Below are 72,089 nucleotides of genomic sequence, written 5' to 3'. Positions count from 1 at the left end.
TCCACTCCAGGACAATCAGAAGGCTCCACCTGACTAGAGGAAAAACGAGGATGAAACCCCGAATTACAAAAGAAAGGAGAAACCAAGGTAGCAGAACTAGCCCGATTATTAAGGGCAAATTCGGCAAGCGGCAAAAAGGTAACCCAGTCATCTTGATCAGCAGAAACAAAACACCTTAAATAAGTTTCCAAGGTCTGATTAGTTCGTTCCGTCTGGCCATTCGTCTGAGGATGGAATGCAGACGAAAAGGACAAATCAATGCCCATCTTAGCACAGAACGTCCGCCAAAATCTAGACACAAACTGAGATCCCCTGTCAGAAACAATGTTCTCTGGAATCCCATGCAAACGAACCACGTTCTGAAAAAACAGAGGGACCAACTCAGAGGAGGAAGGTAACTTAGGCAAGGGTACCAGATGAACCATCTTAGAAAAGCGGTCACACACAACCCAGATGACGGACATCTTTTGAGAGACAGGGAGATCCGAAATAAAGTCCATGGAAATGTGCGTCCAAGGCCTCTTCGGGATAGGCAAAGGTGACAACAATCCACTGGCCCGAGAACAGCAAGGCTTAGCCCGAGCGCAAACTTCACAAGACTGCACAAAAGAACGCACATCCCTCGACAAGGAAGGCCACCAAAAAGACCTGGCCACCAAGTCTCTAGTACCAAATATTCCAGGATGACCTGCCAACGCAGAAGAATGGACCTCGGAGATGACTCTACTGGTCCAATTATCCGGAACAAACAGTCTTTCAGGCGGACAACGATCAGGTTTATCCGCCTGAAACTCCTGCAAAGCACGTCGCAAGTCTGGGAAGACAGCCGACAAAATCACCCCATCCCTAAGGATACCAGTGGGCTCAGAATTTCCAGGGGAATCAGGCACAAAACTCCTAGAAAGAGCATCCGCCTTCACATTCTTTGAACCTGGCAGGTATGAAACCCCAAAATCGAAACGGGAGAAAAACAGTGACCAACGAGCCTGTCTAGGATTCAGACGCTTGGCAGACTCAAGGTAAATCAGATTTTTGTGATCAGTCAAGACCACCACACGATGTCTAGCACCCTCAAGCCAATGACGCCACTCCTCAAATGCCCACTTCATGGCCAAAAGCTCCCGATTACCAACATCATAATTCCGCTCAGTGGGCGAAAACTTTCTAGAAAAGAACGCACATGGCTTCATCACCGAGCAATCGGAGCTTCTCTGTGACAAAACCGCCCCCGCTCCAATCTCAGAAGCATCAACCTTAACCTGAAAAGGAAGCGAAACATCTGGCTGACGCAACACAGGAGCAGAAGAAAACCGGCGCTTAAGTTCCTGAAAGGCCTCCACAGCCGCAGGAGACCAATCAGCAACATCAGCACCCTTCTTAGTCAGATCCGTCAAAGGCTTAACAACACTAGAAAAATTAGTTATGAAACGACGATAAAAATTAGCAAAGCCCAAGAACTTCTGTAGACTCTTAAGAGATGTAGGCTGCGTCCAGTCACAAATAGCTTGAACCTTGACGGGATCCATCTCAATAGTAGAAGGGGAAAAAATATACCCCAAAAAGAAATCTTCTGGACTCCAAAGAGACACTTTGAACCTTTTACAAACAAAGAATTGGCCCGCAGGACCTGAAACACCTTCCTGACCTGCTGAACATGGGACTCCCAGTCATCAGAAAAAAACAAAACATCATCCAAATACACAATCATAAATTTATCCAGATATTCACGGAAAATATCGTGCATAAAGGACTGGAAGACAGAAGGAGCATTAGAAAATCCAAAATGCATCACCAAATACTCAAAATGGCCCTCAGGCGTATTAAATGCGGTTTTCCACTCATCACCCTGCTTAATCCGCACAAGATTATACGCACCCCGAAGATCAATCTTAGTGAACCATTTAGCCCCCTTAATGCGAGCGAACAAATCAGTCAACAATGGCAAAGGATACTGATATTTGACCGTAATCTTATTCAAAAGACGGTAATCTATACAAGGCCTCAAGGAACCATCTTTTTTGGCCACGAAAAAAAAACCTGCTCCCAAAGGAGACGAAGATGGATGGATATGTCCCTTTTCCAAGGACTCCTTAACATAATCCCGCATAGCAGTATGCTCTGGCACTGACAGATTGAACAAACGACCTTTAGGAAATTTACTGCCAGGAATCAAATCTATAGCACAATCGCAATCCCTGTGAGGAGGAAGCGAATTGAGCTTAGGCTCCTCAAAAACATCCCGATAATCAGACAAAAATACAGGAACCTCAGAAGTAGATGAAGCGATAGAAATCGGAGGTGCATCATCATGAACCCCCTGACATCCCCAGCTTAACACAGACATCGTTTTCCAGTCCAAGACTGGGTTATGAGTTTGTAACCATGGCAGACCAAGCACTAAGACATCATGTAAATTATACAGTACCAGGAAGCGAATCACCTCCTGATGAACGGGAGTCATACGCATGGTCACGTGTGTCCAGTACTGAGGTTTATTCATAGCCAAAGGTGTAGAGTCAATTCCCTTCAAAGGAATAGGGACTTCCAGAGGCTCCAGACTAAACCCACAGCGGTTGGCAAATGACCAATCCATAAGACTCAGGGCAGCGCCTGAATCCACATAGGCATCGACGGAAATGGCTGATAATGAACAAATCAGAGTCACAGACAGAATGAACTTAGACTGTAAAGTACTAATGGCAACAGACTTATCAACCTTTTTTGTGCGTTTAGAGCATGCTGATATAACATGAGCTGAATCACCACAATAAAAACACAACCCATTTTTCCGCCTATAGTTTTGCCGTTCACTTCTGGACTGAATTCTATCACATTGCATTGTCTCAGGTGCCTGTTCAGAAGACACCGCCAAATGGTGCACAGGTTTGCGCTCCCGTAAACGCCGATCAATTTGAATAGCCATAGTCATAGACTCATTCAGACCTGTAGGCGCAGGGAACCCCACCATAACATCTTTAATGGCCTCAGAAAGGCCATCTGTGAATCTTGCAGCCAGGGCGCACTCATTCCACTGAGTAAGCACCGACCATTTCCGAAATTTCTGACAATATAATTCTGCTTCATCTTGCCCCTGAGAGAGAGCCAATAAAGCTTTTTCAGCCTGAATCTCTAGGTTAGGTTCCTCATAGAGCAAACCCAATGCCAGAAAAAACGCATCCACATTGAGCAACGCAGGATCCCCTGGTGCCAATGCAAATGCCCAATTCTGAGGGTCACCCCGCAGGAAAGATATTACAATCTTGACTTGCTGAGCAGGGTCTCCAGAGGAGCGAGATTTCAAAGAAAGAAACAACTTGCAATTGTTCCTAAAATTCAGAAAACTAGATCTATCTCCAGAAAAAAACTCTGGGATAGGAATTCTAGGTTCAGACATAGGAGCATGTACAACAAAATCTTGTATATTTTGAACCTTAGCAGCAAGATTATTCAGGCTGGAAGCCAAACTCTGGACGTCCATGATAAACAGCTGAGGTCAGAGCCATTCAAGGATTAAGAGGAGGTAAGACGCAGCAAACTCTGAGGGAAGGAAAAAAAAAAAAAAAAAAACTTCCTCAGACTACTTTTCCTCCTACTTCAGCCAATATGATTACCACTTTTCGGGCCGGCGATACTGTCATGATCCCAATGGCAGGGGATCACAAAAGGACAAGCACACAAAAAACAGAACAAGCTCTAGGGTGATGGAAACTGAGCTGACCGCGATCCTGAACCTAATTCACAACACTAGCAGTAGCCGGGGAACGTGCCTACGATGATTCTAGACGTCTCGCGCCAGCCGAAGTACTAGCTTCCCCTATTAGAAGAAACAAAGACCTCTCTTGCCTCCAGAGAAACACCCCACAGAAATAGCAGCCCCCCACATGTAATGACGGTGAAATGAGAGGAAAGCACATACGTAGTAATGAAAACAGATTAAGCAAAATGAGGCCAGCTAAAACTAGATAGCAGAGGATACAAAAGTGAACTGCGCGGTCAGCGAAAAACCCTACAAAAAACCATCCTGAAATTACCTGAACTCATGTGCCAACTCATGGAACATGAGGAGTAATATCAGCCCACTAGAGCAACCAGCAACAAGGAATCACATAACTGCAAGCTGGACTAAAACAAAAATAAAGCAAAACGTGGAACAGGAAAATCAAAAACTTAGCTTGTCCTGAAGATTACTGAAGCGGAAAGCAGAGGTAACAAGACACACTGATTACATTGATCGCCGGCGAGGAAATGACAAGTTAAATAGGAAACTCCCATATCCTGATAGAACAGGTGGACACCAGAGACCGCAGAGAACACAAGTCACCCAGTACCATCTGTAACCACCAGAGGGAGCCCAAAAACAGAATCCACAACAGGACTGCTCCTCATCATCACTGCATCCTAGTGTGCGCTGTACTGTACAGGCTGATTACTGACTGCAGAGGTAGGACTGCTCCTCATCATCACTGCATCCTAGTGTGCTCTGTACTGTACAGGGTAATCTCTGCAGAGGGAGGACTGCTCCTCATCATCACTGCATCCTAGTATGCTCTATACTGTACCGGCTGATCACTGACTGCAGAGGGAGGACTGCTCCTCATCATCACTGCATCCTAGTATGCTCTGTACTGTACAGGCTGATCACTGACTGCAGAGGGAGGACTCCTCATCATCACTGCATCCTAGTGTGCTCTGTACTGTACAGGCTGATTACTGACTGCAGAGGGAGGACTGCTCATCATCACTGCATCCTAGTATGCTCTGTACTGTAGAGGCTGATTACTGACTGCAGAGGGAGGACTGCTCCTCATCATCACTGCATCCTAGTGTGCTCTGTACTGTACAGGCCGATCACTGACTGTAGAGGGAGGACTGCTCCTCATCATCACTGTACTGTAGAGGCTGATTACTGACTGCAGAGGGAGGACTGCTCCTCATCATCACTGCATCCTAGTGTGCTCTGTACTGTACAGGCTGATCACTGACTGCAGAGGTAGGACTGCTCCTCATCATCACTGCATCCTAGTGTGCTCTGTACTGTACAGGGTAATCACTGCAGAGGGAGGACTGCTCCTCATCATCACTGCATCATAGTGTGCTCTGTACTATACAGGCCGATCACTGCAGAGGGAGGACTGTTCCTCATCATCACTGCATCCTAGTGTGCTCTGTACTGTAGAGGCTGATTACTGACTGCAGAGGGAGGACTGCTCCTCATCATCACTGCATCCTAGTGTGCTCTGTACTGTACAGGGTAATCACTGCAGAGGGAGGACTGCTCCTCATCATCACTGCATCCTAGTGTGCTCTGTACTGTACAGGCCGATCACTGCAGAGGGAGGACTGCTCCTCATCATCACTGCATCCTAGTGTGCTCTGTACTGTAGAGGCTGATTACTGACTGCAGAGGGAGGACTGCTCCTCATCATCACTGCATCCTAGTGTGCTCTGTACTGTACAGGCCGATCACTGACTGTAGAGGGAGGACTGCTCCTCATCATCACTGCATCCTAGTGTGCTCTGTACTGTACAGGCCGATCACTGCAGAGGGAGGACTGCTCCTCATCATCACTGCATCCCAGTCTGTTCAGCTCAGTCAGCTACGATGGAGGGATGAGGCGGAACAGGTGATGCCGTCTGCTCCCTTGTTAGGAGGGTCTCAGGAGTTTTATTCAACTTTACATTACAGCATTTCAGTTGTTAAAAGCTGGGTGGGACTGTGCACAACTCAGACATCCGCTTCTCAGTGACCAGACTCCCCAATGGAAAAGATAATGGTGTGCACTCTCCTCCAGTACCAGACCAGCAGTTGGGCACTAGTGAACGCGCTCGTCACCCTGCTTGTGCTCAGCATGGGAGCCCCCATCTACATGAATGCTGCTCTGCCACCTTCTGCGCCATATGGAAATAATTCTCACACACCGGCACGCAGCCCAGGAGACCAGATAGCAGTCCGTACATTCTAGCATCTGTAATCGCCAGAGACGCATCAGGCAGTAAAACAAGGCCTATTCCCGGGGTACAGTTTGGTGTTCCTCCTTCCGAGGGGAGGTCGCTTTCTCATACGAAGGGGAGATCACATCCGCCCCAATCTATCAGACGACCACGGTTTCCTAATTATTCTCATAAAATGGCCTCACTTATTTCATGAGACAATAAAAGATTCATGTCTTTGTCAAAGTGCACAAGGTCCAAGAAGTGGAAGAGTCAGATGCTGTGTCAGAAAATCTCACTTCAGAAGTCCACCAGGGATTACAAGTCCCAGTGGGCTAAAGCCGCCTGCCAATATGGGCGACTGCCAAAGGTGCCTGTAACTATGGGCGACTGCCACCGTGACCCCCTTGCAACAAGGGTGACCTCCGCAGTGATCCTCTGTAACAAGGGCAGTGGCCGCCGTAACCCTCCATAACAGGGGTGACGTCCACCATGACACCCCGTAACAAAGGTGATGACCTCCCTTAACTCCGTTCCGTATCCATACATCCCTGTGGCCTGGTACTTACCAACCTGTGCCGTATGGTTACATCTAGGCGATTTTGCATGCACAGACGCTAGGCACGTGCGATCAGGCAGGATCATTTCGGGAGCAGGCAGAGGGAAGAAAGCCCCTCTTGCATTTGGATCGTCAGGGTCCCGATCGTTGCCATGGTGACCCGTTGTCGTCATGATAACATCCGGGTCACTAGAGCTAGCAAAGTTGCTTGACCATGCTCAGAGCATGATGAAGCAAGTTTGCTTGTCAGTGCAGCGTTGACAGTTTGCATAGCTATACAAGCGATCAGCTTGCAAAAATAGTGGAACAAAGTAAAAAAAAATTGAAAAATTATAAATGGTAATAATATATATATACAGTACAGACCAAAAGTTTGGACACACCTCATTTAAAGATTTTTCGGTATTTTCATGACTATGAAAATTGTTCATTCACACTGAAGGCATCAAAACTATGAATTAACACATGTGGAATTATATACTTAACAAAAAAAGTGTGAAACAACTGAAATTATGTCTTATATTCAAGGTTCTTCAAAGCAGCCACCTTTTGCTTTGATAACTGCATTGCACACTCTTATGCAAATTGCCTCTTCTGAGAAAAAGAGGACTTAAACTCTATAGCGCCACCTGATGGAAGTAGAGATCCTACAAGTCACAATCAACCCTTTAACGAGTCGTGCAATATGACTTAGGATAAAAGCCAAATCAATATCTCAATTCGCAGACACGGTGTTTCGGGCTGTTGGCCCTCGTCAGTGCGAAGCATGAGAACTGATTTGGCTAGGTGAGAGGCTCTGGACTGGGGTCTAAGGGGTATCGTTTCTCCTTATGGAGAGTGACATACCATCTCTGGCTTGTCAAGGTAAGGAGGCTTATTCGCCATGCAATGCTCCTCTGGGAAATATAATATGCAAATTGCCTCTTCTGAGAAAAAGAGGACTTAAACTCTATAGCGCCACCTGTTGGAAGTAGCGATCCTACAAGTCACAATCAACCCTTTAACGAGTCGTGCAATATGACTTAGGATAAAAGCCAAATCAATATCTCAATTCGCAGACACACTCTTGGCATTCTCTCGATGAGCTTCAAAAGGTAGTCACCGGGAATGCTCTTCCAACAATAGTGAAGGAGTTCCCAGAGATGCTTAGCACTTGTTGGCCCTTTTGCATTCACTCTGCGGTCCAGCTCACCCCAAACCATGTCTTTTGGGTTCAGGTCTGGTGACTATGGAGGCCAGGTCATCTGGCGCAGCACCCCATCACTCTCCTTCTTGGGCAAATAGCCCTTACACAGCCTGGAGGTGTGTTTGTAGTCATTGTCCTGTTGAAAAATAAATGAAGGTCCAACTAAACGCAAATCGGATGGAATACCATGCCGCTTCAAGATGCTGTGGTAGCCATGCTGGTTCAGTATGCCTTCAATTTTGAATAAATCCCCAACAGTGTCACCAGCAAAGCACCCCCACACCATCACACCTCCTCCTCCATGCTTCACGGTGGGAACCAGGCATGTAGAGTCCATCCGTTTTCTGCATCGCACAAAGACACGGTGGTTGGAACCAAAGATCTCAAATTTAGACTCATCAGACCAAAGCACAGATTTCCACTGGTCTAATGTCCATTCCTTGTGTTCTTTAGCCCAAACAAGTCTCTTCTGCTTGTTGCCTGTCCTTAGCAGTGGTTTCCTAGCAGATACTTTACCATGAAGGCCTGCTGCACAAAGTCTCCTCTTAACAGTTGTTGTAGAGCTGTGTCTGCTGCTAGAACTCTGTGTGGCATTGACCTGGTCTCTAATCTGAGCTGTTGTTAACCTGCGATTTCTGAGGCTGGTGACTTGGATAAACTTATCCTCAGAAGCAGAGATGACTCTTGGTCTTTCTTTCCTGGGGAGGTCCTCATGTGAGCCAGTTTCTTTGTAGTGATGGATGGTTTTTGCCACTGCACTTGGGGACACTTTCAAAGTTTTCCCAATTTTTTGGACCGACTGACCTTCATTTCTTAAAGTAATGATGGCCACTCATTTTTATTTACTTAGCTGCTTTTTTCTTGCCATAATACAAATTCTAACAGTCTATTCAGTAGGACTATCAGCTGTGTATTCACCAGACTTCTGCACAACACAACTGAGGGTCCCAACTCCATTTATAAGGCAAGAAATCCCACGGCACACCTGTGAAGTGAAAACCATTCCCGGTGACTACCTCTTGAAGCTCATTAAGAGAATGCCAAGAGTGTGCAAAGCAGTCATCAAAGCAAAAGGTGGCTACTTTGAAGAACCTAGAATAAAAGACATAATTTCAGTTGTTTCACACTTTTTTGATAAGTATATAATTCCACATGTGTTAATTCATAGTTTTGATGCCTTCAGTGTGAATGTACAATTTGCATAGTCATGAAAATACAGAAAAATCCTTAAATGAGGTGTGTCCAAACTTTTGGTCTGTACTATATATATATATATATATATATATATATATGTATGTATATATATATATATATATATATATATATATATATATATATATATATATACACTGCTCAAAAAAATAAAATACAGGTAACACTCAAATAAGACATCCTAGATCTGAATTAATGAAATATTCTCATTGAAAACTTTGTTCTGTACAAAGTTGAATGTGCTGACAGCAAAATCACACAAAGATCATCAATAGAAATCAAATTTATTAACCAATGGAGGCCTGGATTTGGAACGATACTCAATCAAAGTGGAAAATGAAGTTACAGGCTGGTCCAACTTCAGTGGAAATGCCTCAAGATAAGGAAATGATGCTCAGTAGTGTGTGTGGCCTCCACATGCCTGTATGACCTCCCTACAACACCTGGGCATGCTCCTGATGAGACGGCGGATGGTCTCCTGAGGGATCTCCTCCCAGACCTGGACTAAAGCGTCCGCCAACTCATGAACAGTCTGTTGTGCAACGTGACGTTGTTGGATGGAGCGAGACATGATGTCCCAGATGTGTTCAATCGGATTCAGGTCAGGGGAATGGGCAGGCCAGTCCATAGCTTCAATGCCTTCATCTTGCAGGAACTGCTGACACACTCCAGCCACATGAGGTCTGGCATTGTCCTGCATTAGGAGGAACCCAGGGCCAACCGCACCAGCATATGGTCTCACAAGGGGTCTGAGGATCTCATCTCGGTACCTAATGGCAGTCAGGCTACCTCTGGCGAGCACATGGAGGGCTGTGCGGCCCTTCAAAGAAATGCCACCCCACACCATTACTGACCCACTGCCAAACCGGACATGCTGAAGGATGTTGCAGGCAGGAGATCCCTCTCCAGGGCGTCTCCAGACTGTCACGTCTGTCACATGTGCTCAGTGTGAACCTTTCATCTGTGAAGAGCATAGGGCGCCAGTGGCGATTTTGCCAATCCTGGAGTTCTGTGGCAAATGCCAAGCGTCCTGCACGGTGTTGGGCTGTGAGCACATCGCCCATCTGTGGACGTCGGGCACTCAGACCATCCTCATGGAGTCGGTTTCTAACCGTTTGCGCAGACACATGCACATTTGTGGCCTGCTGGAGGTCATTTTGCAGGGCTCTGGCAGTGCTCCTCCTGTTTCTCCTTGCACAAAGGCTGAGGTAGCAGTCCTGCTGCTGGGTGGTTGCCCTCCTACAGCCCCCTCCACGTCTCCTGGTGTACTGGCCTGTCTCCTGGTAGCGCCTCCATTCTCTGAACACTACGCTGACAGACACAGAAAACCTTCTTGCCACAGCTCGCATTGATGTGCCATCTTGGATGAACTGCACTATCTGAGCCACTTGTATGGGTTGTAGAGTCCGTCTCATGCTACCACGAGTGTGAAAGCACAACCAACATCCAAAAGTGACCAAAACATCAGCCAGAAAGCATTGGTACTGAGATGTGGTCTGTGGTCCCCACCTGCAGAACCACTCCTTTATTGAGTGTTTCTTGATAATTACCAATAATTTCCATCTGTTGTCTATTCCATTTGAAATTGATTGTCAAACAGTGTTGCTTCCTAAGTGGATAGTTTGATTTCACAGAAGTTTGATTTACTTGGAGTTATATTCTGTTTAAGTGTTCCCTTCATTTTTTTGAGCAGTTTATATATACTGTATATTGTACCCCTAAATAAATATTTTTATGGGAAAAAAAAACAATAAAAGTACACAAATTTGGTATCGCTGCATCTGGAATGACCCGATCTTTAACCCCTTTCTGCCATATGACGTACAATCCCGTCGAGGTGGGGTGGGCCCGTATGACCACCGACGGAATAGTACATCATACGCGATCGGCCGCGCTCTCGGGGGGAGCGCGGCCGGGTGTCAGCTGCCTATCGCAGCTGACATCCGGCACTATGTGCCAGGAGCTGTCACGGACCGCCCCCGGCACATTAACCCCCGGCACACCGCGATCAAACATGATTGCGGTGTGCTGGCGGTATAGGGAAGCATCGCGCAGGGAGGGGGCTCCCTGCGGGCTTCCCTGAGACCCGGCAGCAACGCGATGTGATCACGTTGCTCCGAGGGTCTCCTACCTCCTTCCTCGCTGCAGGCCCGGATCCAAAATGGCTGCGGCATCCGGGTCCTGCAGGGAGGGAGGTGACTTACCAAGTGCCTGCTCAGAGCAGGCGCTTGGTAAGCCTGCAGCGCTGTAAGTCAGATCACTGATCTGACAGAGTGCTGTGCGAACTGTCAGAACAGCGATCTGTAATGTCCCCCCTGGGACAAAGTAAAAAAGTTAAAAAAAAAATTTCCACATGTGCAGAAAAAAATAAATAAATTGCTAAATAAAGAAAAAAAAATATTATTCCCATAAATACATTTCTTTATCTAAATATAAAAAAAACAATAAAAGTACACATATTTAGTATCGCCGCATCCGTAACGACCCAACCTATAAAACTGCCCCACTAGTTAACCCATTCAGTAAACACCGTAAGAAAAAAAAAAAAGAGGCAAAAAACGCTTTATTCTCATACCGCAGAACAAAAAGTGGAATAACACGCGATCAAAAAGACAGATATAAATAACCATGGTACCGCTGAAAACGTCATCTTGTCCCGCAAAAAACGAGCCGCCATACAGCATCATCAGCGAAAAAATAAAAAAGTTATAGTCCTGAGAATAAAGCGATGCCAAAATAATTATTTTTTCTATAAAATAGTTTTTATCGTATAAAAGCGCCAAAACATAAAAAAATGATATAAATGAGATATTGCTGTAATCGTACTGACCCGAAGAATAAAACTGCTTTATCCATTTTACCAAACGCGGAACGGTATAAACGCCTCCCCCAAAAGAAATTCATGAATAGCTGGTTTTGGATCATTTTTCCTCACAAAAATCGGAATAAAAAGCGATCAAAAAATGTCACGTGCCCGAAAATGTTACCAATAAAAACGTAAACTCGTCCCGCAAAAAACAAGACCACACATGACTCTGTGGACTCAAATATGGAAAAATTATAGCTCTCAAAATGTGGTAACGCCAAAAATATTTTTTGCAATAAAAAGCGTCTGTCAGTGTGTGACGGCTGCCAATCATAAAAATCCGCTAAATAACCCGCTATAAAAGTAAATCAAACCCCCCTTCATCACCCCCTAAGTTAGGGAAAAATTAAAAAAATGTATTTATTTCCATTTTCCCATTAGGGTTAGGGTTGGGGCTAGGGTTAGGGCTAGGGTTGGGGCTAGGGTTAAGGCTACAGTTAGGGTTGGAGCTAAAGTTAGGGTTAGGATTACATTTACGGTTGGGAATAGGGTTAAGATTAGGGTTAGGGGTGTGTCTGGGTTAGAGGTGTGGTTAGGGTTACCGTTGGGATTAGGGTTAGGGGTGTGTTTGGATTAGGGTTTCAGTTATAATTGGGGGGTTTCCACTGTTTAGGCACATCAGGGGCTCTCCAAACGCGACATGGCGTCCGATCTCAATTCCAGCCAATTCTGCGTTGAAAAAGTAAAACAGTGCTCCTTCCCTTCCGAGCTCTCCCGTGTGCCCAAACAGGGGTTTACCCCAACATATGGGGTATCAGCGTACTCAGGACAAATTGGACAACAACTTTTGGGGTCCAATTTCTCCTGTTACCCTCGGGAAAATACAAAACTGGGGGCTAAAAAATAATTTTTGTGGGAAAAACTTTTTGTTTTATTTTTACGGCTCTGCATTATAAACTTCTGTGAAGCCCTTGGTGGGTTAAAGTGCTCACCACACCTCTAGATAAGTTCCTTACGGTGTCTACTTTCCAAAATGGTGTCACTTGTGGGGGGTTTCAATGTTTAGGCACATCAGTGGCTCTCCAAATGCAAAATGGCGTCCCATCTCAATTCCTGTCAATTTTGCATTGAAAAGTCAAACGGCGCTCCTTCCCTTCCGAGCTCTCCCATGCGCCCAAACAGTGGTTTACCCCCACATATGTGGTATCAGCGTACTCAGGACAAATTGTACAATAACTTTTGTGGTCTGATTTCTTCTCTTACCCTTGGGAAAATAAAAGATTGGGGGCGAAAAGATAATTTTTGTGAAAAAATATGATTTTTAATTTTTACGGTTCTGCATTATAAATTTCTGTGAAGCACTTGGTGGGTCAAAGTGCTCACAACACCTCTAGATAAGTTCCAAAGGGGGTCTAATTTCCAAAATGGTGTCACTTGTGGGGGGTTTCAATGTTTAGGCACATCAGTGGCTCTTCAAACGCAACATAGCGTCCCATCTCAATTCCTGTCAATTTTGCATTGAAAAGTCAAACGGCGCTCCTTCCCTTCCGAGCTCTGCCATGCGCCCAAACAGTGGTTTACCCCCACATATGGGGTATCGGCGTACTCAGGACAAATTGTACAACAACTTTTGTGGTCTATTTCCTCCTGTTACCCTTGGTAAAATAAAACAAATTGGAGCTGAACTAAATTTTTTGTGAAAAAAAGTTAAATGTTCATTTTTACCGTATTTAAAGATTCCAAAAATTCCTGTGAAACACCTGAAGGGTTAATAAACTTCTTGAATGTGGTTTTGAGCACCTTGAGGGGTGCAGTTTTTAGAATGGTGTCACACTTAGTTATTTTCTATCATATAGACCCCTAAAAATGACTTCAAATTAGATGTGGTCCTTAAAAAAAATGGTGTTGTAAAAATGAGAAATTGCTGGTCAACTTTTAACCCATATAACTCCGTCACAAAAAAAAATGTTGGTTCCAAAATTGTGCTGATGTAAAGTAGACATGTGGGAAATGTTACTTATTAAGTATTTTGTGTGATATATCTCTGTGATTTAATTGCATAAAAATTCAAAGTTGGAAATTTGCGAAATTTTCAAACTTTTCATGAAATTTCCGTTTATTTCACAAATAAACGCAGGTAATATCAAAGAAATGTTACCACTATCATGAAGTACAATATGCCACGGGAAAACAGAACCACCGGGATCCGTTGAAGCGTTCCAGAGTTATAACCTCATAAAGGGACAGTGGTCAGAATTGGAAAAATTGGCCCGGTCATTAACGTGCAAACCATCCTTGGGGGTAAAGGGGTTAAAGAGGGATCACCTTGATACATAAATCATCCATCGGCTCGCAATTTCAAGAGGCCAGCTATAAACTGCTTTCTCGGTGGTACAGGGTCCCATCTCACCTACACTCTATATTTCCAGATGCTAGTCCCATGAGTTGAAGATGTGGGGAGGAGGAGGGTGACCTACTACATATTTTCTGGACCTGTAAACCCCTTTCTGGAGAAAAGTACAACTAGTGATTTGTAAATTCACTGATCTTATCTCAGACATTGACCCAGCTCTCGTCCTTCTCCATCACAGCAACATCCCTTTGAAAACATAAAAATTCAATACTGAGACACTTCATTTTGTCTGCTAGAGCAGCGGTATCAAACTGCATTCTTTGAGGGCTGCAAACAGGTCATGTTTTCAGGATTTCCTTGTACTGCACAGGTGATAATTTAATCACCTATACAAATAATGAGTTGGTGATTAAATTATCACCTGTGCAGTACAAGGAAATCCTGAAAACATGACCTGTTTGCAGCCCTCGAGGAATGCAGTTTGACACCCTGTGCTAGAGTATTCCCTTGCTATGGAAAAGTAACACTATCCCGACAATCTCACTTTGGTTCTCCAAAATAAATGAGATTATGTTAATGGAGGAGTTTAACTCCACGATCAATAACTCCCATAATAAATGGTTGAAGTTTAAATCTTCCGCCGATTACCTTGACCTTATAGGGGAGAACTAAGTTTATACTTCAGGAGCCTCTCTGAGGTTACCCTTACCCTCTTACGCATACATCCCTTCCCCCACTTCCCTTTGTGTTTTTGGCTTTAACTTCTTGTTCTTCTTCTATTACTCCTCTTTGTTAATTCACATGAATATGTAATGACTTAATGTTTAGGTCTGAGTCACCACACCGGCATATCCTAAAACACAGTGAAAGATTGCATTTACCTCTTTCATTTCATTTTGTTTTCAAATGTTTTGGAAATACTGTTTATTGTTATGCTGTCATGTTTGACCTACTACTTGTGGCACAACTAGGTCCCGTAGTACCCTGTGTTCACATTTGTATTCTCTTTTCAAAAAAACTTTAAAAAAATAAATCTGAACTCCAGTATGGCGCTCCTTCCCTTGTGAGCTTTGCACTGTGCCTCAAAAATAGTTTTCCCCAACCCATGGGGTAGTGGCGTACTCAGGAGAAATTGCTCAACAAATTGTATGGTGGAATTTCCCATTACCCTTGCGAAAATGAAAAACTTGGGGCTACAATAACTTTTTTTGGGGAAATGTGATTTTTATTTTCACAGCTCAACGGTATAAATTTCTGTGAAGCACTTGGCGTTTCAAGGGGCTCACCACACATCTAGATACATTCCTTGAGGAGTCTAGTTTCCAAAATGGGGTCACTTGTGGGGGGTTTCCACTGTTTAGGCACATCAGGTGCTCTCCAAATGGGGCATAGAATCCGCTAATGATTCCAGCAAATTTTACATTCAAAAAGTGTAATGGCGCTCCTTCCCTTCCGAACCCTGCTGTTCACCCAGTGCTTTACTCCCTCATATGGGGTATTGGTGTACTAAGGACAAATGGCACAACAAATTGTACTGTGCAATTTCTCTTTTTACCGTTTTGAAAATACTAAATTTGGAGCTAAAAACATTTTTGTGGGGAAAATTAGATTTTTTTTAATTTTCGAGGCTCAACGTTAAAAACTTTTGTGAAACACCTGTGAGTTCAAGGTGCTCCATACACATCTAGATAAGTTCCCTGAGGAGTCTAGTTTCCAAAATGGGGTCACTTGTGGGGGAGTTTCCACTGTTTAGGCACATCAGGGGCTCTCCAAACGTGACATGGCGCACCCTCATTTTTCCAGCAAATTTTACACTCAAAAAGTCAAATGGCGCTCCTTCCCTTCCAAGCCCTGCCATGCGCCCGAACAGTGGTTTTCCCCCACATTAAGGGGTATCGGCGTACTCAGGGGAAATTGTACAAATCTTGGGGTCCATTTTTTCCTGTTACCCTTGTGAATATAAATAAATCCGGATCTAAAGAAAAATTATTGTGAATAAAAGTAAAATGTTCACTTTTTTTTCCGCATTCCAAGAATTCTTGTGAAGCACCTGAAGGGTTAATAAACTTCTTGAATGTGGTTTTGAGCACCTTGAGGGGCGCTTTATTTAGAGTGGTGTCACTTTTGGGTATTTTCAGCCATATAGACCCCTCAGTGGCTTCAAATGTGAGGTGGTCCCTAAAATAATGGTTTTTATACATTTTGATGGAAAAAATGAGACATCGCTGGTCAACTTTTAACCCTTTTTATCTTCCTAACCAAAAAAATAATTGTTTCCAAATTTGTGCTGATGTAGACATGTGGGAAATGTTATTTATTAACTATTTTCTGTGACACGACTGATTTAAGAGCATAAAAATTAAGTTTGATAAGTGCAAAATTTTCAACGAGTTTATGTTTTTTTTCCACTAGTTTACAAAAGTCATATCAAAGATATTTTACCACTATCATAAAGTACACCATGTCCTGAGGAAACAATGTCAGAACCTGTGGGATCCATGGAAGCGTTCCGGAGTTATAACCTCATAAAGGGACAGTGGTCAGGAAGGTGAAAACAGGCCTGGGGGTAAAGGGGTTAACAAGGGCGACAGCCCCCGCGACCCCTGTAACAACACAGATGTCCACGGTGCCACATTGCTCGGCGCTCACACACTAGGGTCCGAAGTCTGCACTCTGCAGAGCACACACTGTGGGGGTCTCACTTTGCGGCGGCTGCAATTTCCATTTCCTGTCAGTTTCCCTTTTGCGCCTGTAACAAAGATGGCGGCGCTCGGCGCTCTCGCGGGACTCCCGCCAGGCATCGCCTGCTGATCACCGATCGTGCTGCCTTCTGCTGGGGCGCTCTGCTGTTGTGTCGCTCATCGTGGCTGATGCGCTGAGGAGGCGGGGCGCGGTGTGAGGACACGCCCCCGGCAGTATGGCGGCTGTGAGAAGAGGAGCCCGCGGGTTGTGAGGTAGATACCGGAGCGCTGCACCGAGCGGTATAACGGCGCAGCAGTGACGTCACCGCCGGATGTAATGCTGTCTCCAGGGGCCCCCCGGTGTGCCTGCCCTACCTCCCCCCTTTCCGGGCCCTTGAGTTGCCGTCTCCCCCCGAATTTCAGTCGCTGCGCCCTCCCCACAGGTTCCCTGGACACTGCTGGTCCTGCTCTTTGCGCTCCGCCTCTGCGGATCCTTGGAGATTGCCCCTCCCTCCCCCAGGTGTCGGAGAATGTTCCCCATCCATAGAATCTCTGGAAGCTGCCCCCCGGTGCACAGCTCTCATCTGCCCATCCCCCTATCAGTAATGTCGGTGTCTCTTATTAATAAAGCTTTCCCTCTGCTGAATATAAACCTCTGTGGAAGCAGCCAATCAGAGCGCAGCTTTCATTTTCACATTAGAATGTGATTGGTTGTTCTTTCAGGCAGTTTGTTGTCTGGATTCCTCATGGCTGATCAGATCTCTGCTTGCTGTCAGTGAGCCGGAGCAAGCATTGCACCTCCAGAAGGGGAGAGCCTGTGCTGCCCACAGCTGGGGGTCTGTGCCAGTGTGGGATCCCCGCCCCCGAGGTGCCGTGCGTGCAGCTTATGGATTGTTATGCTGCTGTCTCGCTCGGGTCCGATCTCTACAGCTGTCTGACCCTGAAGCTGCGGACACGGTGGGGCTAGTGTGCGCTGCGGAGAATGTTCGCTCTTTGTCCTGCACTGTAAAGAATGGTGTCTTTTCTTCTCGGGGTGATGACGGTGGCATGTTTCCTCATGGGACGGGCCTGCGCGTTCCTGCCCCTGTGGGTTGGGGACCAGCAGGGGGCGGTATTGTCACGGCCACCCTCTAGCATGTGCTTTGTTTTCCCCTCCAGCTTCTGTAACCTTATGGAGAAGAAAGATTTTGAGTCATGGCTTGAGAACCTTTCGGCATCTTTCTTCGCACTCACAGACCTGCAGAAAAATGAGACCTTGGATCACCTGATCGGCCTGAGCGGAGCCGTGCAGCTGCGTCACCTGTCCAATAACCTGGAGACTCTGCTGAAGCGAGACTTCCTGAAGCTGCTTCCACTGGAGCTCAGCTTCTACCTGCTGAAATGGCTGGACCCACAGACGCTACTCACCTGCTGCCTGGTGTCCAAGCAGTGGAACAAGGTGATCAGTGCCTGCACTGAGGTGTGGCAGGGGGCGTGCCGCAGCCTGGGCTGGCAGAGCGACGACTCTGTGCAGGACACTCTGCACTGGAAGAAGGTCTACCTAAAGGCCGTGCTACGGATGAAGCAGCTGCGCGACCACCAAGCCTTCCAGACCGCTTCCCTCATTGGCCACAGCGCCAGAGTTTATGCACTTTATTATAAGGATGGCCTCCTATGTACAGGTGGGTGGTGGCTTATGGGGATAAAAGGCACTGATAGAGAGGGGTCCAGGCTACTCCGCCACATGGACAGTAATCAGTGACTAGGGTCATATCATTCCCATGTATATACGAATCACTGTAGTAATATCCAAATGGCGGTGCTCAAGGGCAACATAGCGTGAGTAAGATGGATTTAAAACACTCACTGCTGCTCACTTGCCGGACAATTAACCGTACCAGTCGTAGCTGTATAGTACAGAGAAGATGTGGGAACCACAAAAGAAAACGACCAACAAGGGTAACTATAATCAAAATACAAAACTCTTTATTCAAAATACATATTAAAATCACTATGACAAGAATAGGACACAGATGGGGAAACGGTACAGGTCACAATACAGGTACTCCCCTATAGAAAACGTGTAGGCCTCGCACTAGCTCCCTATCGAATATAAGACCAGAGTGTGGAAAATGGGAAAAACAACCCCATAAGTAATGGGATGGCTACAATAGGTGTAAAATATACTACATACCCCTGAACACCATACCATGGAACCAACGGATGTATATTATACAAATCTCCATCACGCCTATAAAACTATGAGGCACATGTGAAAAAATAAGGCACGGAGAAATAAGCTACTCATATCATCCAAAATGACCGCTGGAACCAGGAAAGTGACATATGAAACATGAAAAGAGAGGAAGAAAGCCATCCCTGAACACCTTAACCACGACCCCAGGAACTTAACCAAGAGGGTGCACATGCACCCATAAACATAAAGCAAAGAACATGGTATGATCTTGGTTACCTGGTCCTGGACGGTGTTAACGGAAGAGAGCCAGATGCGCAGCCGACACGTCACCCGACGCGCGTTTCGGAGCCGGAGCTCCTTCGTCAGGGGTGCACCCCTGACGAAGGAGCTCCGGCTCCGAAACGCGCCCCTGACGAAGTGTGCACCCCTGACGAAGGAGCTCCGGCTCCGAAACGCGCGTCGGCTGACGTGTCGGCTGCGCATCTGGCTCTCTTCCGTTAACACCGTCCAGGACCAGGTAACCAAGATCATACCATGTTCTTTGCTTTATGTTTATGGGTGCATGTGCACCCTCTTGGTTAAGTTCCTGGGGTCGTGGTTAAGGTGTTCAGGGATGGCTTTCTTCCTCTCTTTTCATGTTTCATATGTCACTTTCCTGGTTCCAGCGGTCATTTTGGATGATATGAGTAGCTTATTTCTCCGTGCCTTATTTTTTCACATGTGCCTCATAGTTTTATAGGCGTGATGGAGATTTGTATAATATACATCCGTTGGTTCCATGGTATGGTGTTCAGGGGTATGTAGTATATTTACACCTATTGTAGCCATCCCATTACTTATGGGGTTGTTTTTCCCATTTTCCACACTCTGGTCTTATATTCGATAGGGAGCTAGTGCGAGGCCTACACGTTTTCTATAGGGGAGTACCTGTATTGTGACCTGTACCGTTTCCCCATCTGTGTCCTATTCTTGTCATAGTGATTTTAATATGTATTTTGAATAAAGAGTTTTGTATTTTGATTATAGTTACCCTTGTTGGTCGTTTTCTTTTGTGGTTCCCACATCTTCTCTGAATCACTGTAGTAAGTACAACAGTATATGCATATCTGCACATCACTGGAATAAGTACAACAGTATACGAATTTCTGCACATCGCTATAGTAAGCACAACGGTACCCGCATATATGCACATCACTATAGTAAGCACAACGGTACCCACATATATGCACATTGCTATAGTAAGCACAACGGTACCCGCATATATTCACATCACTATAGTAAGCACAACGGTACCCGCATATATGCACATCACTATAGTAAGCACAACGGTACCCACATATATGCACATCGCTATAGTAAGCACAACGGTACCCGCATATATGCACATCACTATAGTAAGCACAACGGTACCCGCATATATGCACATCGCTATAGTAAGCACAACGGTACCCGCATATATGCATCGCTATAGTAAGCACAACGGTACCCGCATATATGCATCACTATAGTAAGCACAACAGTACCCGCATATATGCATCGCTATAGTAAGCACAACGGTACCCGCATATATGCATCGCTATAGTAAGCACAACGGTACCCGCATATATGCATCGCTATAGTAAGCACAACAGTACCCGCATATATGCACATCGCTATAGTAAGCACAACGGTACCCGCATATATGCATCGCTATAGTAAGCACAACGGTACCCGCATATATGCATCACTATAGTAAGCACAACGGTACCCGCATATATGCACATCGCTATAGTAAGCACAACGGTACCCGCATATATGCATCGCTATAGTAAGCACAACGGTACCCACATATATGCACATCACTATAGTAAGCACAGCGGTACCCGCATATATGCACATCACTATAGTAAGCACAACGGTACCCACATATATGCACATCGCTATAGTAAGCACAACGGTACCCGCATATATGCACATCACTATAGTAAGCACAACGGTACCCACATATATGCACATCGCTATAGTAAGCACAACGGTACCCGCATATATGCACATCACTATAGTAAATAGAATAGAATAAACCAAAAAGAGGGCATATAATAAGCAAGCTCTACCATACGAGCTTAAAGGGAACCTGTCACCCCCCCAAACATTTGTAACTAAAAGAGCCATCTTGTGCTGCACTAATGCTGCATTCTGACAAGGTGATTCTTTTAGTTCTTGTTCCTGGCACTGCTGAAATAATCGTTTTTGAAATTTGTCCCTCATACCTTCAAATCGCCACGGGGGCAGGTCTTTCCCCCCTAACACAGATGCACCACAGCCGTCACTCATGGCCTCTGCGCGCCGTCTCCTTTTCCTTCATTAGCATCCCCGGCGCCTGCGCTGTAAGTTGAAAGGGCAGCGCAACTGCACATGCGCAGGCGCCGGGGACGCTAATGAAGGAAAAGGAGGTGCAGATGCCATGAGTGACGGCTGTGGTGCATCTGGATTAGGGGGAAAAGACCTGCCTCCATGGTGATTTCAAGGTATGTGGGACAAATTTCAAAAACGATTATTGCACCAGTGCCTGGGACCCAAACTAAAAGAGCCACCTTATCAGAATGCAGCATTAGTGCAGCACAAGGTGGCTCTTTTAGTTACAAACGCTGGTTCCCTTTAAGAGAAAACCGAAGGAAAATGGACAACTGAGCTGGGTAAAAATATTCTAAATTTTATTATAAGTAATATAAATATATGCAATAAAGACAAAAATAATATAAAAACAGGATAGGACACCTTACTGCCACGACCATGCAGGAAACAGGTAATGAGCAATAAATAAATAGGTCTATCTGGAAAGCTGAGCAATTCAGAATTGATATATATGATAATAATTTACATATAGGGAATGTAAGGAATGTGAACAAATTGGATATAGTACTCCATATGGTTAGAGTTATGTGAAAGAGTATATATATAGTCTCAGTGACATAATCATGAGTGATACATAACTGCAATCAATAAATCAAATGTAAATAAAAAAAACCTCAAAATACAATAGAATTGCAAAGACATCTGTGGTATATATGGTTTACAGTAAAGTGCCATAGTGCAATGCGGATTAGTAAGACACTGCTGCCCTGGAGTAGGAGTGAATACAGATGGCGAATAGCAAAGGACAGAGGGAAAAAAATGTTACATAGATAGACCAACCTGCGGGGGACGTGGAAGAAGGAAGACCCCAACGCGCGTTTCCCCCGAAGCAACTTTATCACAGATCTTGTCAGGGCAATCCGCTTTGTTCTCCTTCACGACTGATCATTATTTTTAAAAATTCTGAGCTCCTGGGTAAAATGTGTATTCAGGGAAGTGAGGTGATTACATTGCTGAGATCGGAGATGGTCACTCTTTATTAAAGTAAAAGTGCGGTTTCGTCTGAACCCGGTGGTGATCCAGACACGGCCCATCCGTCTCGGTGACCTCTCATCCCACAGTGGGGAAGTGGCTTACATTCTTCCTTGTTATACAGTTTTTATATGCCCGCTCTGCCGGGGGCTGTGACGCTGGCTGAGCCATGTTTCCTTGTCATGCAGGCTCTGACGACTTGTCCGCAAAGCTGTGGGATGTTAGCACCGGTCAGTGCATCTATGGCATCCAGACTCACACCTGCGCTGCCGTGACATTTGATGAACTGAAGCTGGTAACCGGCTCATTTGATAACACTGTGGCCTGCTGGGACTGGAGCTCAGGGGCCCGAACACAGCACTTCCGGGGCCACACTGGAGCAGGTAAGCCACAGAGAAGCCATGTAATGTGGCATGCCAACCTTATTTCTTGTTTCCCCCTTCTGTCCTCATGCACTGTTCGCTGGGGCAAGCTACAGGCACCATAATGTGCCCTCATTTCTGCCAGTCCCTGCTTTTGCCATCTTACGCCTTGCTGTCAGTAGACCGCCATTGCCCTGTCTACCATGATGTCCGTACACCTCTCTCGTCCTGCCACCGTGCTGTTAGTACGCCACTCTCACCATGCTGTCAGCAGACCGCCCTGCCTGCCATGCTGTCAGCAGACCTCCCTCGCCCTGCCTGCCGTGCTGTCAGCAGACCGCCCTGCTGTGCTGTCAGCAGACCGCCCTCGCCCCGCCTGCCGTGCTGTTAGCAGACCGCCCTGCCTGCCGTGCTGTCAGCAGACCGCCCTCGCCCTACCTGCCGTGCTGTCAGCAGACCGCCCTCATCCTGCCTGCCATGCTATCAGCTGACTGCCCTTGCCCTGCCTGCCGTGCTGTCAGCAGACCGCCCTCGCCCTGCCTGCCGTACTCTCAGCACACCGCACTCGCCCTGCCTGCCGTACTGTCAGCACACCGCACTCGCCCTGCCTGCCGTACTGTCAGCACACCGCCCTCGTCCGGCCTGCCGTGCTATCAGCAGCCCAGCCTCGCCCTACCTGCCATGCTGTCAGCAGACCACCCTCGCCCTACCTGCCGTGCGGTCAGCAGACCGCCCTCGCTCTGCCGTGCTGTCAGCAGACCGCCCTCGCACTGCCTGCCGTGCTGTCAGCTCTTCTGCTTTTCAGTCTTTAGTGTGGACTACAGCGATGAGCTGGATCTCTTGGTCAGTGGCTCAGCAGACAACACTGTGAAAATCTGGGCCTTGTCCTCAGGAACGTGCTTAAATACGCTTACAGGCCACACTGAGTGGGTAACGAAGGTAAGTGCTGCAGACGCTAAGAGTCAAAGTTCCATGTCAGGAGTACGATATATACATGTGTGACCTCGTGTCGTCACAGGTCGTCCTACAGAAATGTGTGGTGAAGTCACTAATGCACAGTCCCGGAGATTACATTCTGCTGAGCGCTGACAAGTATGAGATCAAGGTAATAAGCTCCGGAGACCCTCCTCCTGATGGCGGAGGTCAGTGACCCTCTGGGATATATCTGTCTTGCATTTCTTCCTTCTGTGCTGAACTACAGGAACATCTGAGGCCTCGCCGGTGAGCCCCCCGCTCCTGGGGCCTTGCCGGTGAGCCCTCACTTGTGAGACCCAATTATTGAAACCAGTGCTTCTTTTATACCAGTCTGGGACAGTACACTCATGGGAGCCCCATCCACATTGGCGTCCCCACTGTGACGTAGTGAGGGGGAGTATAGTGTTGGGTAGATGGGAGATATATTCCTGCCAGCAAGTGCTTCTCACAGTGGTGGACAGGGAAGAGGTAAGCCCTGGCCTGGATATTCTCTGCTGTAACAAGTTTTTCGGGCAATGCCCGGATTGCACAGCTGCAGGTCTTAAGGGCTCTTTCACACGTCAATGTCTCCAGTACGTGTGAAAACTGTCATCACACGTACCGGAGACACTTACACACTTAGCAGACAGAAAAACTCTCATGTAGAAAGATTAAAAAATTGTACTTTATTAAAAATTTAACATGATCAAACATAAAACCGAAAAGCGAGATTAAAAGAGAATCTTCTGCAAAGTATGTCATAGGCAAATATATAAATGGTTTATATTTTATAGAAGCGCTCAAAAGATGTCTCATCAGATACATATAGAACAAAAAGCCCATATGGAGTAATTGTGCTCTTAGGCTATGTGCACATGTTCAGGATTTATTGCAGAAAATTCCTGAGAAAAACCTGAAATTTTCTGCAAGAAATCTGCATGCGTTTTTGGTGCGGTTTTTTTTTGCGGATTTTTCCGGACATTTCCCAATGCATTATATAGTGGGAAATCCGCAAACAATCCACAAAATTAATGAACATGCTGCGTTTTGAGAATGAGAATCAAAGTTACAATCAAAAAGATAGAAGACAATGTGTACACTCAGTTGTACTCAAAAGTTTACATACCCCGGCAGAATTTTTGCTTTCTTGGCCTTTTTTCAGAGAATATGAATGATAACACCAAAACTTTTTCTCCACTCATGGTTAGTGGTTGGGTGAAACCATTTGTTGTCAGACTACTGTGTTTTCTCTTTTTAAATCATAATGACAACCCAAAACATCCAAATGACCCTGATCAAAAGTTCACATACCCCATTTCTTAATACTGTGTATTGTCCCCTCTAACATCAATGACAGCTTGCAGTCTTTTGTGGTAGTTGTGGATGAGGTTCTTTATTTTTTCAGATGGTAAAGCTGCCCACTCTTCTTGGCAAAAAGCCTCCAGTTACTGTAAATTCCTGGGCTGTCTAGCATGAACCGTGCTCTTGAGATCTCCCCTGAGTGGCTCAATGATACTGAGGTCAGGAGACTGAGATGGCCACTCCAGAACCTTCACTCTGCTCTGCTGTAGCCAACGACAGGTCAACTTGGCCTTGTGTTTTGGATCGTTGTCATATTAGAAGGTCCAAGTACGTTCCATGCGCAGCTTCCGGGCTGATGAGTGCAAATTTACCTCCCGTATTTGCTGATAACGTGCTGCATTTATCTTTCCTTCAATGTTGACCAGGTTTCCTGTGTCTTTGTAGCTCACACATCCCCAACACATCAGCCATCCACCTCCATGTTTTACAGTAGGAATGGTGTCCCTTTCATCATAGGGCTTGTTGACCTCTCTCCAAATGTAACTTTTATGTTAAAGTTAAAGTTCAATTTTGGTCTCATCACTCTAAATTACCTTGTTCCAGAACTTTTGAGGCTTGTCTCTGTGCTGTTTTGCATACTGTAGGCAAGATACTTTGTGGCATTTGCACAGTAATGGCTTTCTTCTGGCGACTCGACCATGCAGCCCTTTTTTCTTCAAGTGCCTTCCTATTGTGCATCTTGAAACGGCCACACTGCTAGTTTTGAGAGAGTCCTGTTGTCACGGGTTTACCGCAACTTAGCGGAACCAGAAGACCACAGTGTTTGGTCGCTCCTACGCTGAGAAGAAGCACTTCAGTGTATTAAACGCGTTTATTTCTTCCAGCAGAACAGGGATTAATCGGCCATATTGAAAATTCCTGCAGTCAGCTGTGCTCGGTTAGCCACTCCTTTTCCCTATAAAACCTGGGCTTGATTACCTATTCATCGTCAGTGTTAGCAATTTGATGAGTGATCTTGGAGTGGGAGAAGTTGGTGTTGTGAAGGAGTGCTGGAGGAGTTTATTAGCGACTGTTGGCTGGTTTGTACGCTTGGAAATCCCCTATCTTTCCCTGTTTCACTTTCTTGCCCCTCCCTACTCACCCTGGTGAATACCTCTGTTATATGTGAGTGCATATTTTGTGTGTGTGGAGTTTTCAGTTTACCCTTGTCCTCATCACCCTTTCTGTCGGGTTGGTGTTCTGCGGTACACAGTAGCGCCTCTCTTCCCCGGGTAGGGGAAGGGAACAGACGTAGGGCTATTGTAGGAGATAAGGCAAGGGTGAAGGCCCCTGCATCTTCACCATCTGAAGTATCCTGGGGAACAGGATGAGCTAGGGCGCCCCCTAATCTTAGGGTCAGGAAAGGTGACCCTGGTCCCAGGTCACTCGTCAGCCGAATCGTGACACCTTTATTTCAGCTGATGTTATTTGTGGGTTTTTCTATGCATCCCAAACAATTTTCCTTGTGGACATTTTTATTGGTCTACCTGACCGTGGTTTTGTTTTTAGAGAGCCCCTGATTTTCCATTTGTTAATCACAGTTTGAACACTGCTGACTGGCATTATCAATTCCTTGGATATCTTTTTGTATCCCTTTCCCGTTTTATACAATTCAACTACCTTTTTTCCTTAGATCCGTTGACAATTCTTTTGCTTTCCCCATGACTCACAATCCAGTGACGTCAGTGGCTGGATGAAAGATGCCAGAAACTCACTAAGTTTTTATGCACACACACAGATTACAAGCAAACAGGTCGCAGGTGAGGATGTTACCTTTGGTAGCCATTCAAACCCATTTGTGTCAACTTCTGTGCATGTTATCAGGCCAAAATCACCAGGGTATGTCAACTTTTGATCAGGGTCATTTGGATGTTTTGGGCTGTCATTATGATTTAAGAGAAAACACAGTAGTTTGACAATAAATGGCTTCACCCAACCACTAACCATGAGTGGAAAAAATGTTTTGGTGTTATCATTCATATTCTCTGAAAAAAGGCCAAGATACCAAAATTTCTGCCGGGGTATGTAAACTTTTGAGCATAACTGTATAGAGCTGGTATCCATGCAACATATAATAAATGAGGTGAAAAAGGATGTATATAGGATATATAGTACCTAGGATAAAGTGCTTCATTCATTGAGGTAGATAGATAAATATAAAGTAATATAAAAAGTAATCCATGTCTGCGATAAATGGTTTTCAACCTGGACGGTTCCAAGATATGACCATCCAGGCTGAAAACCACCGGAGAATGAGTTGCTGCGAGCGCAGCATCAGTGATCACCAGTGACCTCATTGCACCATGAGAAAAAGTCTCATGGTGCAGCACTGAGCTCAGTGAGTTCACCGCCATTCACCAAGAGAAATTATCATGGTGAACTCACTAAGTTCAGCGCTGCACCGTGACACTTTTTCTCATGGTGCTAGCGGTGATCTCACTGAGGTCACTGCAGTTTACTGTGAGACCTGCTCTAGCTACAGCGAGTTATTCTTCCCAGCTCTCCAGTGTGAACCGTCGTCTCTGACCACTGATCACACTGATAAGCAAATGTGGCACAGAAGAATTGCAATGTGGGACACTCTAGATTCAACTTCGGATTGGTGAGGGATATTGTTTTTTATTTTTGTTTGTTTACAGGGGACAGTAACTTCAGGAGATTAAGTGTTAAGTATAATGTGATTTTTTTTTTTAATTTTAGTCTTCATTTTATATTTAATACAACTCTCAACATTGTCCACTGATGGCAGGCAGAGCAGGGGACAATGATGAGAGCTGTCTTCAGCACCCGGCGCCAGAGAACAGCGCGACCAGTGCTGGCCTTTCTCAGGCACCCATGCTTGTAATACTGATGCCACACGTATGGAACGCACGATATCTCCGGTACTGGATACATAAATAGACAGCCAGGACTCAGTGTGTTGGTGGGTAGGAAAGAGCCAAGGGATGTTTCATAGCAACATCAGACCTGAACCTATGTTGTGGAAACAAGCTGGACTTTTGTTTTGTATTTGTTTTCTGCTATCACTGTGAATAAACAGTGAGCTTGGATTGCGCGAACACCCACCACCACCACCATGTACACAATCAATATGTACAGTGGCATGTAAAAGTTAAGTGAACAGTTAAGCAAGTTCAAGATGAAATGATCTCTGAAAGGCCTCAAGTTATAAATGACACATTTCCTTTGTATTTTAGGCCAAACATTTTTTTAAAAAACTTTTACATTTTAAAAATTACGAAAAGGAAAATGGGCCTAGTAGCACCACCTTTTTGCAAGTATCACAGCTTGTAAATGGGGTTGATCGAATCGCTTCGGATAAGTGCATATCCACATAGCTACAGTTGTGGCCAAAAGTATTGACACCCCTGCAATTCTGTCAGATAATACTCAGTTTCTTCCAGAAAATGATTGCAAACACATATTCTTTGTTATTATTATCTTCGTTTAATTTGTCTTAAATGAAAAACACAAAAAGAATTGTCCTAAAGCCAAATTGGATATAATTCCACACCAAACATAAAAAAGGGGGTGGACAAAAGTATTGGCACTGTTCGAAAAATCATATGATGCTTCTCTAATTTGTGTAATTAACAGCACCTGTAACTTTCCTGTGGCACCTAACAGGTGTTGGCAATAACTAATTAACACTTGCAGCCAGTTGACATGGATTAAAGTTGACTCAACCTCTGTCCTGTGTCCTTGTGTGTACCACATTGAGCATGGAGAAAAGAAAGAATACCAAAGAACTGTCTGAGGACTGTCTGGGTCTACCATGCGCAGTGTCATCAAGAAGTTTAAAGCCCATGGCACTGTGGCTAACCTCCCTAGATGTGGACGGAAAAGAAAAATTGACAAGAGATTTCAACGCAAGATTGTGCGGATGTTAAATAAAGAACCTCGACTAACATCCAAACAAGTTCAAGCTGCCCTGCAGTCCGAGGGTACAACAGTGTCAACCCGTACTATCCGTCGACGTCTGAATGAAAAGGGACTGTATGGTAGGAGACCCAGGAAGACCCCACTTCTTACCCCGAGACATAAAAAAGCCAGGCTGTAGTTTGCCAAAACTTACCTGAAAAAGCCTGAAACATTATGGAGGAATGTTATCTGGTCAGATGAGACAAAAGTACGGTAGATCTTTTTGGGCAAAGGCATCAACATAGAGTTTACAGGAGAAAAAAAGAGGCATTCAAAGAAAAGAACACGGTCCCTACAGTCAAACGTGGCAGAGGTTCCCTGATGTTTTGGGGTTGCTTTGCTGCCTTTGGCACTGGACTGCTTGACCATGTGCATGGCATTATGAAGTCTGAAGACTACCAACAAATTTTGCAGCATAATGTAGGGCCCAGTGTGAGAAAGCTGGGTCTCCCTCATAGGTCATGGGTCTTCCAGCAGGACAATGACCCAAAACACACTTCAAAAAGCACTAGAAAATGGTTTGAGAGAAAGCACTGGAGACTTCTAAGGTGGCCAGCAATGAGTCCAGACCTGAATCCCATAGAACACCTGTGGAGAGATCTAAAATTGGCAGTTTGGAGAAGGCACCCTTCAAATATCAGGGACCTGGAGCAGTTTGCCAAAGAAGAATGGACTAAAATTCCAGCAGAGCATTGTAAGAAACTCATTGATGGTTACCGGAAGCGGTTGGTCGCAGTTATTTTGGCTAAAGGTTGTGCAACCAAGTATTAGGCTGAGGGTGCCAATACTTTTGTCTGGCCCATTTTTGGAGTTTTGTGTGAAATGATCAATGTTTTGCTTTTTGCTTCATTCTCTTTTGTGTTTTTTTCATTTAAGACAAATTAAATGAAGGTAATAATACCAAATAATTTGTGTTTGCAATCATTTTCAGGAAGAAAATGAGTATTATCTGACAGAATTGCAGGGGTGTCAATACTTTCGGTCATGACTGTATATACAGGGGAGATGACACATAGGTATATACTATATACAGGGGAGATGACACACGTATATACTATATACAGGAGGAGATGACACACAGGTATATACTATATACAGGAGCAGATGACACACGTATATACTATATACAGGAGGAGATGACATACAGGTATATAATATAAAAGGAGATGACACATAGGTATATAGAGGAGGAGATGACATACAGCAGGTATATACTATATACAGGGGAGATGACATACAGGTATATACTATATACAGGAGATGACATACAGGTATATACCGTATATACTCGAGTATAAGCCGACCCGAGTATAAGCCGACCCCCCTAATTTTGCCACAAAAAACTGGGAAAACTTATTGACTCGAGTATAAGCCTAGGGTGGAAATGCAGCATTTACCGGTGAATTTCAAAAATAAAAATAGATCATTCTTGCCCCATAGCTGTGCCATATAGTGCTCTGCACCGTTCATATTGCCCCATAGCTGTGCCATATAGTGCTCTGCACCGTTCATTATTGCCCCATAGCTGTGCCATATAGTGCTCTGCACGTTCAGATTTCCCCATAGCTGTGCCATATAGTGCTCTGCACCGTTCATATTGCCCCATAGCTGTGCCATATAGTGCTCTGCACCGTTCATATTGCCCCATATCTGTGCCATATAGTGCTCTGCACTGTTCATATTTCCCCATAGCTCTGCCCCATATAGTGCTCTGCACTGTTCATATTGTCCCATATCTGTGCCCCATATAGTGCTCTGCACCGTTCATATTTCCCCATAGAGCTCCACATATATCTGTGCCATTACTGCTGCTGCTGCAATAAAAAATCACACACTCACCTTTCCTACTTGCAGCTCCCAGCGTCCGGTCTCGGCGTCTCTCTGCTCTGACTGATCAGGCAGAGGGCGGCGCGCACACTATATGCGTCATCGCGCCCTCTGACCTGGACGCGAACACAGAGCGGCGCCGGGAAGATGGAGCGGCGGCTGGAACGTGGACAGGTGAATATTACATACTTACCTGGTCCCGGCGTCCGGCTCCCTCTGCCTGTCACAGCTGTCTTCGGTGCCGCAGCCTCTTCCTCTATCAGCGGTCACCGGCACCGCTGATTAGAGAAATGAATAGGCGGCTCCACCCCTATGGCTTATTCATTTCTCTAATGAGCGGTCCCACGTGACCGCTGAAGAGGGGAAGAGCTGCAGCACCGAAGACCGTGGGACGGCAGGGAGAGCGTCAGGATCGCTGGAAGCAGGTAAGTATGCCTCAGCGCCCTCACCCCCTCACCCGCCGACCCTGCCACCCACCTTGACTCGAGTATAAGCCGAGAGGGGCACTTTCAGCCCAAAAATTTGGGCTGAAAATCTCGGCTTATACTCGAGTATATACGGTACTATATATAGGAGGAGATGACATACAGTTACATGAAAAAGTTTGGGCACCCCTATTAATCTTAAGCTTAATGTTTTATAAAAATTGTTTTTTTTGCAACAGCTATTTCAGGTTCATACAGTACAGACCAAAAGTTTGGACACACCTTCTCATTTAAAGATTTTTCTGTATTTTCATGACTAAATTCTCTAAATTCTCACTGAAGGCATCAAAACTATGAATTAACACATGTGGAATTATATACTGTACTTAACAAAAAAGTGTGAAACAACTGAAAATATGTCTTACATTCTAGGTTCTTCAAAGTAGCCACCTTTTGCTTTGATGACTGCTTTGCACACTCTTGGCATTCTCTTGATGAGCTTCAAGAGGTAGTCACCGGGAATGGTTTTCACTTCACAGGTGCGCCCTCTCAGGTTTAATCAGTGGGATTTCTTGCCTTATAAATGGTGTTGGGACCATCAGTTGTGTTGAGCAGAAGTCTGGTGGATACACAGCTGATAGTCCTACTGAATAGACTGTTAGAATTTGTATTATGGCAAGAAAAAAGCAGCTAAGTAAAGAAAAATGAATGGCCATCATTACTTTAAGAAATGAAGGTCAGTCAGTCCGAAAAATTGGGAAAACTTTGAAAGGGTCCCCAAGTGCAGTTGCAAAAACCATCAAGCGCTACAAAGAAACTGGCTCACATGAGGACCGCCCCAGGAAAGGAAGACCAAGAGTCACCTCTGCTTCTGAGGATAAGTTTATCCGAGTCACCAGCCTCAGAAATCGCAGGTTAACAGCAGCTCAGATTAGAGACCAGGTCAATGCCACACAGAGTTCTAGCAGCAGACACATCTCTACAAGAACTATTAAGAGGAGACTTTGTGCAGCAGGCCTTCATGGTAAAATAGCTGCTAGGAAACCACTGCTAAGGACAGGCAACAAGCAGAAGAGACTTGTTTGGGCTAAAGAACACAAGGAATGGACATTGGACCAGTGGAAATCTGTGCTTTGGTCTGATGAGTCCAAATTTGAGATCTTTGGTTCCAACCACCGTGTCTTTGTGCGACGCAGAAAAGGTGAACGGATGGACTCTACATGCCTGGTTCCCACCGTGAAGCATGGAGGAGGAGGTGTGATGGTGTTGGGGTGCCTTGCTGGTGACACTGTTGGGGATTTATTCAAAATTGAAGGCATACTGAACCAGCATGGCTACCACAGCATCTTGCAGCGACATGCTATTCCATCCGGATTGCGTTTAGTTGGACCATCATTTATTTTTCAACAGGACAATGACCTCAAACACACCTCCAGGCTGTGTAAGGGCTATTTGACCAAGAAGGAGAGTAACATAGTAACATAGTTAGTAAGGCCGAAAAAAGACATTTGTCCATCCAGTTCAGCCTATATTCCATAATAATAAATCCCCAGATCTACGTCCTTCTACAGAACCTAATAAATAGTAACATAGTTAGTAAGGCCGAAAAAAGACAAAAATTGAAACGTGTACGAAAAACTGCCCAGGTTCCACTGAGAGAGTGATGGGGTGCTACAACAGATGACCTGGCCTCCACAGTCACCAGACCGCAGAATGAAGGCAAAAGGGCCAACAAGTGCTAAGCATCTCTGGGAACTCCTTCAAGATTGTTGGAAGACCATTTCCGGTGACTACCTCTTGAAGCTCATCAAGAGAATGCCCAGAGTGTGCAAAGCAGTCATCAAAGCAAAAGGTGGCTTCTTTGAAGAACCTAGAATATAAGACATTTTCAGTTGTTTCACACTTTTTTGTTAAGTATATAATTCCACATGTGTTAATTCATAGTTTTGATGCCTTCAGTGTGAATTTACAATTTTCATAGTCATGAAAATACATAAAAATCTTTAAATGAGGTGTGTCCAAACTTTTGGTCTGTACTGTATATCTAATAACTGTTGGACACAGTAATGTTTCTGCCTTGAAATGAGGTTTATTGTACTAACAGAAAATGTGCAATCTGCATTCAAACAAAATTTGACAGGTGCATAAGTATGGGCACCCCACCAGAAAAGTGACATTAATATTTAGTAGATCTTCCTTTTGCAAAAATAACAGCCTCTAGTCGCTTCCTATAGCTTTTAATGGGTTCCTGGATCCTGAATGAAGGTATTTTTGACCATTCCTCTTTACAAAATAATTCCAGTTCAGTTAAGTTTGATGGTCGCCGAGCATGGACAGCCCTCTTCAAATGATCCCACAGATGTTCAATGATATTCAGGTCTGCGGACTGGGATGGCCATTCCAGAACAGTGTAATTGTTCCTCTGCATGAATGCCTGAGTACATTTGGAGTGGTGTTTTGGATCATTGTCTTGCTGAAAGATCCATCCCCTGCGTACCTTCAACTTTGTCACTGATTCATGAACATTATTGTCAAGAATCTGCTGATACTGAGAGGAATCCATGCGTCCCTCAACTTTAACAAGATTCCCAGTGCCGGCACTGGCCACACAGCCCCAAAGCATGATGGAACCACCAGCAAATTTTACTGTGGGTAGCAAGTGTTTTTTTTGGAATGCTGTGTTTTTTGGCCGCCATGCATAACGCCTTTTTGCATGACCAAACAACTCAATCTTGGTTTCATCAGTCCACAGGACCTTTTTCCAAAAAGAAATTGGCTTCTCCAAATGTGCTTTTGCATACCTCAGCCGACTCTGTGTGGCGTGCTTGCAGAAACTGCTTCTTTCGCATCACTCTCCCATACAGCTTCTCCTTGTGCAAAGTGTGTTGTATAGTTGACCGATGCACAGTGACACCATCTGCAGCAAGTTGATGCTGCAGCTCTCTGGAGGTGGTCTGAGGATTGTCCTTGACTGATCTCACCATTCTTCTTCTCTGCCTTTCTGATGTTTTTCTTGGCCTGCCACTTCTGGCCTTAACAAGAACTGTACCTGTGGTCTTCCACTTCCTTACTATGTTCCTCAGAGTGGAAATTGACAGGTTAAATCTCTGAGACAGCTTTTTGTATCCTTCCCCTGAACAACTATGTTGAATAATCTTTGTTTTCAGATCATTAGACAGTTGTTTTGAGGAGCCCATGATGCCACTCTTCAGAGGAGATTCAAACAGGAGAACAACTTGCAAGTAACCACTTTAAGTAGCTTTTCTCATGATTGCATGCACCTGGCTATGAAGTTCAAAGGTCAATGAGGTTAGAAAACCAAAAAAAGTGCTTTAGTAAGTCAGTAAAAAGTAGGTAGGAGTATTTAAAACAAGAAAATGATAAGGGTGCCCATACTTATGCACTTGTCAAATTTTGTTTGAATGCAGATTGCACATTTTCTGTTAGTACAATAAACCTCATTTCAAGGCAGAAACATTACTGTGTCCAACAGTTATTAGATATATGAAACTGAAATAGCTGTTGCAAAAAACACATTTTTATAAAACATTAAGATTAATAGGGGTGCTCAAACTTTTTCATATAACTGTACAGGTATATAGTATATACAGAAGAGATGACATACAGGTATACACTATATACAAGAGGAGATGACACATAGGTATATACAATATACAGGAGGAGATGACATACAACAGGTATATACTATTTACAGGGGAGATGACATACAGGTATATACAGGAGATGATATACAGGTGTATACTATATATAAGGGAGATGACAAACATGTATATACTGAACGCGGTCTAATACAGGAGGAGATGACATGCAGATATATACATGGGAGATGACACACAGGTATATACTATATACAGGAGGAGATGACGCACAGGTATATACTATATACAGGAGTTGATGACACACAGGTATATACTATATACAGAAGAGATGACACACTGGTATATACTATATACAGGGGAGATGACATACAGGTACATACTATATACAGGGGAGATGACACACAGGTATATACTATATACAGGGGAGATGACACACAGGTATATACTATATACAGGGGAGATGACACAGGTATATACTATATACAGGAGGAGATGACACACAGGTATATACTATATACAGGAGGAGATGACACACAGGTATATACTATATACAGGGGAGATGACACACATATATACTATATACAGGGGAGATGACATACAGGTATATACTATATACATGAGGAGATGACACACATATATACTATATACAGGGGAGATGACACACAGGTATATACTATATACAGGAGGAGATGACACAGGTATATACTATATACAGGAGGAGATGACATACAGGTACATACTATATACAGGAGGAGATGACACACAGGTATATACTCTATACAGGAGGAGATGACACACAGGTATATACTATATACAGGGGAGATGACACACATATATACTATATACAGGAGGAGATGACACAGATATATACTATATACAGGAGCAGATGACACACAGGTATATACTATATACAGGAGGAGATGACACACAGGTATATACTATATACAGGAGGAGATGACACACAGGTATATATTATATACAGGAGCAGATGACACAGGGATATACTATATACAGGAGGAGATGACTTACAGGTATATACTATATACAGGAGGAGATGACACACGTATATACTATATACAGGAGGAGATGACATACAGGTACCGTATATACTATTTAAAAGAGGAGATGACACATAGGTATATAGAGGAGGAGATGACATACAGCAGGTATATACTATATACAGGGGAGATGACATACAGGTATATACTATATACAGGAGATGACATATAGGTATATACTATATATAGGAGGAGATGACATACAGGTATATAGTATATACAGAAGAGATGACATACAGGTATATACTATATACTGGAGGAGATGACACATAGGTATATACTATATACAGGAGGAGATGACATACAGCAGGTATATACTATTTACAGGGGAGATGACATACAGGTATATACTATATACAGGAGATGACATAGAGGTGTATACTATATATAAGGGAGATGACAAACATGTATATACTGAGGGGAAAATGAGAGGTGTGAGGTGAAAATGAGGGGTGTGAGGTGAAAATGAAAAGGTGTGAGTGCAAAATGAGAGGAGTGAGGGAAAATAGTGGAGTGATCGGAAAATGACAGATGTGAGGTCGAAATGACAAGTGTTAGGGGGAAATGAGAGGAGTGAGGGGGGAAAATGAGAGGTGTAAGGGAGAAAATGAGAGGCGTGATGGGAAAATAAGAGAAGTGAGGTGCTATAACTAACCACAGATATTTACTATGCCCAGGCAACGCCGGGCTCTTCAACTAGTATGCAGTATAATAATCAGATGTCATCACCGCTTGTCTTCCTTTTTCTTTTTCCTATAATATTTAGTTATGTTTAAAGTCAATATTTTGCTTGGCTGTTAAATGATTGAGACAGATATTGTAATGATGTACAATGATTGAATGCTAAATAAATTGTTGTAGAGCAAGACATTATAAAACATAAAGTTTATGTTTTAAAAAAAAAAAAACATTTTCCGAGACCTGTGGCTCTCCAATTTTTTGGGGGATCTGGGGCTGGGTGAAGGCTTATTTTTTGTGCGCCTGTTATTGATCGCCTGTTATTGCACTGCTGCAGCTACCAAAAAAACGTACTACTGCTATTTTGATTTTTCTTCCTATTATGCCGTTTATTTGATCAGATTAATTATTTTTATATCTTGCTAGATCGGCATTTGTGAACACAGAAAAATTAAAAAGGATATGTGTTTTTTTTTTTTCATTTTGAATAGGGCAAAAGGGGATGATTTTTGCTTTTATAATTTTTATTTTTTAATTTAAAAAAATATATATAGTTTGTAATTGCTTCAATAGTCTCCTTAGGAGACTTCAAGCTGCAATCATCAGATCGCTTGTACTTCACGTAGCGGGGCTTCAGCACTGCTATATGTAGCAAAAATCATCATCTGCTATGAACGCCGGCCACATAGCAAATCAGCAATGACAAGCACGGGGTGTCTCCTGCAGATCCCCATTTGTCATTCCATCCCATCCGCGCCCCATAATCATGTGACACGGGCGCCAATGCGCGGAGTTAGTGATGGTCAGAGATTGACAGAGGCATGTTAACAGCTGCCGGTGGGTCACGATTCCACCTACGGCTGTTAGGGGCACATGACAGATGATCAAATCAGCTGTCATGTAATTTAAAAGATGCGGGCTCACCACCAGAGCCCACATTAAAGTGGGATAGAAGACGTATGACGTGCCTGTACGTCATAGGTCGTGAAGGGGTTAAGGTCTGAAACCTTGGTGAAAATTATCCAAGCATACAAATCTCCAACGGTATCCAAACGTTTGCATTTGCCAAATTTCCTTTTTTGTAATTTTTACGATATAAAAAATGAAAATGTTTGTATTTTTTTGCCTAAATAACAAGGGAAATGTGTCATCTTTAACTTTATAACTTTTAGAGATTATTTCATTCTTAGCTTGCTTAACTGTTCACAAAAACAGTAATTTTGCCCAAGGTTGCCTAAACTTTTACATTCCACAGTACATAAGACTTTGCAGTGCCCCTGACAGACATTGGGACACCAGGCAGGATTTTCCTGGTTTATGTGGAATGATTGTAGTGATTGGCAGAGTAACATAGTAACATAGTAACATAGTAACATAGTTAGTAAGGCCGAAAAAAGACATTTGTCCATCCAGTTCAGCCTATATTCCATCATAATAAATACCCAGATCTACGTCCTTCTACAGAACCTAATAATTGTATGATACAATATTGTTCTGCTCCAGGAAGACATCCAGGCCTCTCTTGAACCCCTCGACTGAGTTCGCCATCACCACCTCCTCAGGCAAGCAATTCCAGATTCTCACTGCCCTAACAGTAAAGAATCCTCTTCTATGTTGGTGGAAAAACCTTCTCTCCTCCAGACGCAAAGAATGCCCCCTTGTGCCCGTCACCTTCCTTGGTATAAACAGATCCTCAGCGAGATATTTGTATTGTCCCCTTATATACTTATACATGGTTATTAGATCGCCCCTCAGTCGTCTTTTTTCTAGACTAAATAATCCTAATTTTGCTAATCTATCTGGGTATTGTAGTTCTCCCATCCCCTTTATTAATTTTGTTGCCCTCCTTTGTACTCTCTCTAGTTCCATTATATCCTTCCTGAGCACCGGTGCCCAAAACTGGACACAGTACTCCATGTGCGGTCTAACTAGGGATTTGTACAGAGGCAGTATAATGCTCTCATCATGTGTATCCAGACCTCTTTTAATGCACCCCATGATCCTGTTTGCCTTGGCAGCTGCTGCCTGGCACTGGCTGCTCCAGGTAAGTTTATCATTAACTAGGATCCCCAAGTCCTTCTCCCTGTCAGATTTACCCAGTGGTTTCCCGTTCAGTGTGTAATGGTGATATTGATTCCTTCTTCCCATGTGTATAACCTTACATTTATCATTGTTAAACCTCATCTGCCACCTTTCAGCCCAAGTTTCCAACTTATCCAGATCCATCTGTAGCAGAATACTATCTTCTCTTGTATTAACTGCTTTACATAGTTTTGTATCATCTGCAAATATCGATATTTTACTGTGTAAACCTTCTACCAGATCATTAATGAATATGTTGAAGAGAACAGGTCCCAATACTGACCCCTGCGGTACCCCACTGGTCACAGCGACCCAGTTAGAGACTATACCATTTATAACCACCCTCTGCTTTCTATCACTAAGCCAGTTACTAACCCATTTACACACATTTTCCCCCAGACCAAGCATTCTCATTTTGTGTACCAACCTCTTGTGCGGCACGGTATCAAACGCTTTGGAAAAATCGAGATATACCACGTCCAATGACTCACCGTGGTCCAGTCTATAGCTTACCTCTTCATAAAAACTGATTAGATTGGTTTGACAGGAGCGATTTCTCATAAACCCATGCTGATATGGAGTTAAACAGTTATTCTCATTGAGATAATCCAGAATAACATCCCTCAGAAACCCTTCAAATATTTTACCAACAATAGAGGTTAGACTTACTGGCCTATAATTTCCAGGTTCACTTTTAGAGCCCTTTTTGAATATTGGCACCACATTTGCTATGCGCCAATCCTGCGGAACAGACCCTGTCTCTATAGAGTCCCTAAAAATAAGAAATAATGGTTTATCTATTACATTACTTAGTTCTCTTAGTACTCGTGGGTGTATGCCATCCGGACCCGGAGATTTATCTATTTTAATCTTATTTAGCCGGTTTCGCACCTCTTCTTGGGTTAGATTGGTGACCCTTAATATAGGGTTTTCATTGTTTCTTGGGATTTCACCTAGCATTTCATTTTCCACCGTGAATACCGTGGAGAAGAAGGTGTTTAATATGTTAGCTTTTTCCTCGTCATCTACAACCATTCTTTCCTCACTATTTTTTTAAGGGGCCTACATTTTCAGTTTTTATTCTTTTACTATTGATATAGTTGAAGAACAGTTTGGGATTAGTTTTACTCTCCTTAGCAATGTGCTTCTCTGTTTCCTTTTTGGCAGCTTTAATTAGTTTTTTAGTTTTTTTTTTTGTGTTGATGAAATGATTTTGTGTTGTAATAATGGCTCTGGGGCCACTTCATACACTGCAGCACACAGGGGCTCTCCACACCAGGCGACCTCTGACAGAGCCATGCCCCACCCGCCAGGACAGACGTGGGTCCTGCGCACTATGTGATCAGTGCCCTTCGGTCTTTATAATGTATTCTACTATTACTTGAATGCTTTTGTTTCCATGTTGCAGATTTGGCCGATTGGCCGGGAGATAAACTGCAAGTGTCTGAAGACCCTGTACGTGTCGGATGACCGGAGTATAACTCTTCAGCCACGTCTGCACTTTGATGGCAGATACATCGTCTGTAGTTCAGCGCTGGGTCTGTACCAGTGGGACTTCGCCAGCTATGACATCCTGCGGTAAGTACTCTCAGAATGTATAATGTCATCGATCTGCTTCATCTGGGTTGTATTAGTAACATAAGTCAAATAGGTCTATTACGAGTGGAGGTCACATGGCAGGAAGTTTACGAACGTGACCATGGAAAAGCCAGAGTAAGCGGAATACAAGCACGCCAGTAATAGTAGAGGAGAGGACACAAGGGACAGGTGTATTATATGGAAAGCCCAGAGCAAGAAGAATACGAGCACGGCAGTAATAGTGAGGAGGGGATACAAGGGACAGGTATATTATATGGAAAAGCCAGAGCAAGCGGAATACAAGCACGGCAGTAATAGTAGAGGAGAGGACACGAATGACAGGTATATTATATGGAAAGCCCAGAGCAAGCAGAATACAAGCACGGCAGTAATAGTAGAGGAGAGGACACAAGGGACAGGTGTATTATATGGAAAGCCCAGAGCAAGAAGAATACGAACACGGCAGTAATAGGAGAGGACACAAGGGACAGGTATATTATATGGAAAGCCCAGAGCAAGCAGAATACAAGCACGGCAGTAATAGTGATGAGGGGATACAAGGGACAGGTGTATTATATGGAAAGCCCAGAGCAAGCAGAATACAAGCACGGCAGTAATAGTAGAGGAGAGGACACAAGGGACAGGTGTATTATATGGAAAGCCCAGAGCAAGAAGAATACGAGCACGGCAGTAATAGGAGGGGATACAAGGGACAGGTGTATTATATGGAAAGCCCAGAGCAAGCAGAATACAAGCACAGCAGTAATAGTAGAGGAGAGGACACAAGGGACAGGTGTATTATATGGAAAGCCCAGAGCAAGAAGAATACGAGCACGGCAGTAATAGTGAGGAGAGGACACAAGGGACAGGTATATTATATGGAAAGCCCAGAGCAAGCAGAATACAAGCACGGCAGTAATAGTACAGGAGAGGACACAAGGGACAGGTATATTATTTGGAAAGCCGGGAGCAAGCTGAATACAAGCACGGCAGTAATAGTGAGGAGGGGATACAAGGGACAGGTGTATTATATGGAAAGCCCAGAGCAAGCAGAATACAAGCACAGCAGTAATAGTGAGGAGAGGACACAAGGGACAGGTATATTATATGGAAATCCCAGAACAATCAGAATACAAGCACGGCAGTAATAGTGAGGAGAGGACACAAGGGACAGTTATATTATATGGAAAGGTGGGAGCAAGCAGAATACGAGCACGGCAGTAATAGTGAGGAGAGGACACAAGAGACAGGTGAGTTATATGGAAATCCTAGAACAATCAGAATACAAGCACGGCAGTAATAGTGAGGAGAGGATACAAGGGACAGGTGAGTTATCTGGAAAGCCCAGAGCAATCAGAATACAAGCACGGCAGTAATAGTGAGGAGAGGACACAATGGACAGGTGTATTATATGGAAGTCCCAGAACAAGCAGAATACAAGCACGGCAGTAATAGTGAGGAGAAGATACAAGGGACAGGTGTGTTATATGGAAATCCCAGAACAATCAGAATACAAGCACGGCAGTAATAGTGAGGAGAGGACACGAATGACAGGTGTATTATATGGAAATCCCAGAACAATCAAAATACAAGCACGGCAGTAATAGTGAGGAGAGGACACAAGGGACAGGTGAGTTATATGGAAATCCCAGAACAAGCAGAATACGAGCACGGCAGTAATAGTGAGGAGAAGATACAAGGGACAGGTGTGTTATATGGAAGTCCCAGAACAAGCAGAATACAAGCACGGCAGTAATAGTGAGGAGAAGATACAAGGGACAGGTGTATTATATGGAAATCCCAGAACAATCAGAATACAAGCACGGCAGTAATAGTGAGGAGAGGACACAAATGACAGGTGTATTATTTTGATGGTTGGGCTTATTATAGTCTATGAAATGTCTATGCAGCCATGTTATTATCGGTACAGGGCCTCCATAAAGGCTGAGTTTGCGTTCGATGGCTGTTGCTGTAGTGGGCCCACCAGACGAGACCCTCCTTAGGCAGCTGACTGGCAGGGAGGCTGTGTTTACATTGCAGGATAATGCTGGATCAGGCGGCAGACCCCCAACCATAGTCCTGCTTTGGGGGGTGTTTTCCTGTCGTGCTCACTGACTATCACTTCTTTACTTTCTCTTTTCAGAGTTATTAAGACTCCTGATTCCACACACCTTTCTCTGCTCGGTTTTGGGGACATTTTTGCCCTCCTTTTCGACAACCATCACTTGTACATCATGGACTTACGGACTGAGAAGGTCATCAGCCGCTGGCCGCTCCCCGAGTACAGGAAGTCTAAGAGGGGCTCCAGCTTTTTGGCTGGAGAGATGTCGTGGCTGGACGGCCTGGACGGTAGCAATGATGGAGGGCTGGTGTTTGCCACCAGCATGCCTGACCACAGTATCCATTTGGTGTTGTGGAAGGAGAACGGCTGAGGGCCACGGACTCGGGCCCTGATGGTTTTCACAGGATATTGGGACTGAGGTATCAGCCACCACTGTCACAGCGTAACGTGCATGAACCAAAGTTTCCCATCATGCAGTGCACAATCATCTTTGGTTTCTCTCTTCCTTCAGTCCCTTGTGGGCAGGCTGGTACTCGGCCGCATGATAAGTGGACGCCATTAGGTTTTTCTCCATTGTCATCGGTCCCGTTTCCAGGGAAGGGGCAGCCACCATTTTGGTTCTTGTGCATTTCAGATCTTAGTCGTCTTACATCTATTTTACTACAGAAATAGTCCTAATTTACCTGATAGTCTGAGGTCCACCGGGAAAGTGGGGATCGGTGTGCAGCGAGCACTGGATGACTGATGAGCGGCCGTCACCTGCACATAGCAGAATGCACACCCTTCTCTGCTGCTCCCGGCGCAATAAAAGCTCTATGTACCCGAGTACACCGCTGCCGTCACTTTCTTCACTAGTCCCTCTGGCTTTACCTAAATCAGTAATGCAGACAGGTGCCGGATTATCTGATATTCTGGAATATCCGGACACTAGTCAGTGAACCCCACAAGCCTGGTCATCAGCTAATTCCACATTATATTGCAGGTCAACGGCAGAATTATCAGATTTTGTAAATTAAAGGAATTTTATAAGAGGGGTCATCCATAATTGCTGCCATGTGAGTCTGGTTCCATGGGGCACGGGTTTGATTTCTCATGGCAATGTTCTCTACACTATGTCTTATGGGGATCCAGCTGGAGGAGAATGTACACTCATATGAATCTCCTGATTATGGTCTTGTGGCTGGGAAATTCTGCATTCTGTCAATTGAGAGGGTTCTTAAAGGGAATTTGTCAGTAGGTTTTTTATTGTGTAATCCGATAGCAGCATAATGTAGGGGCAGAGAACCTATTTCCAGTGATGTCACTTACTGAGCTGCTTGCTGTACTTTTGATAAAATCACATTTATCTGCTACAGATCTAGCTGAGCTCTTTATAACCCCACCCTCACCCCTGACATACAGCTTCCTGTGTATAACCCCACCCTCACCCCTGACTGGCAGCTTCCTGTGTATAACACCGCCCTCACCCCTGATTGGCAGCTTCCTGTGTATAACCCCGCCCTCACCCCTGACTGGCAGCTTCCTGTGTATAACCCCGCCCACACCCCTGACTAGCAGCTTCCTGTGTATAACCCCGCCCACACCCCTGACTAGCAGCTTCCTGTGTATAACCCCGCCCTCACCCCTGACTGGCAGCTTCCTGTGTATAACCCCGCCCTCATCCCTGACTGGCAGCTTCCTGTGTATAACCCCGCCCTCACCCCTGACTGGCAGCTTCCTGTGTATAACCCCGCCCTCACCCCTGACTGGCAGCTTCCTGTGTATAACCCCGCCCTCACCCCTGACTGGCAGCTTCCTGTGTATAACCCCGCCCTCATCCCTGACTGGCAGCTTCCTGTGTATAACCCCACCCTCACCCCTGACTGGCAGCTTCCTGTATACACTGCAAGCTGCCTATCAGTGGTGGGGGTGGGGTTACACAGATTAGATGAACTACCAGGCAAGTGAGACCTAGTCCTGAGGAGATAATCTGCTGATAAAACACTGTTTGTATTGAAACTACAGCACACAGCCTAATAAATGATACATCCCCGGAATCAGGCTCTCTGCCACTACATTATGCTGCTCTCAGATTATATGGCAAAAACCTGCTGAGAAATTCCCTTTAATAGTCGTAGCCCCCCTTCAGTTTTCCAGTAGATAAGAGATAAATGCTTTAGTGTAGAACACCCCTCTAAAATGTAATGGTCACGGTCTGTCGTTTTTAATATATCCTCCCGGGGCTGGCTTTATTTATTGTGCTTTACAATCATGGCCTGAGCAGTTATGTGAGGGGCTGGCTTTAGTTCTTGTCCTTTACAATCATGGCCTGAGCAGCCATTTGAGGGGCTGGCTTTAGTTCTTGTCCTTTACAGCCATGTGAGGGGTTGAACCCGTTTCTGTGAGGGGTGATACTTGGTTCTTCACTGGGTGAGGGCCACACTGTTATCTACGGTGTTGGGGGACACGCTCGTTTCTGTGAACTGATGTATTGGTGCTGCGCCGGGGCGGTGGGCGGATGGCCTCTTCTTATTTACAAGGGGCTGTGCTTTTGGGTTTTCTCCTCAGTTCCGGATTTCTTGATGGTTTTTCCACACAGCTAGAAATCTCTTCCTCCTTAAGAAGGCAGGCGTGCCAAAGCCATTGTACCATAGATATTCGGGGGAGAGGACCTTGGTAGGTTTGTGGTACAGGAAGTATTTGTTCAGGTAGCTCTCGTCATGCCATACGGCTTCAATGTTCTTGTCCTTGTCCGCCATCATGGCGTCATGGCAGAAGTTGGTGAGTTTGTATATCTCTTCGATGTTTCCTCCAAAGTAGCCCCCGGCATAATAGAAGTCTCCTTCATCAAAGGGGATGTAAGCCTCCGACTGCGGGTTCCGCTCATATGTGTAATGTTCACGTTTAGCCCCGTACATCCCCGGATGTAGGGTCCCAAACAGGTCACTTAAGATCTCTACCCCAACTTCATCACTGAACCTCATGTCCACATCCACACACACCAGGTAATCCACCTCCCCTCTGAATCGCTGGTGGGAGTAGTCCCGGAGCATCTCCATACGCCTCATGGACACATCCTGCCACCTCTGGTAAGTGGGCACTCTCAGCACCCGCATCTGCCTGCCCTCTGCCATCTCCATGATGGGAATGTCACTAACACGGTCTGTAAAGACGTAGTAATTCACTTTGTGTCCCACCATGAAATACTTCTCTCCCGTTTCTATAAAGGTCGGAACAAAGACGGTACATCTGCAAGATAAAAACAAGACAATTACTAAATAATAAAGATAATAGATAATAAATAGATATAATAGATAATAAATAGATATAGATAAATAATAGATAATAAATAAATAATAGATAAAAACAAAAACAATTATTAGGTTCTGTAGAAGGACATAGATCTGGGTATTTATTATGATGGAATATAGGCTGAACTGGATGGACAAATGTCTTTTTTCGGCCTTACTAACTATGTTACTATGTTACTAAGATGGCAGGAGGGTGTTATACTGAGGGGCTATAGAGAACTAACCTGAAGAAGACACTAGTCAGAGGGTGTATCAGCAAGGTGGTATATATAATGTGCCATACGTACCAGTCCCCCATATATACAATGTAACGCACGTACCACTCCCCCGTATATAAGGTGTACCGTGAGTACCACTCCCCCGTATAAACAGTGTACCGCACGTACCACTCCCCCGTATATAAGGTGTACCGCAAGTACCACTCCCCCGTATACAGTGTACCGCACGTACCACTCCCCCGTATATAAGGTGTACCGCAAGTACCACTCCCCCGTATAAACAGTGTACCACACGTACCACTCCCCTGTATATAAGGTGTACCGCAAGTGCCACTCCCCCGTATAAACAGTGTACCGCACGTACCACTCCCCCGTATATTAGGTGTACCACAAGTGCCACTCCTCCGTATAAACAGTGTACCACACGTAAAACTCCCCCGTATATAAGGTGTACCGCAAGTACCACTCCCCCATATAAACAGTGTATCACACGTACCACTCCCCCGTATATAAGGTGTACTGCAAGTGCCACTCCCCGGTATAAACAGTGTACCGCACATACCACTCCCCCGTATATAAGGTGTACCACTCCCCCGTATAAACAGTGTACCACACGTACCACTCCCCCGTATATAAGGTGTACCACTCCCCCGTATAAACAGTGTACCACACGTACCACTCCCCCGTATAAACAGTGTACCACTCCCTCGTATATAAGGTGTACCACTCCCCCGTATGAACAGTATACCGCACGTACCACCCCCCCTTATATACAGTGTACCACACGTACCACTCCCCCTTATATACGGTGTACTGCACGTACCACCCCCGGTATAAACAATGTAACTGTACCACCCCCAGTATATACAATGTAACTCTGGGTACCACCCCCAGTATACACAATGTAACGCAGGGTACCACCCCCACTATATACAATGTAACGCAGGGTACCACCCCCACTATATACAATGTAACGCAGGGCACCACACCCAATATATACAATGTAACGCAGGGTACCACCCCCACTATATACAATGTAACGCAGGGTACCACCCCCAGTATATACAGTGTAACGCAGGGTACCACCCCCAGTATATACAGTGTAACGCAGGGTACCACCCTGTATATACAGTGTAACGCAGGGTACCACCCCCAGTATATACAGTGTAATGCTGGGTACCACCCCCAGTATATACAGTGTAACGCAGAGTACCACTCCCACTATATACAGTGTAACGCAGGGTACCCCTCCCCACATTACATGCGGCTGTTTCCTTTCATTTTTCTCTTTTTAGTGGCAAATATGGTGATTCCCACACACACGTTCCTCTGATGAAACTGCGCATTCAGTACAGCCAAGTTGTAGGTGTCATTCCAGACTATAGGCGCCAGCCACGGGGTCAGCACGAGTACGTCCGTCCGCCTGTGCGATGAGAAGCTGGTTATTACTGACATGAAGTAAGATGCAGGTATTTCTGGATCAGATGGCAGAAGAGTCGTGTCTGTGTGTACGTATAACAGTGTGTACGAGAGACCCCGGGCAACCAACCACGCAAGGCCATAATGACGTCACCCAGGGCCCTGAACACCCTTTGCATTAACTAACATAGGTATGTATATAAAGTTGTGGCCAAAAGTATTGACACCCCTGCAATACTCTCAGATAATACTCAGTTTCTTCCTGAAGATGATTGCAAACACAAATTCTTTGTTATTATTACCTTCATTTAATTTGTCTTAAATGTAAAAACACAAAAAGAATTGTCCTAAAGCCAAATTTGATATAATTCCACACCAAACATAAAAAAGGGGGTGGACAAAAGTATTGGCACTGTTTGAAAAATCATGTGATGCTTCTCTAATTTGTGTAATTAACAGAACCTGTAACTTACCTGTGGCACCTAACAGGTGTTGGCAATAACTAAATCACACTTGCAGCCAGTTGACATGGATTAAAGTTGACTCAACCTCTGTCCTGTGTCCTTGTGTGTACCACATTGAGCATAGAGAAAAGAAAGAAGACCAAAGAACTGTCTGAGGACTTGATAAACCAAATTGTGAGGAAGCATGAGCAATCTCAAGGCTACAAGTCTATCTCCAAAGACCTGAATGTTCCTGTGTCTACCGTGCGCAGTGTCATCAAGAAGTGTAAAGCCCATGGCACTGTGGCTAACCTCCCTAGATGTGGACGGAAAAGAAAAATTGACAAGAGATTTCAACACAAGATTGTGCGGATGTTGGATAAAGAACCTCAACTAACATCCAAACAAGTTCAAGCTGCCCTGCAGTCCGAGGGTGCAACAGTGTCAACCCGTACTATCCGTCGGCATCTGAATGAAAAGGGACTGTATGGTAGGAGACCCAGGAAGACCCCACTTCTTACCCCGAGACATAAAAAAGCCAGGCTGGAGTTTGCCCAAACTTACCTGAAAAGGCCTGAAACGTTTTGGAAGAATGTTCTCTGGTCAGATGAGACAAAAGTAGAGCTTTTTGGGCAAAGGCATCAACATAGAGTTTACAGGAGAAAAAAAGAGGCATTCAAAGAAAAGAACACGGTCCCTACAGTCAAACATGGCAGAGGTTCCCTGATGTTTTGGGGTTGCTTTGCTGCCTCTGGCATTGAACTGCTTGACCGTGTGCATGGCATTATGAAGTCTGAAGACTACCAACAAATTTTGCAGCATAATGTAGGGCCCAGTGTGAGAAAGCTGGGTCTCCCTCAGAGGTCATGGGTCTTCCAGCAGGACAATGACGCAAAACACACTTCAAAAAGCACTAGAAAATGGTTTGAGAGAAAGCACTGGAGACTTCTAAGGTGGCCAGCAATGAGTCCAGACCTGAATCCCATAGAACACCTGTGGGGAGATCTAAAAATGGCAGCTTGGAGAAGGCACCCTTCAAATATCAGGGACCTGGAGCAGTTTGCCAAAGAAGAATGGTCTAAAATTCCAGCAGAGCATTGTAAGAAACTTATTGATGGTTACCGGAAGCGGTTGGTCGCAGTTATTTTGGCTAAAGGTTGTGCAACCAAGTATTAGGCTGAGGGTGCTAATACTTTTGTCTGGCCCATTTTTGGAGTTTTGTGCGAAATGATCAATGTTTTGCTTTTTTCTTCATTCTCTTTTGTGTTTTTTCATTTAAGACAAATTAAATGAAGATAATACCAAAGAATTTGTGATTGCAATCATTTTCAGGAAGAAACTGAGTATTATCTGACAGAATTGCAGGGGTGTCAATACTTTTGGCCACAACTGTACATAGTATATACACTTACTCCATTCCTCAACATTGAAATTGCAGCACAAGAAGAAGCGGTAAGTGATGATGGAAGTCACAGCATGGAGATGTTACTAATCTGCAAATGATAGAAGAGAGGAGACCAAGTTATCACAATCTCTGGCTGGATCCAGTCTGAGCCACCTTCCTCAGACAACTATTATAAGGTTTGTCCTGTCTTGTGATGAAAATCTAAGGTCACGCTATGTGACTGCGGACTTCTGAATCCTTACAATACACAAAACCAGGGATTCAAGCTTGAGGAGGCTAATTTGCATATTCCAGGTGCCTCCTGGGAAAAGCGAAGAGTCTCCCTAAGCTAGAAGATCGTTGGGTACAGCCGGGACCAGCTGCTTGGAAAGAATCACCAAACCGCGCGCCTTACGGCGCACGAATTTTTGCCTGTAGGACATTAATGCAAGAGAGCTTGGCTGAGTAGATTACACAAGAAGGAAAACACACAGCAAGTCAGCAGGATCTAGGAGCAACATGGCAGATGTGACAACCTACATGGTGAGCTGCAGCATGTGCTACATGTTCACAGATCGACCAGAAGAAGAATTAAATTTCACCTGTCAGAAGTGTAGACTAGTGGCCCTTTTAGAAGAAAAGGTGCGGGGTCTGGAAGAAAGAATAGCAACTTTGAAACTCATCAAAGAGAATGAAGACTTTCTAGACAGAACAGAAGCATCTCTACTGGTCACAGAAGGTGAAAAAAGTGTCAGAGAACCTCCAAAAGCAGATGAGTGGAAGCATGTGACCAAAAGAAGCAAGAAGACCATGGAGAAATCACCAACCACACAACTGAAGAACCGATATCAAATCTTTGTAGAGGATGAAGATGGCACACCTAAGGATGAAGCAATACCAGCAAGCAAAAAAGAAAAGGGCACACAGCAACAAGTGACAGCAAAAAGTACAGTCAAGAAGCAACGAAGAGTGGTGGTGGTGGGAGACTCACTACTGAGAGGCACAGAAGCAGCCATCTGCAGACCGGACATAACTGCAAGAGAAGTATGCTGCCTTCCAGGTGCGATGATCAAGGATGTGACCGATAGGATACCAAAGCTCTTCAACTCCAAGGACATCCACCCATTTCTTCTGATACATATTGGCACCAATGACACGGCAAGGAAGGACCTACCGACAATCTGCAAAGACTTTGAAGAGTTGGGGAAGAAAGTAAAGGAACTGGATGCACAGGTAGTTTTTTCTTCTATCCTTCCAGTAGACGGGCATGGCACCAGGAGATGGAACAGGATCCTTGATGCAAACAACTGGCTAAGACGATGGTGCAGACAGCAAGGATTCGGATTCCTGGACCACGGTGTGAATTACTTGTACGATGGACTCCTCGCCAGAGACGGACTACACCTCAACAAACCTGGGAAACACACATTCGCCAGAAGACTCGCTACACTCATCAGGAGGGCGTTAAACTAGAAGAAGAGGGGACGGGAAGAAAAACATTAGACTTGAACAAAGAAGATCCAGGAAAACATACTCAGAAGGGAGGTAAGAACATTTCTAAAACAATCCACAGCGAGGAGATTGGAACAAAACAAAATCCTCTAAACTGCATGCTCGCAAACGCCAGAAGCCTGACAAACAAGATGGAAGAACTAGAAGCAGAAATATCTACAGGTAACTTTGACATAGTGGGAATAACCGAGACATGGTTAGATGAAAGCTATGACTGGGCAGTTAACTTACAGGGTTACAGTCTGTTTAGAAAGGATCGTAAAAATCGGAGAGGAGGAGGGGTTTGTCTCTATGTAAAGTCTTGTCTAAAGTCCACTTTAAGGGAGGATATTAGCGAAGGAAATGAGGATGTCGAGTCCATATGGGTCGAAATTCATGGAGGGAAAAATGGTAACAAAATTCTCATTGGGGTCTGTTACAAGCCCCCAAATATAACAGAAACCATGGAAAGTCTACTTCTAAAGCAGATAGATGAAGCTGCAACCCATAATGAGGTCCTGGTTATGGGGGACTTTAACTACCCGGATATTAACTGGGAAACAGAAACCTGTGAAACCCATAAAGGCAACAGGTTTCTGCTAATAACCAAGAAAAATTATCTTTCACAATTGGTGCAGAATCCAACCAGAGGAGCAGCACTTTTAGACCTAATACTATCTAATAGACCTGACAGAATAACAAATCTGCAGGTGGTCGCGCATCTAGGAAATAGCGACCACAATATTGTACAGTTTCACCTGTCTTTCACTAGGGGGACTTGTCAGGGAGTCACAAAAACACTGAACTTTAGGAAGGCAAAGTTTGACCAGCTTAGAGATGCCCTTAATCTGGTAGACTGGCACAATATCCTCAGAAATAAGAATACAGATAATAAATGGGAAATGTTTAAGAACATCCTAAATAGGCAGTGTAAGCGGTTTATACCTTGTGGGAATAAAAGGACTAGAAATAGGAAATACCCAATGTGGCTAAACAAAGAAGTAAGACAGGCAATTAACAGTAAAAAGAAAGCATTTGCACTACTAAAGCAGGATGGCACCATTGAAGCTCTAAAAAACTATAGGGAGAAAAATACTTTATCTAAAAAACTAATTAAAGCTGCCAAAAAGGAAACAGAGAAGCACATTGCTAAGGAGAGTAAAACTAATCCCAAACTGTTCTTCAACTATATCAATAGTAAAAGAATAAAAACTGAAAATGTAGGCCCCTTAAAAAATAGTGAGGAAAGAATGGTTGTAGATGACGAGGAAAAAGCTAACATATTAAACACCTTCTTCTCCACGGTATTCACGGTGGAAAATGAAATGCTAGGTGAAATCCCAAGAAACAATGAAAACCCTATATTAAGGGTCACCAATCTAACCCAAGAAGAGGTGCGAAACCGGCTAAATAAGATCAAAATAGATAAATCTCCGGGTCCGGATGGCATACACCCACGAGTACTAAGAGAACTAAGTAATGTAATAGATAAACCATTATTTCTTATTTTTAGGGACTCTATAGCGACAGGGTCTGTTCCGCAGGATTGGCGCATAGCAAATGTGCCAATATTCAAAAAGGGCTCTAAAAGTGAACCTGGAAATTATAGGCCAGTAAGTCTAACCTCTATTGTTGGTAAAATATTTGAAGGGTTTCTGAGGGATGTTATTCTGGATTATCTCAATGAGAATAACTGTTTAACTCCATATCAGCATGGGTTTATGAGAAATCGCTCCTGTCAAACCAATCTAATCAGTTTTTATGAAGAGGTAAGCTATAGGCTGGACCACGGTGAGTCATTGGACGTGGTATATCTCGATTTTTCCAAAGCGTTTGATACCGTGCCGCACAAGAGGTTGGTACACAAAATGAGAATGCTTGGTCTGGGGGAAATTGTGTGTAAATGGGTTAGTAACTGGCTTAGTGATAGAAAGCAGAGGGTGGTTATAAATGGTATAGTCTCTAACTGGGTCGCTGTGACCAGTGGGGTACCGCAGGGGTCAGTATTGGGACCTGTTCTCTTCAACATATTCATTAATGATCTGGTAGAAGGTTTACACAGTAAAATATCGATATTTGCAGATGATACAAAACTATGTAAAGCAGTTAATACAAGAGAAGATAGTATTCTGCTACAGATGGATCTGGATAAGTTGGAAACTTGGGCTGAAAGGTGGCAGATGAGGTTTAACAATGATAAATGTAAGGTTATACACATGGGAAGAAGGAATCAATATCACCATTACACACTGAATGGGAAACCACTGGGTAAATCTGACAGGGAGAAGGACTTGGGGATCCTAGTTAATGATAAACTTACCTGGAGCAGCCAGTGCCAGGCAGCAGCTGCCAAGGCAAACAGGATCATGGGGTGCATTAAAAGAGGTCTGGATACACATGATGAGAGCATTATACTGCCTCTGTACAAATCCCTAGTTAGACCGCACATGGAGTACTGTGTCCAGTTTTGGGCACCGGTGCTCAGGAAGGATATAATGGAACTAGAGAGAGTACAAAGGAGGGCAACAAAATTAATAAAGGGGATGGGAGAACTACAATACCCAGATAGATTAGCGAAATTAGGATTATTTAGTCTAGAAAAAAGACGACTGAGGGGCGATCTAATAACCATGTATAAGTATATAAGGGGACAATACAAATATCTCGCTGAGGATCTGTTTATACCAAGGAAGGTGACGGGCACAAGGGGGCATTCTTTGCGTCTGGAGGAGAGAAGGTTTTTCCACCAACATAGAAGAGGATTCTTTACTGTTAGGGCAGTGAGAATCTGGAATTGCTTGCCTGAGGAGGTGGTGATGGCGAACTCAGTCGAGGGGTTCAAGAGAGGCCTGGATGTCTTCCTGGAGCAGAACATTATTGTATCATACAATTAGGTTCTGTAGAAGGACGTAGATCTGGGGATTTATTATGATGGAATATAGGCTGAACTGGATGGACAAATGTCTTTTTTCAGCCTTACTAACTATGTTACTATGTTACACTATCAGCATTCTGTAGTGTCACTTTTGAGACCTGAGGGTCATGTGTCCAAAAGTATGCGATTTCCATACATGTGGTCACAGGCCAACTAGACGTCCTCGGCTTCACTCAAAACACGTGAATTGAGCGATGCTGAGTATGTCAAGTCGGAATGTGGCTGGAAGCATGCAAATCCCATACTTTTGGTCACGTGACTGCCAGGTCTCTGAAGCATCACTAGAATCCTGATAGCATGCGGTGTGCACAGATTCAGAAGTCTACAGTCACATATATTGACTAAACTTTTACTACAGGACAGAACCACCCTATTAATAATCTCAATAATAGCAGCCGTAGCTGTAATTGGAGAAATACCCCAGAAAGAAAAAATCCAGAGATTGTAATGTTTCCATCAACGGATTTCCATCATTGCGTATTCCTTCTTGGTGCTGTAAATTCAATGTGAAGGAGTGTATATACTGAGACCTCTCGTGTGTTATTCCTATTGATGTGACATGTTGAGTCTCCTGTCTGCGTTATATATATGGTGTAGTGCAACACAATACCCCATAAGGCCATGCTCACACAAAATATACAGTGGGTACGGAAAGTATTCAGACTCATTTACATTTTTCACTCTTTCATTGCAGCCATTTAGTAAATTCAAAAAAAGTTCATTTTTTTTCACATTAATGTACACTCTGCATCCCATCTTGACTGAAAAACCCCCAGAAATGTAGACATTTTTGCAAATTTAATAAAAAAGAAAAACTGAAATATCACATGGTCATAACTTAGTATTCAGACCCTATGCTCAGACACTCATATTTAAGTCACCTGTCTATTTCCTTGTGATCCTCCTTGAGATGGTTCTACTGAATCATTGGGGTCCAGCTGTGTTTAATTAAACTGATAGAACTTGATTGGGAAAGGCGCACACCTGTCTATATAAGACCTCACAGATCACAGTGCGTGTCAGACCAAATGAGAATCATGAGGTCAAAGGAACTGGCCAAGGAGCTCAGAGACAGAATTGTGGCAAGGCACAGATCTGGCCAAGGTTACAACAGAATTTCTGCAGTACTCAAGGTTCCTAAGAGCACAGTGGCCTCCATAATCCTTAAATGGAAGAAGTTTGGGACCACCAGAAGTCTTCCTAGACCTGGCCGTCCAGCCAAACTGAGCAATTGTGGGAGAAGAGCCTCGGTGAGAGAGGTAAAGAAGAACCCCAAGATCGCTGTGGCAGATCTCCAGAGATGGAGATGGGAGAAAGTTCCACAAAGTCAACTATCACTGCAGCCCTCCACCAGTCGGGCCATTATGGCAGAGTGGCCCAACGGAAGCCTCTCCTCAGTGCAAGGCAAATGAAAGCCCGCATAGAGTTTGCTAAAAAACACATGAAGGACTCCCAGACTATGAGAAATAAGATTCTCTGGTCTGATGAGACGAAGATAGAACTTTTTGGTGATAATTCTAAGCGGTATGTGTGGAGAAAACCAGGCACTGCTCATCACCTGCCCAATACAATCCCAACAGTGAAACGTGGTGGCAGCATCATGCTATGGGGGTGTTTTTCAGCTGCAGGGACAGGACGACTGGTTGCCATTGAAGGAAACGAATGCGGCCAGGTACAGAGATATCCTGGATGAAAACCTCTTCCAGAGTGCTCTGGACCTCAGACTTGGCCGAAGGTTCACCATCCAACAAGACAATGACCCTAAGCACACAGCTAAAATAACAAAGGAGTGGCTTCAGAACAACTCTGTGACCATTCTTGACTGGCCCAGCCAGAGCCCTGACCTAAACCCAATTGAGCATTTCTGGAGAGACCTGAAAATGGCTGTCCACCAAAGTTCACCATCCAACCTGACGGAACTGGAGAGGATCTGCAAGGAAGAATGGCAGAGGATCCCCAAATCCAGGTGTGAAAAACTTGTTCCATCATTCCCCAGAAGACTCATAGCTGTACTAGCTCAAAAGGTTCTTCTACTCAATCCTGAGCAAAGGGTCTGAACACTTATGACCATGTGATATCAGTTTTTCTTTTAACAAATTTGCAAAAATTACTACATTTCCGTTTTTTTCAGTCAAGATGGGGTGCAGAGTGTACATTAATGAGAAAGAAATGAACTTTCTTGAATTTACCAAATGGCTGCAATGAAACAGAGTGAAAAATGTAAAGGGGTCTGAATACTTTCTGTACCCACTGTAAGAATGTGTCTATTGGTCGGACAGAAATCTACTCACTGAGGTTTTCCGGTATCTGGCTGCTGGTACACAAGTCTGCAGAATAAGACAGCAGAGAAGTTTTAAGATTTATGCTGTAACCTATATAGAGTGATAATGTTACAATAACACACCTGTTATATACTGTCTATCTAGAACTGTCACGGCCCTATGATACACATGTCTGGTGATGTCAGAGCTGTATGATACACGTTATATCTGATGTCAGAGCTGTATGATACACATTATATCTGATGTCAGGGCTGTATGATACACGTTATATCTGATGTCAGAGCTATATGATACACGTTATATCTGATGTCAGAGCTGTATGATACACGTTATATCTGATGTCAGGGCTGTATGATACACGTTATATCTGAGGTTAGAGCTGTATGATACACGTTATATCTGATGTCAGAGCTATATGATACACGTTATATCTGAGGTTAGAGCTGTATGATACACGTTATATCTGATGTCAGAGCTATATGATACACGTTATATCTGATGTCAGAGCTGTATGATACACGTTATATCTGATGTCAGAGCTGTATGATACACGTTATATCTGATGTCAGGGCTGTATGATACACGTTATATCTGATGTCAGAGCTGTATGATACACATTATGTCTGATGTCGGAGCTGTATGATACACGTTATATCTGGTGATGTCACAGCTGTATGATACACATTATATCTGGTGATGTCAGAGCTGTATGATACACATTATGTCTGATGTCAGAGCTGTATGATACACATTATATCTCAGGTCAGAGCTGTATAATACACGTTATATCTGATGTCAGAGCTGTATGATACACGTTATATCTGAGGTCAGAGCTGTATGATACACGTTATATCTGAGGTCAGATCTGTATGATACACGTTATATCTGATGTCAGCTGTATGATACACGTTATATCTGATGTCAGCTGTATGATACACGTTATATCTGATGTCAGATCTGTATGATACACGTTATATCTGAGGTCAGATCTGTATGATACACGTTATATCTGATGTCAGAGCTGTATGATACACGTTATATCTGATGTCAGAGCTGTATGATACACGTTATATCTGAGGTCAGATCTGTATGATACACGTTATATCTGAGGTCAGAGCTGTATGATACACGTTATATCTGAGGTCAGAGCTGTATGATACACGTTATATCTGATGTCAGAGCTGTATGATACACGTTATATCTGATGTCAGAGCTGTATGATACACGTTATATCTGATGTCAGAGCTGTATGATACACATTATATCTGATGTCAGGGCTGTATGATACACGTTATATCTGATGTCAGAGCTGTATGATACACGTTATATCTGATGTCAGAGCTGTATGATACACGTTATATCTGATGTCAGAGCTGTATGATACACGTTATATCTGATGTCAGGGCTGTATGATACACGTTATATCTGAGGTCAGAGCTGTATGATACACGTTATATCTGAGGTCAGAGCTGTATGATACACATTATATCTGATGTCAGGGCTGTATGGTACACGTTATATCTGATGTCAGAGCTGTATGATACACATTATATCTGATGTCAGAGCTGTATGATACACGTTATATCTGATGTCAGAGCTGTATGATACACATTATATCTGATGTCAGGGCTGTATGATACACGTTATATCTGAGGTCAGAGCTGTATGATACACGTTATATCTGATGTCAGATCTGTATGATACATATTATGTCTGATGTCAGATCTGTATGATACACGTTATATCTGATGTCAGCTGTATGATACACGTTATATCTGATGTCAGATCTGTATGATACACGTTATATCTGATGTCAGAGCTGTATGATACACGTTATATCTGATGTCAGAGCTGTATGATACACGTTATATCTGATGTCAGATCTGTATGATACACGTTATATCTGATGTCAGAGCTGTATGATACACATTATATCTGAGGTCAGAGCTGTATGATACACGTTATATCTGATGTCAGGGCTGTATGATACACGTTATATCTGATGTCAGAGCTGTATGATACACGTTATATCTGATGTCAGATCTGTATGATACACGTTATATCTGATGTCAGAGCTGTATGATACACATTATATCTGATGTCAGAGCTGTATGATACACATTATGTCTGATGTCAGAGCTGTATGATACACATTATGTCTGATGTCAGAGCTGTATGATACACATTATATCTGAGGTTATGGCTGTATGATACAGGTTATATCTGATGTCAGAGCTGTATGATACACATTATATCTGAGGTTAGGGCTGTATGATACATATTATATCTGATGTCAGAGCTGTATGATACACGTTATATCTGAGGTTAGGGCTGTATGATACACATTATGTCTGATGTCAGAGCTGTATGATACACGTTATATCTGATGTCAGAGCTGTATGATACACGTTATATCTGATGTCAGATCTGTATGATACACGTTATATCTGATGTCAGAGCTGTATGATACACATTATGTCTGATGTCAGAGCTATATGATACACATTATGTCTGATGTCAGAGCTGTATGATACACGTTATATCTGAGGTCAGAGCTGTATGATACACATTATGTCTGATGTCAGAGCTGTATGATACACATTATATCTGATGTCAGAGCTGTATGATACACATTATATCTGAGGTTAGGGCTGTATGATACATATTATATCTGATGTCAGCTGTATGATACACGTTATATCTGATGTCAGAGCTGTATGATACACGTTATATCTGATGTCAGGGCTGTATGATACACGTTATATCTGATGTCAGAGCTATATGATACACGTTATAGCTGATGTCAGAGCTGTATGATACACGTTATATCTGAGGTTAGGGCTGTATGATACACGTTATAGCTGATGTCAGAGCTGTATGATACACGTTATATCTGATGTCAGAGCTGTATGATACACGTTATATCTGATGTCAGAGCTGTATGATACACGTTATAGCTGATGTCAGAGCTGTATGATACACATTATATCTGAGGTTAGGGCTGTATGATACACGTTATATCTGATGTCAGAGCTGTATGATACACGTTATATCTGATGTCAGAGCTGTATGATACACGTTATAGCTGATGTCAGAGCTGTATGATACACGTTATATCTGATGTCAGAGCTGTATGATACACGTTATATCTGATGTCAGAGCTGTATGATACACGTTATAGCTGATGTCAGAGCTGTATGATACACGTTATATCTGAGGTTAGGGCTGTATGATACACATTATATCTGAGGTTAGGGCTGTATGATACACGTTATATCTGATGTCAGAGCTGTATGATACACGTTATATCTGATGTCAGAGCTGTATGATACACGTTATAGCTGATGTCAGAGCTGTATGATACACATTATATCTGAGGTTAGGGCTGTATGATACACGTTATATCTGATGTCAGAGCTGTATGATACACGTTATATCTGATGTCAGAGCTATATGATACACGTTATAGCTGATGTCAGAGCTGTATGATACACGTTATATCTGATGTCAGAGCTGTATGATACACGTTATATCTGATGTCAGAGCTGTATGATACACGTTATATCTGATGTCAGAGCTGTATGATACACATTATATCTGATGTCAGGGCTGTATGATACACGTTATATCTGAGGTCAGAGCTGTATGATACACGTTATATCTGATGTCAGATCTGTATGATACATATTATGTCTGATGTCAGATCTGTATGATACACATTATATCTGAGGTCAGAGCTGTATGATACACGTTATATCTGATGTCAGATCTGTATGATACATATTATGTCTGATGTCAGATCTGTATGATACACGTTATATCTGATGTCAGGGCTGTATGATACACGTTATATCTGATGTCAGAGCTGTATGATACACGTTATATCTGATGTCAGATCTGTATGATACACGTTATATCTGATGTCAGAGCTGTATGACACATATTATATCTGATGTCAGAGCTGTATGATACACATTATGTCTGATGTCAGAGCTGTATGATACACATTATGTCTGATGTCAGAGCTGTATGATACACATTATATCTGAGGTTATGGCTGTATGATACAGGTTATATCTGATGTCAGAGCTGTATGATACACATTATATCTGAGGTTAGGGCTGTATGATACATATTATATCTGATGTCAGAGCTGTATGATACACGTTATATCTGAGGTTAGGGCTGTATGATACACATTATGTCTGATGTCAGAGCTGTATGATACACGTTATATCTGATGTCAGAGCTGTATGATACACGTTATATCTGATGTCAGATCTGTATGATACACGTTATATCTGATGTCAGAGCTGTATGATACACATTATGTCTGATGTCAGAGCTATATGATACACATTATGTCTGATGTCAGAGCTGTATGATACACGTTATATCTGAGGTTAGGGCTGTATGATACACATTATATCTGATGTCAGAGCTGTATGATACACGTTATATCTGATGTCAGATCTGTATGATACACGTTATATCTGATGTCAGCTGTATGATACACATTATGTCTGATGTCAGAGCTGTATGATACACATTATATCTGATGTCAGAGCTGTATGATACACGTTATATCTGATGTCAGGGCTGTATGATACACGTTATATCTGATGTCAGAGCTATATGATACACGTTATAGCTGATGTCAGAGCTGTATGATACACGTTATATCTGAGGTTAGGACTGTATGATACACGTTATATCTGATGTCAGAGCTGTATGATACACGTTATATCTGATGTCAGAGCTATATGATACACGTTATAGCTGATGTCAGAGCTGTATGATACACGTTGTATCTGATGTCAGAGCTGTATGATACACGTTATATCTGATGTCAGAGCTGTATGATACACGTTATAGCTGATGTCAGAGCTGTATGATACACATTATATCTGAGGTTAGGGCTGTATGATACACATTATATCTGATGTCAGAGCTGTATGATACACATTATGTCTGATGTCAGAGCTGTATGATACACGTTATATCTGATGTCAGAGCTGTATGATACACGTTATAGCTGATGTCAGAGCTGTATGATACACGTTATAGCTGATGTCAGAGCTGTATGATACACATTATATCTGAGGTTAGGGCTGTATGATACATATTATATCTGAGGTTAGGGCTGTATGATACACATTATATCTGATGTCAGAGCTGTATGATACACATTATGTCTGATGTCAGAGCTGTATGATACACATTATGTCTGATGTCAGAGCTGTATGATACACGTTATAGCTGATGTCAGAGCTGTATGATACACATTATATCTGAGGTTAGGGCTGTATGATACATATTATATCTGATGTCAGAGCTGTATGATACACGTTATATCTGATGTCAGAGCTGTATGATACACGTTATATCTGATGTCAGAGCTGTATGATACACATTATGTCTGATGTCAGAGCTGTATGATACACATTATGTCTGATGATGTCAGAGCTGTATGATACACTTTATGTCTGATGTCAGGGCTGCATGATGCACATTATATCTGGTGATGTTATATCTGCAGCAGCATCCCCCTCCTCCCTGTAGTTACTGTATACCTGTAGATGTACTGAATAACTTTACCTTGGAAGTTTCAGGTCTCTTTGTAGATCGGTGGCATGGGCTCCATGAGAAATGCTTGCTTCCTCAGAGCGGTGATGGCTTTTTGAAAACAAGTTAGGGCAGATTTCATGAGTGATCAGAGGTTGGTGTCTTGCTGGACTCCTTCAACAACAGAAGCCATAGACAGTCTTTATCCACCAGTGCTGACCCTCCATTACCCCTGGGCATTATCTACATTGTGGGACATAAAAGTTGTTCAGTCTGCCGCTGTGCCTGTGTCAGATGTTGGGGAACCATCTGGCTGCACATTCTCCCAGCCAGCAATGTCCACTGGCAGCCCCATGTTCTACTCAAGTCATGGAGCCTTGGGCGAAGTAACGGAGGCAAATCTCTTCCTAATGGTTGCACCACAACCCAAATTATTATGCAACTGTTACTTTTCTCTGATTTTCCTAAATAGTCGATGCCAATGCGTCAATATAATGTTCAAATCAATTATATTGGATAAATCTACTAATATTAACAGGATTTTGTAATTAAATTAAAAAAATCAAAATGTTCTAAATTATTCTGCACAAGAATTTCCAAACATTTTATAGGTTGTAAAGAACTGAAAATTGTCATTTGTTGACTTTGCAGCATTAAGAGATCATATTTACCGAAATCATAAGCTTTTCCAATCAAAAACACCTTATCAGACCAAGTTACAGTGGCATGTAAAAGTTTAGGCACCCCTGGTCAAAATTACTGTTATTGTGAACAGTTAAGCAAGTTGAAGATGAAATGATCTCTAAAAGGCCTAAAGTTAATGACGACACATTTCCTTTGTGTTTTAGGCAAAATATATATATATATAGAAAAAAAAACCAACCAGCACTCCCAATGTGAACACATGCAAGCTGCAAGCTGTATCATATAGATATAAAGAAACACAGCAGCACATGTATATGAATCTAGGCCATGTGAAAACACAGACAAATATTCAATATGAATCATACTACTCAAAAATATTTTTTCATAAAAAATTTCAAATTTTTTTTTTCATAAAACTTACAGTTATAGATAAAATGAAGATTCTTAGCGCATAAATTGGCCAATTCATGTGTGCCCATCAACCACGGCAAGGTGATCTCCCTCTGATGGGTCCTACTCTACTGTACATGCCACTCTTGGGCCACCAGCCTACAACTTAGGACAAACATGTCACTCTGGGCTAAACCTACAATTTATAGGCAAGTAGAGATGATTACCGCCACCTGCAAGGTCAATGGGAGGAGTGCAAGATCAGTCTGGATGCAGCCACATCCATACACTAAACAAAGAAAGAAAAAAAAAAAACAACCAGCACTCCCAATGTGAACACATGCAAGCTGCAAGCTGTATCATATAGCTATACAGAAACACAGCAGTGTATGGATGTGGCTGCATCCAGACTGATCTTGCACTCCTCCCATTGACCTTGCAGGTGGCGGTAATCATCTCTACTTGCCCATAAATTGTAGGTTTAGCCCAGAGTGACATGTTTGTCCTAAGTTGTAGGCTGGTGGCCCAAGAGTAGCATGTACAGTAGAGTAGGACCCATCAGAGGGAGATCACCTTGCTGTGGTTGATGGGCACACATGAATTGGCCAATTTATGCGCTAAGAATCTTCATTTTATCTATAACTGTAAGTTTTATGAAAAAAAAAATATTTTTGAGTAGTATGATTCATATCGAATATTTGTCTGTGTTTTCACATGACCTAGATTCATATACATGTGCTGCTGTGTTTCTTTATATCTATCTATATATATATATATATATATATATATATATATACAGTGGGGCAAAAAAGTATTTAGTCAGTCAGCAATAGTGCAAGTTCCACCACTTAAAAAGATGAGAGGCGTCTGTAATTTACATCATAGGTAGACCTCAACTATGGGAGACAAACTGAGAAAAAAAAAATCCAGAAAATCACATTGTCTGTTTTTTTAACATTTTATTTGCATATTATGGTGGAAAATAAGTATTTGGTCAAAAACAAACAATCAAGATTTCTGGCTCTCACAGACCTGTAACTTCTTCTTTAAGAGTCTCCTCTTTCCTCCACTCATTACCTGTAGTAATGGCACCTGTTTAAACTTGTTATCAGTATAAAAAGACACCTGTGCACACCCTCAAACAGTCTGACTCCAAACTCCACTATGGTGAAGACCAAAGAGCTGTCAAAGGACACCAGAAACAAAATTGTAGCCCTGCACCAGGCTGGGAAGACTGAATCTGCAATAGCCAACCAGCTTGGAGTGAAGAAATCAACAGTGGGAGCAATAATTAGAAAATGGAAGACATACAAGACCACTGATAATCTCCCTCGATCTGGGGCTCCACGCAAAATCCCACCCCGTGGGGTCAGAATGATCACAAGAACGGTGAGCAAAAATCCCAGAACCACGCTGGGGACCTAGTGAATGAACTGCAGAGAGCTGGGATCAATGTAACAAGGCCTACCATAAGTAACACACTACGCCACCATGGACTCAGATCCTGCAGTGCCAGACGTGTCCCTCTGCTTAAGCCAGTAAATGTCCGGGCCCGTCTGAAGTTTGCTAGAGAGCATTTGGATGATCCAGAGGAGTTTTGGGAGAAAGTCCTATGGTCTGATGAAACCAAACTGGAACTGTTTGGTAGAAACACAACTTGTCGTGTTTGGAGGAAAAAGAATACTGAGTTGCATCCATCAAACACCATACCTACTGTAAAGCATGGTGGTGGAAACATCATGCTTTGGGGCTGTTTCTCTGCAAAGGGGCCAGGACGACTGAACCGGGTACATGAAAGAATGAATGGGGCCATGTATCGTGAGATTTTGAGTGCAAACCTCCTTCCATCAGCAAGGGCATTGAAGATGAAACGTGGCTGGGTCTTTCAACATGACAATGATCCAAAGCACACCGCCAAGGCAACGAAGGAGTGGCTTCGTAAGAAGCATTTCAAGGTCCTGGAGTGGCCTAGCCAGTCTCCAGATCTCAACCCTATAGAAAACCTTTGGAGGGAGTTGAAAGTCCGTGTTGCCAAGCGAAAAGCCAAAAACATCACTGCTCTAGAGGAGATCTGCATGGAGGAATGGGCCAACATACCAACAACAGTGTGTGGCAACCTTGTGAAGACTTACAGAAAACGTTTGACCTCTGTCATTGCCAACAAAGGATATATTACAAAGTATTGAGATGAAATTTTGTTTCTGACCAAATACTTATTTTCCACCATAATATGCAAATAAAATGTTAAAAAAACAGACAATGTGATTTTCTGGATTTTTTTTTCTCGGTTTGTCTCCCATAGTTGAGGTCTACCTATGATGTAAATTACAGACGCCTCTCATCTTTTTAAGTGGTGGAACTTGCACTATTGCGGACTGACTAAATACTTTTTTGCCCCACTGTATATACAGTACAGACCAAAAGTTTGCACTCACCTCATTTAAAGATTTTTCTGTATTTTCATGACTATGAAAATTGTACATTCTCACTGAAGGCATCAAAGCTATGAATTAACACATGTGGAATTATATACTTAACAAAAAAGTGTGAATCAACTGAAATTATGTCTTATATTCTAGGTTCTTCAAAGTAGCCACCTTTTGCTTTGATGACTGCTTTGCACATTCTTGGCATTCGCTTGATGAGCTTCAAGAGGTAGTCACCGGGAATGGTCTTTCAACAATCTTAAAGGAGTTCCCAGAGATGATTAGCACTTGTTGGCCCTTTTGCCTTCACTCTGCGGTCCAGCTCACCCCAAACCATCTCAATTGGGTTCAGGTCTGGTGACTGTGGAGGCCAGGTCATCTGGCGTAGCACCCCATCACTCTCCTGCTTCATCAAATAGCTCTTACACAGCCTGCAGGTGTGTTTGGGGTCATTGTCCTGTTGAAAAATAAATGATGGTCCAACTAAACGCAAACCGGATGGAATAGCATGCTGCTGCAAGATGCTGTGCTTGCCATGCTGGTTCAGTATGCCTTCAATTTTGAATAAATCCCCAACAGTGTCACCAGCAAAGCACCCCCACACCATCACACCTCCTCCATGCTTCACGGTGGGAACCAGGCATGTATAGTCCATCCGTTCACCTTTTCTGCATCGCGCAAAGACACGGTGGTTGGAACCAAAGATCTCAATTTTGGACTCATCAGACCAAAGCACAGATTTCCACTGGTCTAATGTCCATTCCTTGTGTTCTTTAGCCCAAACAAGTCTCTTCAGCTTGTTGGCTGTCCTTAGCAGTGGTTTCCTAGTAGCTATTTTACCATGAAGGCCTGCTGCACAAAGTCTCCTCTTAACAGTTGTTGTAGAGATGTGTCTGCAGCTAGAACTCTGTGTGGCATTGACCTGGTCTCTAAACTGAGCTGTTGTTAACCTGCGATTTCTGAGGCTGGTGATTTGGATAAACTTATCCTCAGAAGCAGAGGTGACTCTTGGTTTTCCTTTCCTGGGGCGGTCCTCATGTGAGCCAGTTTCTCTGTTGCGATGGATGGTTTTTGCCACTGCACTTGGGGACACTTTCAAAGTTTGCCCAATTTTTCGGACTGACTGACCTTCCTTTCTTAATGTAATGACGGCCACTCGTTTTTCTTTACTTAGCTGTTTTTTTTTATGCCATAATACAAATTCTAACAGTCTATTCAGTAGGACTATCAGCTGTGTATCCACCAGACATCTGCTCAACACAAATGATGGTCCCAACCCCATTTATAAGGCAAGAAATTCCACTTATTAAACCTGACAGGGCAAACCTGTGAAGTGAAAACTATTCCCGGTGACTACCTCTTGAAGCTCATCAAGAGAATGCCAAGAGTGTGTAAAGCGGTCATCAAAGCAAAAGGTGGCTACTTTGAAAAACCTAGAATATAAGACATAATTTCAGTTGTTATACACACTTTTTTGTTAAGTATATAATTCCACATGTGTTAATTCATAGTTTTGATGCCTTCAGTGTGAATGTACAGTTTTCATAGTCATGAAAATACAGAAAAATCTTGAAATGAGAAGGTGTGTCCAAACTTTTGGTCTGTACTGTGTGTGTGTATATATATATATATATATATATATATATATATATATATATATACACACACATACACGGCTCAAAAAAATAAAGGGAGCACTTAAACAACAAAATATAACTCCAAGTAATTAAACCTCCGTGAAATCAAACTGTCCACATAGGAAGCAACACTGTTTGACAATCAATTTCACATGCTGTTGTGCAGGTGGAATAGACAACAGATGGAAATTATTGGTAATTATCAAGAAACACTCAATAAAGGAGTGGTTCTGCAGGTGGGGACCACAGACCACATCTCAGTACCAATGCTTCTGGCTGATGTTTTGGTCACTTTTGAATGTTGGTTATGCTTTCACACTCATGGTAGCATGAGACGGACTCTACAACCCACACAAGTGGCTCAGGTAGTGCAGCTCATCCAGGATGGCACATCAATGCGAGCTATGGCAAGAATGTTTGCTGGGTCTGTCAGCATAGTGTCCAGAGTGTTATGGACCTGGTGGATAGGAGCACCCGAAATGACCTGATGGTTAAACCGATACAGGACAAGCTCTGGGAAGTGGGAACTCTGCTGACCGCAACCCCTAATCCTATCACACAACTAGAAATAGCCGTGGAGCGTACCTGACATGGCCTAGACGCCTCAACACAGCCTAAGAACTAGCTAGCCCTAGAGATAGAAAATAAAGCCTACCTTGCCTCAGAGAAATTTCCCCAAAGGAAAAAGGCAGCCCCCACAAATATTAACTGTGAGTTAAGATGAAAGTCACAAACACAGAAATGAAACAGGTTTTAGCAAAGGGAGGCCAGACTAACTAAACAGACAGAGAATAGGAAAGGTATCTTTGCGGTCAGCACAAAAAACTACAAAAGACCACGCAAAGTGTGCAAAAAGACCCCCGCACCGACTCACGGTGCGGAGGTGCCACTCTGCATCCCAGAGCTTCCAGCTAGCAAAGCAAAATCATGAAAGCAAGCTGGACAAGAGAACAATGAACAGAAAATAACAATCGGGGACTTAGCTTTTTGCAGGAAGAGACAGGTCACCAGAAAGATCCAAGAGCGAACTGAACCAGTACAGGAACATTGACAGCTGGCATGGAGTAACGATCTGAGTGGAGTTAAATAGAGAAGCCAGCCTAAGAATAACCTAGGTCACCTGTGGAAGGAACCTCAGAACCAGCAACTCCACTCACAGCCACCAGAGGGAGTCCATGGACAGAACTCGCCGAAGTACCATTCATGACAGAATTCACAACAGTAGCTGTTTTGTCTCAAAGAAGTTCGGATGACTCGGTGATGAAACCATGTGCTTTCTTTTCTAGAAAGTTCTCGCCTGCTGAGCGCAATTATGATGTTGGCAATCGAGAGTTGTTGGCTATGAAGTGGGCATTCGAGGAGTGGCGACATTGGCTTGAAGGAGCCAAGCATCGCGTGGTGGTCTTGACGGATCACAAGAATTTGACTTATCTCGAGTCTGCCAAACGGTTGAATCCTAGACAGGCTCGATGGTCGCTGTTTTTCTCCCGTTTCGATTTTGTGGTTTCACGCCTTCCGGGCTCTAATACTCCATGCCAGCTGTCAATGTTCCTGTACTGGTTCAGTTCGCTCTTGGATCTTTCTGGTGACCTGTCTCTTCCTGCAAAAAGCTAAGTCCCCGATTGTTATTTTCTGTTCATTGTTCTCTTGTCCAGCTTGCTTTCATGATTTTGCTTTGCTAGCTGGAAGCTCTGGGATGCAGAGTGGCACCTCCGCACCGTGAGTCGGTGCGGGGGTCTTTTTGCACACTTTGCGTGGTCTTTTGTAGTTTTTTGTGCTGACCGCAAAGATACCTTTCCTATCCTCTGTCTGTTTAGTTAGTCTGGCCTCCCTTTGCTAAAACCTGTTTCATTTCTGTGTTTGTGACTTTCATCTTAACTCACAGTTAATATTTGTGGGGGGCTGCCTTTTTCCTTTGGGGAAATTTCTCTGAGGCAAGGTAGGCTTTATTTTCTATCTCTAGGGCTAGCTAGTTCTTAGGCTGTGTCGAGGCGTCTAGGGCATGTCAGGTACGCTCCACGGCTATTTCTAGTTGTGTGATAGGATTAGGGGTTGCGGTCAGCAGAGTTCCCACTTCCCAGAGCTTGTCCTGTATCGGTTTAACCATCAGGTCATTTCGGGTGCTCCTAACCACCAGGTCATTAACACTAGAGGCTGGAGGCGCTACCAAGAGACAGGCCAGTACACCAGGAGACGTGGATGGGGCCAACAACCCAGCAGAAGGACCGCTACCTCAGCCTTTCTGCAAGGAACAGGAGGAGCACTGCCAGAGCCCTGCAAAATGACCTCCAGTAGGCCACAAATGTGCATGTATCTGCACAAACAGTTAGAAACTGACTCCATGAGGATGGTCTGAGTGCCCGACGTTCACATATGGGGGTTGTGCTCACAGCCCAACACTGTGCAGGATGATTGGCATTTGTCACAGAACACCAGGAATGGCAAACTCGCCACTGGCGCCCTGTGCTCTTCACAGATTAAATCAGGTTCACACTGAGCACATGTGACAGACGTGACAGAGTCTGGGGATGCGGTGGAGAGCGATCTGCTGCCTGCAATATCCTTCAGCATGACCGGTTTGGCAGTGGGTCAGTAATGGTGTGGGGTGGCATTTCTTTGGAGGGCCGCACAGCCCTCCATTTGCTTGCCACAGGTAGACTGACTGCCATTAGGTACCGAGATGAGATCCTCAGACCCATATGCTGGTGCGGTTGGCCCTGGGTTCCTCCTAATGCAGGACAATGCCAGACCTCATGTGGCTGGAGTGGGTCAGCAGTTCCTGCAAGATGAAGGAATTGAAGCTATGGACTGACCCGCCCGTTACCCAGACCTGAATCCGATTGAACACATCTGGGACATCATGTCTCGCACCATACACCAACGTCACGTTGCACCACAGACTGTCCATGAGTTGGCGGATGCTTTAGTCCAGGTCTGGGAGAAGATCCCTCAGGAGACCATCCGCCGCCTAATTGGGAGCATGCCCAGGTGTTTTAGGGAGGTCATACAGGCACGTGGAGCCACACAGACTACTGAGCATCATTTCCTTGTCTTGAGGCATTTCCCCTGAAGTTGGATCAGCCTGTAACTTAATTTTTCACTTTGATTTTTAGTATCATTCCAAATTCAGACCTCCTTGGGATATTAGTAGTGATTTACGTTGAAAATTTTTAGGCTTCATTGTTCTCAACACATTCCACTATGTGGAGATTTGTGTGCTCAAATAGCTTGGTTTTAGACCTAAATTAGCCTGTTAGGGTTATGGCTTGTGCACTATCATCATTAGGAAAGGCCAGGTGATGCAAATTCCTCATCTTTATAAAAACCCAGCCTCTTCTAATCTTGTGCCAAAACACAGGAGCCATGGGTTCTTCGAAGTAGCTGCGTAGCACTCTGAAAATGAAAGTGGTAGAGGCCCACAAACCAGGAGAAGGCTATAAGGAGTTACACTTTCCTCAGTTCACAATGTAATTAAGAAATGGCTGTTAACAGGAGCAGGTAAAGTCAAAATAAAGTCTGGAAGACCAAGCAAAATTTCAGTGAGAGCTGCTCGTAGGATTGCTAGAGAGGTAAATCAGAACCCCCACTTGACTGCAAAAGACCTTCAGAAAGATTTAGCAGACTCTGGAGTTGAGGTATATTGTTCTACTGTTCAGAGAAATATGGATTCATGGAAGAGTCAGAAGAAAACCTCTCCTGCGTCCTCACCATTATGGCGTCTGCCAAATGATGGACACTTTAATTGAAACTAAATGGCCCCCGTTATAGTTGTCATATTTGTTCCATGACTGTCCTTGGGCCTGACATATAAAATATAGGATATCAGGAATGAATATCGCTATTTATCCCTGGTATCATGTAAATGGTCCATAAACCATGAATAATTCTATATATAATGTTGAAATGTATAATATATAATGTTTTTTTTACCTTTCGTGTTTTTTGTGAAAAGGGGGGCTACTTTATTGGTCCTTTTACCTTAAGGTACCATCACATTAAGCGATGCTGCAGCGATATAGACAACGATGCCGATCGCTGCAGCGTCGCTGTTTCATCGTTGTGTGGTCGCTGGAGAGCTGTTACATAGACAGCTCTCCAGCGACCAACGATGCCGAAGTCCCCTAGTAACCAGGGTAAACATCGGGTTACTAAGCGCAGGGCCGCGCTTAGTAACCCAATGTTTACCCTGGTTACCATTGTAAATGTAAAAAAAAAAAAACACTACATACTTACATTCCGGTGTCTGTCGCGTCCCCCGGCGTCAGCTTCCCTGCACTGTGTCAGCGCCGGCCGGCCGTAAAGCAGAGCACAGCGGTGACGTCACCGCTCTGCTTTACGGCTGGCACTTACACAGTGCAGGGAAGCTGAAGGCGGGGGACGCGACAGACACCGGAATGTAAGTATGTAGTGTTTGGTTTTTTTACATTTACAATGGTAACCAGGGTAAACATCGGGTTACTAAGCACGGCCCTGCGCTTAGTAACCCGATGTTTACCCTGGTTACAAGTGAAGACATCGCTGGATCGGCGTCACACACACCAATTCAGCGATGTCAGCGGGTGATCCAGCGACGAAATAAAGTTCTGGCCTTCTAGCTCCGACCAGCGATGTCACAGCAGGATCTTGATCGCTGCTGCGTGTCAAACACAACGATATCGCTATCCAGGACGCTGCAACGTCACGGATCGCTATCGTTATCGTTCTAAAGTCGCTCAGTGTGAAGGTACCTTTAGTCTCTGACCCACTCCTTTACTTATGTGCTGGGGAAGGAGGGGGGGGGGGGGGTGCTGTCAGCTTCCAGCTTCATCTGAGTAGGGCACCAAAATACCTTGTCCTGGCCCTGCTTAGAGATATTCTGTGCAGCATGAGATGGTTCATTGTCAGCATGAAGAAGATTTTGCTACTGATGACAGTTCTTCTTTTTGTACCACGGAAGAAAGTGGTCAGTCATAAACTCTATATACTTTGCCGAGGTCATTTTCACACTTTCAGGGACCCTAACGGGGCTTACCAGCTCTCTCTCCATGATACCGGCCCAAAGCATGACTTTGCCACCTTCTTGCTAACATCGCAGTCTTGTTGGGACATTGTTGGCCATCCCAACGGTACAAAAATATGACTAACTTGGAGTTCAAAGCCATCTGTGAATTACAAAATAATCCAAATCTAACCATCAGACAATCCGATAAAGGTGGCAGTGTTGTCGTTCTAGACCAGGGGTGGGGAATTAATTTTGCCATGGGGTTGCATGAGAAATTGGGATGGTTTTAGAGGGCCGGACTAATATAATTAACTCATTTTTACCCAATAGTATACATATGTCATATGCTATCTTTTCATTAAAAAAAACAGTATGTTAAACAATGCAAAGATTTACAATAAAAAGAAAATATGGAAGACATACTTATATCATTATTTAATGATGAGATGATGAACTGCAACGAGCTTGTTCACTGTAGAAAACTGTAGAAAACTTGCTGTTGTAGATCAAGATACGGTATGTTAGTTTTTTAGCCAGGAAAACAAGGATACAGCCATGTATAGCTATGGAAAAAAATAAACATATCTGGTATCGCTGTATATGAAACTGTCAACTATCGGCCAGGTGCGGGTGTGGATGCAGGAAAAAATAGTATTTAGTACCCCTCTATCACATAGTAAAAGTGCCCCATCTGTGCCCTCATACCCCACTGTGCCTCCATATAGAAAATAGAACCCCTATGTCCCTGCATATAGGGATCAGACCACTCTGTGCCTCTAGCAATCCCCCCCCCCCGTCCCCCTCC

At 43.8% G+C, this 72,089-nt stretch overlaps 2 protein-coding genes across 2 annotated transcripts; one reads left to right on the top strand and one right to left on the bottom strand.

The window, feature by feature from the left end:
* Nucleotides 1-16,780: 16,780 nt before the first annotated feature.
* FBXW2 (F-box and WD repeat domain containing 2) lies at nt 16,781-43,003 on the top strand. Its single transcript, XM_069747368.1, has 7 exons — nt 16,781-17,001; nt 17,887-18,389; nt 22,459-22,653; nt 23,438-23,571; nt 23,651-23,737; nt 39,947-40,116; nt 42,260-43,003. Exons 2-7 carry the CDS (start codon nt 17,900-17,902, stop codon nt 42,546-42,548), a joined length of 1,365 nt encoding a protein of 454 aa, XP_069603469.1. The 5' UTR covers nt 16,781-17,001; nt 17,887-17,899; the 3' UTR covers nt 42,549-43,003.
* Nucleotides 43,004-44,599: 1,596 nt separating this feature from the next.
* On the bottom strand, nt 44,600-45,454 carry LOC138662162 (histo-blood group ABO system transferase-like). The gene has a single exon (XM_069747369.1). It carries the CDS (start codon nt 45,355-45,357, stop codon nt 44,722-44,724), a length of 636 nt encoding a protein of 211 aa, XP_069603470.1. The 5' UTR covers nt 45,358-45,454; the 3' UTR covers nt 44,600-44,721.
* Between the last annotated feature and the right edge of the window lie 26,635 nt (nt 45,455-72,089).

Source organism: Ranitomeya imitator, chromosome 2 (genome assembly GCF_032444005.1).
Source record: "Ranitomeya imitator isolate aRanImi1 chromosome 2, aRanImi1.pri, whole genome shotgun sequence".
In the NCBI taxonomy this organism is placed as follows: Eukaryota; Metazoa; Chordata; class Amphibia; order Anura; family Dendrobatidae; genus Ranitomeya; species Ranitomeya imitator.
Note: the sequence above shows the minus strand (reverse complement) of the source record. Positions and strands in the feature narration are given on the sequence as shown.

Bases quoted from the DNA above. Each gene is read 5' to 3' on its own strand.
- FBXW2 (XM_069747368.1), top strand. From the start codon at position 17,900: ATGGAGAAGAAAGATTTTGAGTCATGGCTTGAGAACCTTTCGGCATCT. The intron at 18,390-22,458 runs GTGGGTGGTGGC...CTTGTCATGCAG, and splicing joins GGATGGCCTCCTATGTACAG to GCTCTGACGACTTGTCCGCA. The intron at 40,117-42,259 runs GTAAGTACTCTC...TTCTCTTTTCAG, and splicing joins GCCAGCTATGACATCCTGCG to AGTTATTAAGACTCCTGATT.
- LOC138662162 (XM_069747369.1), bottom strand. From the start codon at position 45,357: ATGGTGGGACACAAAGTGAATTACTACGTCTTTACAGACCGTGTTAGT.